This window comes from Pagrus major, chromosome 20 (assembly GCF_040436345.1).
Source record: "Pagrus major chromosome 20, Pma_NU_1.0".
NCBI lineage: Eukaryota > Metazoa > Chordata > Actinopteri > Spariformes > Sparidae > Pagrus > Pagrus major.
Window position 1 is genome coordinate 18,378,633 of NC_133234.1, and position 72,089 is coordinate 18,450,721.

The 72,089-nt window shown below is 40.4% G+C and overlaps 1 protein-coding gene across 2 annotated transcripts; it reads right to left on the minus strand.

Annotated features, from left to right (window-relative positions):
• Positions 1–15,979: 15,979 nt before the first annotated feature.
• Positions 15,980–50,985, minus strand: LOC141015588 (paired box protein Pax-2a-like). Of its 2 annotated transcripts, none has more exons than XM_073489718.1 (11): positions 50,943–50,985; positions 49,359–49,524; positions 48,728–48,925; positions 43,544–43,623; positions 43,335–43,454; positions 33,558–33,733; positions 29,981–30,095; positions 21,583–21,588; positions 20,205–20,306; positions 17,708–17,794; positions 15,980–16,056 (listed from the first exon to the last, which is right to left on the minus strand). In XM_073489718.1, exons 1-11 carry the CDS (start codon positions 50,983–50,985, stop codon positions 15,980–15,982), a joined length of 1,170 nt encoding a protein of 389 aa, XP_073345819.1. The 2 variants fall into 2 exon arrangements, with proteins under 2 accessions (XP_073345819.1, XP_073345818.1); XM_073489717.1 differs by having other exon boundaries at positions 49,359–49,536.
• Positions 50,986–72,089: the final 21,104 nt, after the last annotated feature.

The following is a 72,089-nucleotide window of genomic DNA, read 5'->3' on the forward strand; positions in this document are numbered from 1 at the left end:
TTCAGAAATCTGATGTGTAGATGTTTCCTGACAAACACACAGCAGACATCTGCAGACATGAGACTGTTCACTGATCTTGATCAGCAAGGCCTGTTCTCACATTTCTGCAGCGCTTGAGATGGAAGTGAATGACAGGTGCATGAAATAAATTCCCTCATCACGGAGAGCTTGCATTTTATTTCTAAATGTGGCAACGACAAAGCACTCACTCAGTCTTTGTCTTCGTGAAACATTTTGTCCACATGTTTCTTTTTCAGGCTGTCCAAGTCCACCAAACTCTGCCTCCACCTCCTTTCAGGTTAATCAGGTATAATTTAAAATCCAAAAATCCTGACAGTACATTTTCTGATGGTATTGCCTGTATGTTCTGCATGGCTGTTTGGATCAAAGACTGGTTATCTCTTCTATTGAGCTGTTCTAACCTCTGTCCACTCTCATTACAGGCAGGCAGCGGTGAATTTCCTAAGCAATCAGGACTAACGTTCCTGGGCAGGTATAGACTACGACACTTTAACGAGTTAAAATGCAAAGCCAAGTAGAACATTAAATCAGAGTGAATGAGACAACCGATACCCAGAGCCATCAGGCTTCTGGACAGACAAGAGACAGTGGGTGTCATGTCTCTACGTAAGTAAGAGTGAAGCAAATGCAGAGTACAAAATAAAAGTGCACATGAACTCACAGTATAAAGCTTTATAGTCTCAGTCTCGACTTTCCATATATATTGTACTTTTTTCTGCCAACTATACATTAATGCTCATTGAACTTAATTTTAAAGTCAATGGGCAGAAACTGCAATGTACGTTTCTGCAAACCACGGATATGTTGTAACTTTAAATTTCTTTGTGTTGCAACTTTAAGTCTCTTTAGATTTCCTTTTTAATGTTGTGACAACGCTGTGCTTATGCTCTGGTTCGGTTTAAACACAAAAAGCACTTGGTTAGGATTAGGGAAGGATAATGTTTGGCTTACCTGGTTCAGTCACGACAAACGCGGCTGGAAATCGTCCCAACGCCTCATTTCATTGCTACTTACACGGCTCGAGAAATGAGTCGACGTCTCATATAAAATATCCAGTGGTTTCACACTTTGAGATGTTTGAAGCTCCATCACGCCATCTTGCTACGTACCTACGTAATTGCAATTACCTTTTGTACGTGACATTACTTTACTATGTTAGTTGAAATAACTCACCATTTACATTTGGTTGACACGAACAGCGGTGCCCCTTGCTCTCTATACTACTTCACGTGACTTCCTCCTTTACTGTTGTGATAATCACTATAGCCACTAGAGGTCGTCCTCTAACGTACGCACGAACGTGGGTCGTAATAAGCTGCTGGTCACAGTCGACCTGTGTCTGATGAGGACGTGCTGTCATGGCCGAACAAAGTAGCTGCTCAGAGTTCTTGCAATGATCAGAAAATGTGTAATATCGAACAGAGCTCATTGTATTATTAAGAACTACCAATTTTGAGGATCATAGCCTTAATTGAATAAATTTAACTGAACCTTGCAGATGGATCCAGAAAACTCTAATTTTTTAAACTTATATGGGTCATGTTGGAAGACACACGAACAACCTATGAGGACTTGTTGACCTATTTGGATGACAAGGGGTTGAGAAAGTACTCATGTAACTATCTATATTTCTTTATTTTTACATTGAGCAGATATTCGACCGGCTCTGAGTAGATCTTGGTCTTATACTTGACTTTTGTACCCCTTATTTAAACAACATTCCTCTGTAGTGTCATAAAAAATAACTCCTTTATAAAATGGAGGTCTGTTCCCTAAACATTGTCACACAAAAGCAGTGTAAACTTCTTGGTTATGCTTTTTTTAAAATCATCTGTTGCTTTAAGATGTGTCAGTTTCGTTAAAGAGTGAATATGTGTTGCTTTAAAAAGGTGCAAACCAGATTTTCATTCATTTAAAGAGTTTTCGTGTCCCGTAATGGTCCATAAGCTGTTTCAGTAGCTTTCCCACCCTGACAAATGTCTAAAAAATCCTGACGGAAACACTGAGTACTTGTAATTAGTTGACATGAACTCTTGTCTTGCCTGCAGCCCTGAAAAAAGAATCAGCCAGCATCATGAATCTGGGTTATGTGCGGTATTCTGGGTAAACTGTGGGGTTTTTCGGCGGGGTGAGGCGCGAGGTGAGGGTAGATCAGAGAGTTTTCGACGCTGAGACGCACCAGCTGTGTTTATAGATTCCCACTGCACCTGCTGGGGTTACAGAGCAAGTGCACTGAGGGATTAAGCACTGGGGCACTGGGAGTAGAACAAGGAACAACAGATTCATGTTAAGGAAGCATGTCAACACCTCCCTGGTGTCTGTACTTAAGCTATTCATTGTTGTTGGTTGCTACGTAGGTTTCAAACTAATCTGCGCTTCTTTTTTTTCTTCCTTAGCTGTTAATCAAATATGCCCAGCTGAGGAGGAAATGTGCCAAGTCGCCAACGGAGGAATCTGTGAAGAAAAGACGAGGACGACAGTGAGATGGAGAAAGATAAAAGCTGCTGGAGGTTTAGATTTAGCGTCCGAAGACATTTTGCTGGAGTGTGCTAGTTCTTGATTACAATGTTGACATTTTACTTGGAATTAACCTGATTAATGTCAATGAGCGTAAAAGCCCATAGCTCAGCGTTTCTCATGATCACAGGAGATGGATTAAGAAAGAAGGCTTTCAAATTGAATATACCTCTCCCTGCTCAGCCTGCTAATTGTGCCATTTACCACTACTTGAGTCACTGACCGACGCTATTTAGTCAAACTAATGATGATGCACAGTCCGAGCCGTCCCTTGATAATTAAACGCAAGCTCCATCTCTTTTCCTGTATTAGCTTTTTTTTTGGCGTGTGAGTGAATTAACAGGTGCATGCAAAAAACATATCGAGCCGCGGTCACTTTGTTCTTTTAAATCACTTGTGGCATTGTTAGCTGGGAAATGACTTTTTTTTCCCACAATCCATTCTCTATCACTTGTTATTGATCAGGCAAAGTGAGAACTGTGAACGTTCTTGTTTTGAACATTTAGTCAGGTGAGTCATTTTATTGAGCACGCAGACAGAAATCTCCTACAAAGACTTTTGGGGAATACTAGACTCTGCATGTGTTTATAATCCCGTAAATTGATTTTTTTATTGGTCTTATTTGTTTCTGTTTATTGATTTTAGACCGCTCTTAAGGTTTCACTTTCTGTCGTTCAAAGTGATCATCCTTTATGATTCCTATCTGCATTTTCTTATGATTTCATAGTCACATTTTTGCCTTCTTATACAAGAATCATCAATGACACCGGCATTGGGGCCACTTGTACATAAAAGGAGTTTATTTGAATCCTGTCTCCTACTAACATGGTTTATTTTCATCATGACCATCACGTTTCACCAACCTTAATCACATTTTAGTTGCCTAAATCCATCAGACCAAACCAAAACAAACCTTTAAAGGTGTAATTTGTAGAATATGTCCAGAATTTGAAGGTAGCTACAAAAACAGGGGGCAGCATAACACCAGAGTAACCGACAACTGCTGCTCTTTGCTCGCTATCCTTGGCTGTAGCTAGCTAACGTTAGCTAATTAGCTCATGGCTCAGCTAGCCATGGAGCCAGTGGGCCTACAGTGTCTGTACTGGGGCAGGTGAACACAGCTGGACAACGAACAGGGATTGAACACAGCCTCCAAGACCGCTGCAGGACAGTTTGACAACAGGATACAGTGTCCTACGGAGGTGATTTACAGTGGCTCTGACCAAGACCAAGACTTAAATTTAGAAGGTGCACACAGTGCATAACTTCTTTGATATAACATCAACACGGATGTTTTAAACAAAAATTCTGGCCATGTATTACAAATTGCTCCCTTAACCATAAAGGGGACAGACCCAAAAACACCTGTATGATTTTTTTTTTTGTCATAAAAGTAATTTTGGTCGGTTTAATAATAAAACAGCGGACACATAATGCACATTTCCACATAATAAAACATTTTCCCACATTATTTTGGTCATTCAGGTATGATGACTTGTCGAAATTAATATATATATATATATATTTTTAAAATATCTGTTAGTTCCTTTCAACTTTTTCTGAAGCGTCTCAGGAAAGAGGCCCATGGCTGACTATTTGCACTTCATGGTTATTTAAAAATCCAGGCTCCATGCAGATCAGCTGTACTGTAATGCTGTCCCTTTCCTGGCCTGATTGACTCTGATATCACCAGTGCCTCTAAAATAAAAAGCCCATGTGTCCCTGTAAACACAAAGCATTTGTTCTGAGGCAGAGTGGCACAGCAGAGCGGAGCACAGCTCCTCTCCGGCAGCACTGAGCCTAACCGAGCCAGGGAATAAGTAAATGAATAAATAGGCTGATGTTGAATTTTCCCCTCACTTGCCTCCACTGACACAAATAGGATCTACAGTAATTTATAATGCTGTTAGAGAGGCGGCTCTCTCTCTAACCGAGGTGTCTGTCACCTCGCGTGCAGGAGGCCTCTCAGTGCCAGAGCGGAGGACCTGCAGCACCCTGACATCCTGCTTTGCTATTCCACACACACGGCCCAAAGGCTAAGTGACATCAAGCCTCATTATTGTCATCACATGCCACATTTGTAACTGGTTAGCGAGCAAATTGTGATAAAATAGGCTGATGCCCCTTCTGAGCGTCTCTGGCTGCACAAGCTGGACTGACCACAATGTTGGGAACCACATCGGTGTGGAGGAAGAAGAGGATGAGAGGAGCTTTTTGTGGCAAAAATACAGGTTTTCTTCTCATTTGTACATTGTGCTGTAACGGGTCCTGATATCACTGTGGACGACCCACTATCACGGCAGCTGCTGTAGTCAAATAGTGAAGACATTTAAGATTTCTGAGACGCTCAGCACGAGTTTAAAGCGGAACATTTGTGTCTATGTACGCAAATCTTGAAGATTAAATTTCAAAAAAAGTACTTTGTCCTTGCCGGATACTCGCTTCACCCAAGTACTTGCTAAATCAAAGTGCTTTGGTTGCCCAAACCTTACAAAAGACTGGATGCTAATGCTGGAAAAGACTTTGTTCGTCTCATATCCACCCCGACCACCTCCCTGCATCTCCGCCATAGAAACGTGGTGCAGGCCTGAAGGTGCTGAAAGTCACGAAAACATACATGTGTCCATGGACACAAATCCTGTGGATAAATAACTAGTAGATAAATGTCATAAACTGCCTTCATGTGACTGTTTTGCGCTGGAAATATCGGGCTGGATTTACTTTTATCACCCAAATATGACAAAAATTACTTTAAGCTCTCCTGAGTTCTGTTGAGCACCAGAGGCTGTGCAGTGTGTGATATAAGCTGTGCGTTACCATTCATTTATTCATAGTATTTCTAAATGCATGACATCTCTATGCTGTCTCCGGTGAGCTACTGCAAATGTTCATTTACTACTCCCTCAGTTGTACACTTCTTTTTTTTTTTTTTTTCTCAATCCACGCACAGAAATAATGAGGAGGAAAATCTCTTGCTTGCATCAACCTCAAATTGGCGAAATGAAAATCTGTCTTAAACAAAGGGAAAGACCCCCATGGCGTCTGGGTCTACAGTTTCTGTCACATATATTCCTTGGAGGTTTCATGTGACAAAACACAGAAAGTTGCTTTGTCCCTCCTCTTGTCACGTTACACCCCTTACCCATAGTTTTTTTTTTTTCCCTTCCTGTTGTCTGGCTGTCTGTGCTGTCAGCCCATAGCCTGGCACCTGCTCTCATGTTCCTAATTAGTCTCATTTAATTAATTATATACTGCAGCACATCTCCTTATTTCTGGCTTCCCCTGGATTTCAGCGCCTTTGTTTCAAACTTGCAGAGAAGATCAGCTCTCAGAAAGGTGCTGCTCCGTTCAGGGTCGTGACTGCAAAGCAAGTGTGTGGATTCAAAATGCTTTGTGGCTGATCGACTCACTGAAAGGTGTTTATTTAAAGTGTTATGACACCCGCGACGAAGGGAGGATTTGATGAGATACCGTTTAACATTCCTTCATTAAGCTTCTTTGTATTTCCTGTTTCGTTAAAGTGCTTCGTAATGCTGTCAGGGCAGGTGAGGCTGTTGTTTTTGCCGTGGGTTGTTGTGTCATCTTGGTAAGGAATACCTGATAGCAGAAGCAGCTTCCCAGCTGCCACTCCATCCTCCTGTTACACCGGGATGCACAATGTGCTAAAGAAAAGGTTTCATCAAATATTTACCACCTGATCAACACGACACAATAGGGAAAGATCAGACCTTTGACTGAATAGGTCAACCACAGAGTCATTGAGTTTCAAGCAGAGAAAATAGAAGCGTATCAGCCGTAGCAAGACAATAGTCACCCTGTTACATTCGGTGGTAATCCTCATGGTGTTATTGTTTTATACTCCTTTTGAAAAGTTTTATTTTTACCTGTGTACCGTGAGTCGACATCATTCCTGAAAGCAGTCTTCTGCCTGATTGACATTTAGAAAGGAAATGCTGTCGTGTAACAGCTTGGACAGTCAGTCATTTAGTAATTCTTCTCATTTCACAGATTATCTTTTCTACATTTGATACAGATGATTAGCATCATCTCGTAATGAAGAAGAATGGTTTGTGTGACTGTTAAGGAGATAATGTATCAGAAAGTAAAACACGTGAAAAGTGAAGGCTTGAGCTTAGTTGGTGAGCGAGGTCAACGATGTGATGTCCAGTTTTTTGCCGTCTTTAATCCATTTAGGGAAAAACAGTCTGCCGCAAACAATTCAACATCGCTCTCACAAATAAAAAACACTTTTTATTACCCTGAAAATTATCCATCATCCACTAGATTTCATGTTGAGCTAATGGTTAAGCACTTGGGAAACTCGTTTGCTATTACTTCTACAGTACTTGTGTAATACTCCTGCTCCTACACAGGGTTTAATAGCCATGAACGATAAAGACGTAGTGAATTGAATTGAATTATGTAAAAAAAACAACCCCTGGTCTCATTTTCTCTAGTCAGCAGTACTTTACAACACCATTAGTCAGCCCCCACTGCATTGTTGTGATGACGTGTTTGTGTAGGCTAACCCGGAAGTTAGCATCACCCCGGTTTCCTCAACAAAAAGCCTTTTTTGTCTTCAGTCTTCACATATGAACACCACTTTTATGAGAACGTAAATACATGAATTGTTATTAATGCAACTGTCATTAGTAAATAGCTAACGTAAGGCTATAAACAAACTATAGCGGTCGCATGACTTCATCTTCACCACCGCTAAGCGTCTTGCTACATTATACATACTTCACTATAAATTGATCAATCAAGAGTTCCAATTTAATGTCCCTTTATTTGTCACTTGTTAGCAACTGCTTTTTGAAAGACAAGTAAACATTTAAAAATTAGTGGGTCATCAGCTGACGTTATTTATGTCGAGACGAGGGAACTGGAAGTGTAAACTTATTTCTGGGTTTTATGACTCATCAGTCTTGAGTGGTGTTTAGTGGGATAGCTGTTAAGTAAAGGACAGTAAAAGGTGAAATTTTAAAGGTTTTAAAGGCATTTTATGGTCAAGTACAGTAACGTGTAATGGGTCACAAGATGAATCTGAAAGATCATGAGCTGCTTACAAAAAATGGTTTATGAAGTGTTTCATTGTTTGTTAACAGCGCGATAACTATTACTACTATAAGATTCAGTTATTATAAATTTACCATTTAAAGATGCTTATCACAAAGTGTCGCCGTTCAAAAAGTGAAACATTCGTCTCACAGCTTTCACACATGGTCTATAATGACTTTAAAAAGATGTTGGGAGTCATTGCATTAGTTGCATTTTTTTTCTTCTAACAGGAGTATGTTGTCCTTCGAGGGTTGTTTGTGTTTGTGTTGTTTTCCCGTCAAGAGGTCGTGAGAGTGACCTGAGTCGCCGGAGCCCTTTCACTGCTGACAGCCGATCAGCTGACACAACACAAGGCCAGATATTGTTTCCTCGATGACGACGGCGAGTGTTTAAATTTTTCAAAGCGGGATCACACTTCTTCATTTAACGCAACAGAAATGTTTGTCCTCTCTGTGGATAATTACATCTTCTCCTGCTTTTTGTGCCTAAAGGACCTGTTTATGGCGAGGAAATGACAAGAAGTCGAGTTGACAGGCCTGGAGTGAGACAGTTAAATGCCCCTTGCTGCTCTGGATAATTAATAAATAAAGTACCAGGGGAGTCCTGTCATGGCTTCCTCTATGACAGGGGCTGTCTCCAGTGCGCTAAAGCATTAAATGACCAATTCCTGTCAGGCTAACTTCCACTGCACTCCCTTGGCACCCTCTCCCTCATTCTGCCTCTCTCTCTCCCTCTCACACACACACTGTCTCTCTTTCTTCCAAAGAGAGCTACTTTGCTCTCTTTGCTCTGAGTTTTTCAGCGACTGATGGCTCTAGTTCATTTCTGCTGAATTAATTGGTCCCTGAATGAATTCTGTTGACAGGGCAATTCATCATGTGTTTGGCCTGACAGTGACTGGGGTGTTGGGAGTGAGGTGGTGGTGGTGGTGGTGGTGTTTGGGGAGGTGAGGGTGAGGGAAGCTGCAGGAGAAGCTGGGGTTACAGGGGGGGAAAGGATGGGGGTTGATGATTCTGCCCTCGCTTCTATTATTCCCCCTTTTTCTGCTAACAGGAATAGCCTGCATCAAATTCTGCCTTCGCCCCCCTCGCTGCTGCTTCTTCCTCTTCTTCTTCAGCTCTCTGAATATTTCCCAGCTCCCCCCGGTTGCAAACAAACACGCCTGGCTGACAGATCCAGCTGATTAGGGAGCTCCTCTGTCTGCTTTGGAGGATATCCTCATTACTGGCCAGTCAGGTAGCAAGCCCCGTTAGCCCAGGACCACCAGCGCCTGTTATTTGGGACCTGACACGTTCGCTAAGAGAGGTGCATTGCATTAGGCTTTAATTGCATCATGTATCACAAAATAGCCATTAGGGTAATTATTTACTGGTGAAGGGTAAATGAGGTTTGGCGCTGCATGGGCTGAGCCACCTATCCTCGTTCTTGGCAGAGGTGTGGCGCTCACCTATACGCTAACGGATCTAATCGCCGGTCATTTGCTTCATTTGGAAATATCCTGTCATCCAAACCCTTCTGTCGCCCCCCCACTCCACCTCCTTTTTTCCCCTTTTTTCTCACACTCACTTTCAGCCAAGCGGGGCACTTATTATGTCCAATCAATCAATGCTCACTCATTAGGAACCTCCCCTCAAGTATCCTCTGGATGGCCTCGCACAGCAAGAGTCAAAAATTACCTCATAATTGCTGCTCAGGCATCATAACAAGCTAGGCTGCCCCAGTGACACGGCCATACAAACAGGTCTAACACAGGAATTGATGGATACTGGAGAATCGTATTATATATTGCCATATCCAATTAGATACAGCACATAAAGCAGCAGATCCATTCCCTCTTTTCATAACGTCCAAACCAGGGCTCGGATATAAAGACGTGAAATGCATTTTCATATTTTCTCCGCGCCGGCCCCCCTCCCCTCGTCTTGGTGTGTCACTGCAAATGATAACATCCTGAGGATTTATTGTACATTTGACACACCAGTAACCAAATTATAATTCAGTAGCTGCGGCATATTCATAGAACCACTGTACAAATCGCACGGAGAGAGCGTTCAGTCAGCATGTATTAGTGCGGAGCAGCTCGTGAAAGGTCAACAGTTAGATCTGACGCTGTGGTTTGGAGCTACACATGATGAGGTTCACCTGAAATGTAAGGGTTTCCTATTAGTGTCATACGCATCCCAAATGAAGACTTTCTTTTTTAAAAATAATGATTAAGAGTGCATTTTCAAGCTCATTGGCTCCATATGCACATGTTTTTGTTTTGTGCAACTTTTGAGCCACTATAATCAAATTTCCTCAGGAGCAATCTGCAGAATGGAGTCTACACATTAAGATAATTACTGCTTAACCGATGCGGAGTAATAACATTAACGTCACAGTTTAGGCATGGAGCAAAAAAAGTTGAGCATGAAAAGATGAATTAAAAATCAGAGCTGCTGATTCATCCATAAAACGAGCAGTAAATCAAGATTTCAACGCTCCAGCTTTAACTTGATTACCGGGTTCGTACGGGTGCTGGAAATCCTTGAAAATGCTTGAATTTTAATGTGTTTTGAAGGTTTATGAAGTGCTTGAAGTTGTAAATGCATTACTACAGTAATGAATCACTGTCTGACTGAATAGTTTTGCTTTTTGGATAAAGAAGTCGGAGGAGCTAATGTTCTCTTATTTTTTACATTTCAGTCAAGATTTTATTGAAATTGAAGTTAGCTGAAAGAAAGTTAATGACCAACTCGTTCCAGTCATTTTGCAGCTAAAAATGTCTAATAGCCTTTTGTCTGGCTCCAGCTTCTTAAATGTGTGCGATTTATGACAGTAAATGAAGATTTCTTTGGGATTTGGACAAAAGAAGCAGTTTGAAAACGTCACTTTGGACCCTTTGACATTTTGTAGTCGAAGCCATCAATCAACTAATGATTAATCGTAAAAAAAAAACTGGCAGATTAATCCATGATTAAAGGGGCACTATGTAGTTTTGTAGAAGAAATTCAAACTCAAAATTTCAATAATAAACAAGCTGTTCTCAGAGGAAAATAACGTCCCCAGAACACTGTTTGAAGCTGGAAAGGTGGCAGGGTCCGCCACATATAAACAAAGTAACACGGTATGAAATTGTGTTGTCCTTTAAGGTCAGTTTGTTTATTCAGTTTATTCAGTCATGAAAACTAAGAGAGTTTGTTTATTTAGTTTCTTTAGGCATAAAAAATTGAAGACCTTTCTCTTGTGCACCTTTAATCAACTAATTAATATCTAAAATAATTGGCAGGTTAGTCAATAATGAATATAATCTTGTCTGACAACCATATTTGAGGGATCATTGCAAAAAATGTGTATATTTTGGTCGATACATCTATTTTTGCACTATAATATCAGTGTCAGCATCGCCGGGCTGCAGTTCACAGCACAACAACATCTGATTTCATGTGATGAAGTGAAAAAATCATTTAGAGTATATGAATATGTTGTTTGCCAGAGCTTTAAAGTGCTGGAAAATCTTGAAAATGCACCTTGAGAAGTTCTTGAGGTGTGAGAGGTGTTTTTAAGATCAAATACACAATTTTATCTGTAAGCTTACACTTAAATCTAATCAATCTGAGACAACTAATATCATTCTTGTGCTTTCACTGTCGATTTTTTATCACAAACTGAACGTTTCATGAGCAAAAACAGTGACAGGTGCTGATAAGAGCCAATCAGATCACCCCACCGCTCTCACATATACACTGTAAATAATATATATATTTATATTCCAGAGGATGCTGTTGTCATCTGGCATGCTGCAGTCAATTTGTGCGTGATTGACAGATACATCCAGGTTCACAGTTTATTGGTTTCGGAGGAGAGAGCCAGATATGCCAATTTAGACAGGAAAGTGACAAAAAAGTTTCCATCTAAATAGAATAATTCTGCTTCTGGGAATTCTCAGCTGGGGAGAGGGAAAAGAGTCAAGCTCCCTTTATTTTATTTTTTTTTCAACCCCCTCCTCCTTTAACAAGGGCTGTGAATGACAAACATATACGACAGTTAGGGGCTGACAGAACATCAGCTTTTGATGCTTCACAGGGGAGCTATGAAATAAACAACAGGCAGAGAAATTGAATTACAAAGCAAAAAAGGGGGTCTCTCCTCGTGGACCCGGAGGCATCAGAGTGCACCAAAAGAACAGCTCAGCACAGAATGTTTTAGAGGAGCTTATTTTCTCTTTTTACAATGTTGAAATTTGGAGCAAAGTGTGCGATAAAGGGGATAGAAATGGACTATTCTACCTTATAAACCTCTAATATTTTAATTCAATATTATATCACTGCTATCCATGCAGAAAGAGAGAGTAAAACTCACTCTTTTGCCATTAAAACAAGATTAAAGAATGAATGTCTGAATTAAAAAGCTGAAAAGCTCAACAACTGTATTCCCATTCTGTCTGACATCGTTTTTCAAATGTACACGCAGCTTTTATCATGCGCTCCCCGCACGCAGCCCCCCAAATCCTTTGCAAATCGCGGCGCGCTAATCAGGACAGTGTCCACTTGTTGTAAATCAATAATGATATAACTAAGTCATACAAGGCGGCGGTTGGCGGAGGGATTACGGAGCGAAGAAAGAGTGAAAATAAGCTCTAAGAGGGATTTCATGCATAAATCTCTCCCTGCAACTTAGCACAAATTGAATTCAGGCACACTGCTAGAAAAATTAATTCAGCTTTACAAAGCGAGGAGAGGTTAAACACTTTATGTGCTGCTCAGTGATCCAAATCATGGAGAAAACATTTAGAGGCATTCTCACTGTAGCCTCCCCCCCTGTGCACCATGTGATCTTTATACCTGAAAAGTAAATACATTTATCATCTCAAAAGAGTTTCATGAGCTACCAGAGTTCATTGTGTTTTCAGGCTAAATTTGTAGACATAAATTGTGCACTTAACACCTGTTATTTGGCGTTTGTAAGCAGCATATAAACATGTAACAAATTCTTTACACACTATAGTTGCAAGCTGTACGTGTGTTGAGTGTTATGCTGAACAAATGGGCCGATCTGGGTCAAACTTGTGGAAGTTCTGCTCTTATTTTGATTCAGCAATCCCTTTGATTTGACTCCTATCTTGGAGAACTGATCTCAGATGCATGGGCTCGGCCTATTTTCAGCTATTTTAGTGGGTGTGATGAGAGCCTCCACAATCGTTTTGAGGTGCTGGAAAACAGCTAAAGCTCCAGATTTGAAAGATCAGGCACATGCAGTGGTAGAGATTGAATCTTATACTGTGTTCAATGGATTTAAAGGTGGTTTGAAGGATGGGAACATCCTTCTGTGATCTTTTTTCGACCTATATATTCAAGAGAAAAGTCTTCTGTTACTTCATGCTGTTGTGGACTGGTCTCTTTATTCTGTAGGCCTATGATGCTATTTATTTAGCATATATCTTATTTCCTACATCACACCCTGAAATGAGGTTTTCTCCCATCAGGCATCTCTAACAGGTGAATAAACAGTTAAAATATCAAATGTATTTCTTAATAAGTACTGACACCCTAAAAGCAACTGAGCAAACTATATCTGTAACAGTTTACACACCTGTTACAGATGCTCAGGTTTTATTTATTGACTAATACATTTATAAACAATTAAAACTGTCCTTGTGTTTGCTCACAGCTACATTATAGTGTATTTCACAGTGGTGGAAGAAGTATTCAGATCCGTTACTTAAGTAAATGAAGTGATATCACACAATTTAAAGTACTTATATACTGTTTTCTGAGGAAACTAGGGTAGGAGGTGTAACAAAGGACACCAAGGACTAGCTGTCATGTTTTTAAAAAAAGATTCATTTAGTTATATTATTGAATTATTATTATTAATGATGCTTTTTTCAGTAAGCAGCATTTTAATGTTGTAGTTTTTCAGCATCAATCCCATTTAAGCTATTTTATATACTCTGTAACAGTTTAACAGTTTAATATAATAATATATATGTACTTTTATTTAACATGTTTATCTATGAAGTAACTTATATTTCCCTGAAATTTCGAGAAGTCGAAGTAGGAATACTCATGTAAAGTACAAATACCTGTACAAATGAACTCAATTACCTTCAACTGTTTTTTTCTTCAAGTGTTTGTATACTCGAGGATTAAATAGTGTTCCCCTGAACTCAACTCAATACCACTGTAATCAAGCTTATCATGCATTTCAAGGGCTTAAATTTGGAAAAAAAGGACTTTAAGCTTAAAGTATTTGTGTCCAAGTTGGAGCCACAAATAAGGGTTTTTATAAGGAAGCTAAGAAACAAAGATTTTAAATTTAAAATGATGAGAACAGCAGCAGAAGACAACACAATTTTTGGCATTTTTCCCTAATAAATCGCTAGAATGATACATTAATTATCAGAGATTTTGTCGATTTACCTTCTCGTCTATTGACTAATCGTTTCCGCTCTGCTCCGGACACTCAGAAACACCATGCAGCCCGTTTTTTTTTTTTTTTTTTGCGTAAAAGATTTCAGACACTTTTATTATCGTACAAGTGAGACCAGCATAATGAAAGTGATAATACCCATGAACATGAAAGACATTTTTTCTTACTGTATTTACAGAGAAGTGTCTTCACATCACACACAAAAAATCCTTCTACAAAATGAACAATTTTGTAAATAACATAACAATTAAATAAACTCCACCTACCTTTAGGTTTACAGCTGAATATGCATATGATGACCATCTCTGCACTGCATAGAATTTATACATATACTTTTCCTCATGAACAACGTGGGTTTTTCCTAATAATAACAATAATAATAATAATAATAATAATAATACTGCTCTCATGATGCATATAGGCGGCCTGTAAATAAACAATTAACAAGAACTAAGTCTTTGGCAAATGCAAATACATTCACTTGACAGATGAAGAAACCATCATTCCAGCTTGATTCAAAGAAATAACTGGGCCTGAAACATGTGAGGGAGCTGAAGTTAGGAGGGAACATGTTTAAGGCATTTAGCTGAAATCGTCGCCCTGCTTTTTGACGTTAATTGGGAGTCGCCAGAATCGCCCAATCAGGAGCGACTCCGGACGCCTCTGGCATCAGACTAGACAAATGATGATACTGGTTTGACTTGGGATGGCTGTTATATCCTTTTTCTGTGGTTGAATGCCAAAGACTTAATCAACTTAAATAGAAATGTAAGCTGTGAGAACATAGTAGTGCACGTCAAGGCAGTGACAAGATGGGCCTTGAATTACAGGGAAAGAACCGTCAAACTGTAAGTGCCTTTTCAGACTGAGACTTATTAGATTTACAGTCGAGTTTCATGAAATAAAGCAAATATGCATCATCATTTTTCTGCATAATAACGCTCCAGTGTTGCAAACCTCCAAAAATAGTGCAAAATTAACACACACACAAAAAAAAAAACACAGACAGGTTCTGCCTGATGACCTCTTGTATCCTGACAAATAAGAAATAGTAAAACACTAGCCAAGCAGTCTGCAGTTTAGTTGTTTACGAATTATAAAAATGAAATAAAAAAATCATTTTAAGAATATATTTACTAGTTTCTTGAAATCTTGCAAATAGTGGGCCATGGTGATATATTGTCATGGCTCCCTCTATTTTTCAAACGGATGTTTCTTTATTTATTTCATTTTCATTTTTACATCTTGATTGTGTATCACAGAGAACATGTCCTAATCTTCTCATGGCATCAAAAGCGATCGATTTTTCTCATGCTGGATGTTTGGTCGGTGACTGTTCAGATGGATAAAAAACAAAAACAAAAAAAAAAAAACAACAACAACATTAGCCTGCCACAGCCTGCGTGTGCTGCTGCTAATCTCCTCTGATCTCACTGCGCTGCCATCTGAATCGGGAGGGAGACGAATGGAAAAAGGAAAAAAGGGCTGCTGCTACATTTTAAGCTCCGGACAGCGTCCCTGCTGAGAGCCGTCAAGAAAAGGAATGTACAGTATTGATCCGTGATGGGATGAAACCGTGACACTGCTACAAGGGGAAAATAAATTCTGATATTGTTTTCAGTCTTTTTCTCTTTTTTCTTTTTTTTTTTTGTTTAAACCACTGCAATTAGCCACAGTTTTCATCGTGTGTGTGTGTGTGTGTGTAGCGTCTTCCAGTGTCTCTGGTGATGTCTTGTAGATATATATTTTTTTTTTTTGGCTTTAAGTGTCCAAAAAAAAAAAAAAAAAGCTGCGAGGAGAGAGAGAGGAGAGAAGTCGTCCGGAATCCCCCCAAAAAACGTTTCTCATTGTGTGAGCCGGGAACATTTTATGCGCAGTTGCTCAGTGTCCAGTGGACCATGCCGCTCACACCGGGGCAATATGGAGGCTAAGGCCATGGTCCTGCAGGTTGATTTGGTTTCCATGGTAACTAGTGACGGTCATAGGCAGTGGCAGCAGTGGGAGGGGCGGAGCCTCTCGATGCGGCACTATAATAATAAGGGGAACCTGAAAGTTAACAGAAGAACGAACCATTTGAAACAACAACAAAGCAACGTTAACTGTTTAATTGTTAAGCTTTTGTTTAACACATTACTCCATGCTGTAAATCTTTCTCGCTTAAAATGTTTTCAGGTAATTGTCCATTGCTGTCCCACCCGCTTTATCACTGTTGCAGGAACGGCCCATTGTTCCGACGCCCCATTATTCTGAAACCCAAATAGTCCGTAAAATGTCTCAGTGGACCGAAACCCAATTTGTCCGACAGCCTGTCATCCCGAAAACAAAAGCCCATTTCTTCGAAGGCCTGCTGATCCGAAAAACACACTCTCACTGGAGTTTTTTTATGCCCTTACTTTCTTAGCGCCTTGTTAGGGTAAGGGTATGTTTTTTGGTTTAAGGCCAGGAAGATAGCCTGTGAAGGGCTCTGCGCAATGACCTTTTGTTTTCGGGCTTTCGGTCAAATTAGACATTTTACGGACCAGTGGGGTTTCCAAATAACGTGCCGTTGGAACAATGACATGCACCGTTATTGCTACGCCTCTCAATCTTTCCGTTAGCCTCTGCGCCCAAATTTTTAATATGTTTTTTAAAACTGTAGGTCCTTGATTACAGACAAAAGCAGGTTTCTCATTTCGAGCAATTTTACAGGTTAAAATGACAACTTTCCCTGGCGGATTTTGTCAGCAGTAGCTAGCTAGCGAATTAAGCTAACGTTATGACTTAGCTGAAAATGTCATCAAGTGTTTTGAAAGTTTCCAGCTTAGTCGTTGTCATAATCTTGCAACGGGGTGTTAGATATGAGGAGTACATGCTACTGTGCGAAAAGAGACTTAAGCTAGGATACTTGTCCAGGGCAAAATGTTAGCATGTTAGCCTTGTCACGTTTGATAAAGAGATTTTGTTGTAATATAAGCCTGTTTGGGTGCTTAGCTAACACACTTATTTGTATTTAAGCCTCTGTTTTAAGCTTATTAGCTAATTAAGCTAACAACAGTTCCATGACTTAGCTGAAAATGCTAACTGTAGCCGAGGTTTTAATGTTTCCAGCTGACTCATTGTTATAATCTACTAAAGGAGACTACTTGTTAGCATGTTAGCTGTTATCCTCACCCGTTGAGGAGAATAAAGAAATAGCCAAATATTAGCAAAAAGTATGATAAGAAAAATAAAAATATTGTTCCAATATAAACGTAATTGTCTTAGATAACATTGTTTGTATTTTCAAACAGTATGTTTTTAACATTTCGAGAGAAAATTCTTTCAGGATGACAAGTAGGCTTACAGATGTGTTAGGAGGCTAACTGTTCACGAAAACCCCCAAATCAAATAAAGAGACAGAGCTGCTAACATTAGCCTCAACCCTGATAGCATTCAAGAGCAGCTTTCACACTGCGAGTCATAACAAGTCTCCCTCTATCTCCTATTTGGTAACCTTTAACCCCATATAATGCGCCCCTGACCTTAAAAGTAAAGCTTAGTTACTGCTGTAAATAGTAAGCTAATTAGCCGGCGCATGCTAACGATTGCAGCTCAGGATAGAGCAGATAAACGGTTGCTGAGGCTACAGTTTTACATTTGGCCCATTCAGGGGGAGGGTTTTTCTTTTTGCTAACGGTCCATTAATCGTCTCTCATCCCGTTTCTCACTCTCTACTCACTTAGTAATGCTGGGTTGCTGAATCGCCAGGCTTCATTGTAGGTTGTGTACTGTGGATGACTGTAGGGGTTCCCCGAAAACTCGCTCCCTGCAAAACAAAACAACAAATCAATTAGCATTTCAATGCGTCAAACCATTAGCCCTTCACATGCAGTCATTTCTCGTCATTCAAAACAGGATGCAATTTGAGGGGGAAAATGATAGTCATCGTTGTGCGACCAGTCAAGCAAGTAATTTATTTCTTTTTCATTTCACTTAAGTTATGCAACACTGAACAATACAGGATGTGACACTGAAGGCAGCTTTCCCTGTCCCATTTATGGATATCTACCCATTCTTCTTCCTCCAGTATATTCCAAACCGGCCTAATAAATACAGAGTGGTAATAAACTGTTTCATGCATACATTTTTGATATGCTGCAATAAATCCTGCAGCCTTTCTTGGGGGAATTTTTAACATCTCCAATCTGAACCCCCTCCGGTTTGAGCTCTCTGGTGTTTGGTATGACAGGATTTCATTGCTGGGGAAGTAACTTGGAGCATGTCAGTGAGCACTGCTGTTGGTTCAACACGTTTCTTTCCTTTACGAGACAATAAAGGCCAGATTTTATATGAAGCTGGTGAGAAATGGCTTTGCTTTAACAGTGTTTTGCGCCTGTCACTAAATCTTAGTGGTTGTGTATAGGATGAATGGGTTGTAACACAAAACCACAAGCCATGGGATTAAGGCCGTCATCTTTTGCTTTGTGCCACATAAGAACAAATGGAAAGTAAAAGTGTGTTTGACTTGACGTTTTTCCACCAACATGATTTAACAGTTTTATTAGTCAAAATCCAAAAAGTAAATCTGGACTGCGCTGCCAGTGGGTGCTACTGCATCTCCCCCCCACCTTTTACTGGTAGCTGTTAAATGGACTTTTGCAGAAATATGTCAAAAGGGGGAAAAGTCTCTATATTTTTTCAAATAGCTTTTCATAACAGAAGCAGGTAGAGAAACTATAGCAAGCACGCAACGAGCACCTGTCTGCCGTTCGCCAAGTTTATTCAGATTGAAAGGCTAATCTTATTAATCATTTTAATAAAAGGGAATGTTCACATCAAAATACAAATAGTTACAGAGCATCATGGGATACACGTGGCGGATTTATAATTCAAATAACCGTAGTAGTTAATGGGAAAATGGCAAAGATGATTGAAATGGCTTTAGCTTGGGGTCATTTCACCCAAATCATTAAAATCTGGAAAAATAAAACTAACATTTTAAGAAATCCTTTAAACCCCTGTTCCTTACTCCATGACCTAATTTCCAAGTTCACATAGTTACAAAGCACCAGGGGATAAACATGGCGGAAATGTAGCTGAAAATAGCTGAAATTATTACATTTTATGTATTTTAAGGGGTCAGATCATTAAAAAAAAACATTTTCAGTGCTTTGAACAGCACTAACAAAATTAAATTCTCCTTCACTGTACTGATGTGGCAGGAAAATAAGAGATTTGGGTATTAAAATCTGGAAACTTTCTGCACTGCAAGGTGAAACTAAGGTAAGAAGGTAAGAAGAAATATGTATCGTTGTCATTTTTGCTAACTGACCCTTGAAGAAATCCTTTAAATTCCTTGTTCCCTTGGCTTGCTCCGTGACATAATTTTCAAGCTTCAATGAAACATGTCCTTTTTAAGATTAGCCGCTAACAAACAGACAGAAATAAATGGGTCATTTACTATAACCTTCTTGGCTGAGGTGATAACGAACACGTCATGGCAGCCCTTCATAAAGGCGAACAGAGGCACAGCCAGAGCCTGTGATGGGTTGTGTGATTGGTAAATGATATGCTAACACAGGACACACTCCACTGCTTCCCCCATCCATGTGGTTTAATCACATTAAAGCAAAATGCCGGCTGTGTTTTGGTGAAAACCTGTGCGGCGATGCTGGAGCTGAAGAAGCGTATAAAGCCAGCACCGACACTGCATCCCTGCTCTGTTTCTGGCAGTGAAACACAAGCCTGACCTCCTCAGAGAGACAGCGATTTGAATATTTACCGGGCTCCCATGCCTCTGCCTTTTGACCCTTAACTGTTTGCTGTGAACCTGAACTGCAGGTTAAGTAGAGGAGGGGAAAGGGATATGCTCTGGAGCTCAGAGGCTGGGGAGGGCTGTTTATCGACGCCCCGGTGCGAACGGCCACGCGGGGAGATAATGAGCCAATAAGGCGAGAGGGGTAAAGCAGGAAGGAAGGGAGAGCGACTGTCCTCTCCCCTGTCTCTGATCACTTATTCGGCCTGTCTAATCCAATCATACGCACGGAGCTAATATAAGGAAGTGTGCGCCTCTTACTCTGCAGGTCAATATTTATCGCCTCTCTGCGTAATTTGGCTCTTAACTCTCTTCCCTCTGCTTCTATAGCTTCTACACCTGTTTGTTCTGAGGGCAACGCCACCTGTTAGGCAGACCGTAATGACAATATGAGGCAGCGATGTCGTCGTCTCTCACTCACCAGGAACCATTCCAGCGAGCGTGGAGGTCGGGTAGCTGCCCTGGCCTGTGGGGGGAACGTGAGGGGGGTACCCAGGTAAGGTTGTGTTTGCCATATCTCGACCTGGAGAGACAAAATGAAACAAAACCAAAAAACACATCGTCAGTGGACCAGTTGTAGTTCGTGACACGTGGAGAAACAACAGTTTTGTCTCTTTTACTGATTCAGAACTGAACTATCGTTAGCTACTGTTGCAAAGTCAATCCAACACGAGTCCTTTCCAAGAAATCCACAGTCCAGCAGCATCAAACAACTTAAACAAGTCATCTACAGGCTTGTGTAGGCAACCAAGAGAGATGGAGAAGGTCTTTTCACGTGAAGTTACAATCTGTTCACATATGGCCAATAAAAAAAGTGATTAATTCATGTAAATTACTACAAATTGTCAATTATTAAGTATGATGTGGTGGAAGAAGTATTCAGATCCTATGGCAAAATGTAATACAGCATTGCAAAAATTCAATATTATTAGTAGTAGGTCCTGCAATCCATTAAGTATATATGAAGAGTACTCATCATGCATTCAGACTGTTAGTATTCAGAGTATTATTAGCTATACTGACCCACTGGGATATTACTACTAGAATCCAACTGATGCCAATACTGACATTATTCCGATATCGATATATGTGCAGATATGTGCACAATTTTTTGCAGTGATCCCTAAAATGTGGTTATGAAAAACTTGACAAAGATTAGAAATGGCGGCAGAATTTTTTAACAGTATACATACAAAAAAGAAACAGTAAATGTCACTGGGAATTTAATAATTAGAAATCACCTAAGTATTTTTTTTCCCCTCATTATAACCTTTTTTTCTTTCTAAATCTGTACATGTGTCATTATTTACTGATTTTATATTTAAAGGTGCAATATGTAAGAATTGGTTGTTACACTCCAAACATGTAGGGGGCAGCATATCACCTGAGTTATACTGCTAATAGCTGTATTCTCTTTATTATACATCTATGACTGTATTCACCGTTAGCAAGTTAGCTCAGTTGCAGCTAGCCGGAACAGGGCTCATATTGCACCAATAATACTTAAATATAAGTATATAACTACTAAAAAGTGAAGTATCATGTTTCCTTTTGAAATTTAGTGGAAATTAGGAATAAAGTCACAAAAAAAACACGGATATTCTCAAATAAAGAACCTCAAAACTGTACTTGTGCGCAGTTACTGCGGTTATATAGCGCAGCCACTTCACCACTTTTGAGAGACACAATTATGTTACTATGCACATGATGACTCATCACCACCGCAGCAGCACACAGTTAGCACAACAACTCGCTGTAGTTTAGGTCAAACATTTCAAAGACCGTGTTGTCATCTAAACCTGTTACTAAACACCAGAAACCACCAGTCCGCCTCTCTAACAAGTGGACTAAAAACAATGTAACAGCAGCTGCTCTGAAAAACCGCTCACATAAATATGTCTCCTCATTACGCAGTTCACACCAAATATGGCAGCCTTTACTGAATCCCATAAGGCTCCTCTCTTTCCCTCTGAAGTCCGAGCACACTGGCCCCTCTGCGGAGCGTCATCCGTCCGGCTGCAGATATTCAGCTCTGTAATTGAGAGTGACGGTTGGGTCGTCCTCACAAGCCACGGGGACGTTTGGACAACGGCATGTAACCCCAATCTGCGCAGGGGCCGGGGCAGGAGAGGCCCCTGTTATGTTGTCATCTGTGAGGGCCACTTGGACTCAAAGGGAAAATCATCTCCCACTGGAGCTTTAATGAGGAAGCAGTGGATGAAACCACTAAAACACCACAAAACAACTGTTGTCCAAGGACACAGAGCAACTCCCAACTACAGGAGGGGAAATATTTCATTAAAATGATCTAAAATAAAGTGAATTCGACGCCTGGTGGAGCTTTTGTTTGTCAGACTCGTTTCTGAATACTTTTTGCGTCTTTGAACATCATTACATATGGTCAGTGCTTTTAAATATATCATTCCTAGACTGTTTAGTTTTGTAAAATCACCTGTTTATTCAACCTAATTCGATTTTGGCTACATTCTTTCGTCTTAGTCTGTTTATGTTGTTTGTATCTGGCCGGATCTCTCTCGAAAAAGAAGATTTGTATTAAATTAAACTTATATCTGGTCAAATAAAGGGAAATTAAGATATAACATCCAGCGAAAAACACAGTTTTTTGGGTTTGGTAGGCGTTACCACACCTAACTACCTCTGTCTAAAATGTTTGTGACACCTATGTGATATGCAAAGAAAAATATTAGAGAATAGAACAAAATAATCCACAAAATGCTTCAAATACGTTCTGCTTCAAACTGATAATACGTGTCGACTGCAACACTTAACCTCCCAAAGAACAAAACACATTTATCTGTCCGAATATCAAAAATGGAATCTGCTAATGAGAGCATAAACCACGGGCAAATTTAGATATTGACATAAAAAATCTAATTCCTACATGTGCAATATCATGAGCAATGTATTTGTTTAATTGAGGGTTGAGCGTATGAGCCCTCTGGGTATTGAAGTACCTGCTACTACAGGCTGGCAGGCAGACTGGCTGCAGGGGGGAGGGCCACGGGGGCCGGGGAGTGAAACGGCTGGTGAATCTGGTGGCAGGCCTGGAGGTCCACAGGACTCAGGCCTGCCAGAAGGAGGAGGAGGAGGAGGAGGAGGAGGAGGAGGAAGCGGGGGAAAAGGAGTCACGGAGGCCATGTATGGCTTTTTCTTAATGTAGGGAGATGATAGATGGATGAAGGCCTTGTTTTTTTGTAAATGCAGGGGAGATTCATAAAGATGCAATACAAGAGAGACAGATGTGACCTTCTATATATGCTACCTACATAGATTATACATGGACACAGACATGAAGGTAAAAACATCACAGGGAATATCAACTGCCAAGTGGGTAAATCTTTCCGTTTGTTGGTTGGTTGGTTTGTCAACAGGTTTACACAAAAACTACTGAACGGATTTCCACGAAACTTGGATGTAGGATGGGTCCAAGCCCAGAATAGACCCCATCAACTTTTGGTGCTGATCTGGATAACGAGATGGATCCAGGAATTTTTTCTCACGTCCTTTAACATTGCGAGAAAGTACGTTTTTCTACATTAATTTCTCTGAGAATAATGCATTGATCTTGATGAGTACAATTAGATGCAGAGCCTAGATCTGTCGAGTTCGATATCTGATTGGGCTTGATTGAATTAAAGGGGACTGTTGGGCCTTGGCGGAGGTATGCGCTCTATCGCGTGCCATGCTAGTTGCACAATAAAATCATCGACAAAAACATCCAAAAGTACTGAACGAGACACTTCTGGCAGTGTCTGATTTTGTGGGAAATCAATTAAATGCATTAATTCAGCTACACTACCAGATTTCCAACATTTCTAATGAAATATTGTACTTTAACTCTGATTAAACTACTAAGAAGTGCTTCAAATTAGCTCCAGCCTGACCTGCTGCGTCATTAAAATGCATATTACATTTAAAAGCATGTATTATATACTCTATATTAACATATACTGCTCTAAAAGAGGCCATTCTGTGTAATGGATTCATCCAAATACCTCGACTACTATGAATTCAGACATGTTTTCACTTCTCTATCCAGAAATGTGCCTGTATCATAATAAAAATACTACAGTGTGTAGTAAAAAACACATACGAAAAAGAAAGAACTTCTCCATTTGAGATTATTGTACGATAAAGAAACGATTCAGCCTCATGTTGAACAGCTGCTCTCTATTATCTGCAGGTCTCGGCTCTGATGGCTGTATTGTACGAGGCCTGGTGAGATGTGTCTTTTGGTTAAAGCGCTGCAGACTTGAGGGCTGCCGAGTTAAAGAGCTTTACAGAGAAGAGTGAGGTCATGCCGGACCTTTCATTTATAATAAGAATTAGTTAGCCACAAGCCAGTGCACATAAGTCAAAGGGAGCCGTGGGAGTACTGTAGGTGGGGGGTCCGGCAGGGGTGAGGCCATTGTGTGTGTGAGTGTGTGTGTGTGTGAGTGTGTATTGTCTAACTGTCTCAGCAAACACACTGACCCAATCTTTTCTTCATTATTATTGCAGCAGCTACAGCAGTCGTACATGTTTAATAAAAGTAAATACTCTTATCTCTTCATTACCCCGCTTCGGAGAGATGAAATACATAATGAGCTCAGGATCTCTGCCGTTACCTTACAAGGGAAACATCTAGTTTAATTTCTTCCTCCAAGATACGGCAAAACTAGGAATACTGGGAAGAACAAATAACGCTTATTCATCTACTTTTCCTCTTCAAATACTGATTCGGATTCGATTCCAGTGCTGATTTTTTGTTTGTTTTACTGGGGGACACGCTCATACACCAAACTCCATTCATGTTTTTGCTATTTTTAATGAAATTGTTCTAGAAGGTTTATAAAATTGCATCAACATCAGTGAATGACTGAGAAGCTGTATTTAACTCGAAGTGGGTCGATACTGATCAATATTAGCCCTGATACCGGTCCAGGGTATTGGGTCAGGGCATCAATACTTTCAACTTAACCTTCATTGGGGGCTTTTACCTTCATTCTAACCTTAAATAGCAACAATAAAACACATGTTTTTTTTGCTTAATTTTTGGAATAGACTAGTGGAAATCATCATGTCTTTTCGTAAAAACAAAAGATGTTATTTTAATATGCAAACATACAGAAGCAAACTACTTTTCCTCTTCCAAATAGTGGTTCTGATTCAGATTGGCTGATTGATCGAATAGCAGTGCTGTTTTTTTGAGGCGCATCATTTCTTCACCATAAATGGACACTCTCATACACCGAAGCCCATTTGTGCCAATTTTAAGAATGATTTCAACTTCAATTCTCATGATAACCTTGAACATCAACAATAAAACACATTTTGGTGTTTTTTTTTTCTTTTCTGCTTACATTTTTGGAGCAGACGAGTGAAAATCGTGTATATTCGTATTCTATTAGTCCAAATATACTAATGCAAAAGATCAGAGATGTGGAGAATACATTTTCTATACGCAGTAATAACTGTGAACACCAGTCTCTCACCATCAGCAGCTTCTTTTCATCACTTGTTGACTCTGATAATAATAACCTCAGCCTCCCTTGAATCCTGTTTTTGTATATTCCAGGATACAGTTGGCAGTGACTGCCAGCAGCTCTGTGACTGTTGCTTTATGTCCGCTTTAAAGCCCTCTTTCAAAGAGGCGCCAGTTCGGAGAACTCTCTGTACAGCAATGATAGCCTCATTAGCTGCTTCCTAGCCTTTGTTGTTTTTTACAACAGAGATGTGTGTCCAGATTCTCATTAAAAGATGGGCTTCTTTATATTGTCTGCTTCCTCTGACAGTCCCCTTAGATTGAACGCCAGCAAATCAAGCTATTTATTTTCCTCTGGCCTCCTTTTTTTCCCCCTTCCCTGCGAAAATCAATTCAAAGATTTTTTGGTTTGCTGTTACAAAAGCCTGTTGATTTCCGTCTTAATTTGAGAAGTGGCTTGAAATGGTGGCTGCTGAGCTGGGAATACAGTATTTCCTGCTTTTTAAAGTGCCTTGAAATATCTGATTTTCACACACAGGATCGTTCGAGTGGTGGGCTTTTTGCAGGTACGACTAAAAGGTACAAACTGACAACAAATGTCACCATTAAGTGACTGAAAACATCACACAGTTTAAACTGATTATACCTGTAGAAGATTCTCTGGTTTTATCTCGAATCCACAACAACGTGACAGGAAAGGTTGTGCTCTGTTTCTGCATTAGCATCGACTCCGTTTCTTAAAACACAAACAGAAAAGCGGGGTGACCTTCTCTTCATTTGGCACGGGGACAAAGTCGTTTGTGAATGACTCCTTTGCTTGCAAGAGTATTAAATTTAGCATGACAGGGACACCTTCATGTTTGCTACAACAACAACCAAAAATCTTTGACCTCCATTTTCTAGGCTATATGCAGAATGGGGCAATTTATCACCAGCCAAAAAATCTCAGCACCCTAATTAATTACAACTAAGTAAAGAATGTTTGGAGAGCCAAATTGCTTTAATTCCCCAAACACCGGCTGAAAGTCATTCATTATCAAATGTGTGCTCAAAGGTTAGTTTGCTTTTGCGAAGACGAAATAAGCATTAATTTCGGAGCTCCGGCCTGTGGGGAGACAGGCGAAGGCCACACATCACTGACGGCAGGTTCGCTGTCTGATCTTTGCTCGCTGCTCAGTGGACAACGGCAGGTCTTGATACTTTCTGTGTAGTTCAGCCTGAGAGCACTCAGTCACCCTAATTGTAGCTGTGTTTGCCGGATGAAGTTTTGTTTAGACGTGATAATAAAGGAGTGTACGGTGGCAGCTGCTTTGAGGAGGAGAAGTGTCATTGACACAGGGGCTTTAAGCCTTCCGAGGCCTCCATTAACAGGCCCAGCAGGGAATATGTTTAAAGAGTCTTCAGTATGCAGTCACTGAGCGGAGATGTGTAAAACTCCCACCGAGTGCTCAAGGGAATCCAGCTCGAAAAAGATGGCTCTTAAGTCTGAAGCACCCCTCAAGAAAACAGGTGGGCTCTGACTAATTTCAGGAAATACAGAAACTCTCTATAGAAATAGTGGACAATTGGCCGTATCGAGGCCATCTCCCCATTTATTTCTCAAAATACACAAAAAAGTTCAGAGCTCCTCCTTCTGCTATTCATAAATTCACCCACGGCTCGCACTATTTGAATTTTAAGCAGTTCGAGTGAACAAGAATAAGAAGCACTTGAAGATGAAATCCATCTCTCGAAGGGAATTCATCAAAGAAATTACTTCCCATATCAACAATAGAAATTACCTCACAATATGCAATTGTCCTATCCACATATTCATGGAACCCTTTGGTGTTTTTATGGGGTAAGAGGGACTATTTAGCAGGTAATACAGCATTAATGTGGAGGAGAGGGAGAGAGAAAAAAAAAGGGTTTTTAATGGAAGTGGCTTCTTGCCTCTGAATTTCGATGATGTGCACAATGCCCTTAAATCCCTTTCTTATTTGAGCCTGCTTTGCAGGTACTTTTGAGCCTTAATAGGATAAGCAGAGGACACAAAAGATTTCTATCTCTCAAGTCTTTCACTTCACTGAGAATCCCGATCTCTGGCAATGAACACTTCATGAATCATTCATTTTTAATAGATTATGCAAATTCCGCCACATAAAATCAACAAGATCAATAACTGCGGGCGTTTTAATTGGTGTTCGAAAACATTTTAAGGATGAACATAATCTCCAGTTCTTTCCCCCGTAAAGACACAATTAATTTGAAATTGGATCTCGGCCTAAACACTGCAGATAATTTACTACTTTTTGCATGGCTTAAAATTCCTCTGGTAGGCTTATCGCCGGCAAGTAAACTGTAATACTCAGCCATTAGAGAGCCCACACACACCTGAATATCACATAATAGGCACTGAGGGAAAATCAAGCAGAGGAGCCACTAACTAAATACTAATTACCAAGTGGAAGTTTTTACATTAATTTGACCTCTGTATGCTCCATTTCTCTATTTTCTACTTTTTGTAACCGTTTTGCTTCAAATGTGTGATTACATGTCGTATTAAAGGACTAATACACCCAAATCGCAAGATTGTGCTGCTTTAAAGGAGATTTATTCTGCTTATTTGTTTTTGTCCTTTCCTTCAGTGTGTTATATTCGTTCATGAAAGTTAAAAACACCGAAGTCCGCACCAACAGAAGCTCCTCTCTCCCACAGAAAACACGTGAAACTCCTGAAACGCCTCATCAGTTGTCCCGCCTTTAATTCTGTGACTTTGTGACATCATGACGTCAACATGTCATAGATTTGCATAATTTATACCTATATTCACACAATTGAAGCTAACTGGAAGCTGAAAACACGACATAGCCGACCGTAGACACGGTGAGCGGTGCGGGGTCGGGCATGTGTGAGCTGACCAATCAGAGCACACTGGGTATTCAGGAAGGGGGGGCCTTAAAGAGACAGGAGCACTTCAGACAGAGGGGGAATACAGTGCTGCTGTATGAGAAAACTGATGCGTTTTTTGAGCATTAAAGCGTGTAAACCTATTCTAGTAGTAACCCAAAATAAAATCATGAAAATGAGAATAATATGTCTCCTCTCATTTATCAAAAACAATTGAAAATTTTAAATGTGCACTATGTAGTTTGAGGGTGGAAGATCAAGATCTACATTGACTTTAAAGGACAACACAATTTCAAACTGTATTACTTTGTTTATATGTGGCGGACCCTGCCACCTGTCTAGCTTCAAACAGTGTTCTAGGGACCTTATTGTCCTCTGAGAACAGCTTGTTTGTTTAATTATGGAAAAAAAATACCATTTCTGAGTTTGTATTATTACCTCATTAATATTGTAAATATTAAAATTCTGTGTTCACATTTCTAAAAGTGCCTCTTTAATAAAACAAAACGCAGTAGTAGGGTTCGTTATTGTTTGAAAGGTTACCTGAGTACCAACACTTTTGTATACTTACTTACTAATTACCAAGTGGAAGTTTCTCTATTACTTTGACCTCTTTATGCTTTATTTTTCTGCCTTCAGCAAAGGGCATGGACTAAACTTATTAACTGACACAAAAAAGCAAAGTTTCACATATGCACACACACACACAGACACACACTGATGTGCATACAATCCCATCTTTCTTCCTCTACATGTCTCTTTGCACCTGTAAACCAGTAAGGAGACCCTCTCTGCGGAGACCATCTAAAGTATCCCAGGTGCAAACAAAGCCGCCTGCAGAGCCAGACCTGCTTTCTACAGAGGCCATCAGTGCACAAAGGACAAACACACACCTTTCTTCTCAGGAGGCCTGCCTTACAGGGGAAATCTACCTCCCACATATTAATGAGAAAAGGGCCCTTTCTTTTCTCATAAGACTGCTCGGCTATCATTTGAGAAGAGGGTGGTGGTGGTGGTGGTGGTGCTGGTGGTGGTGGTGGGGGCTGCTGCAATTTTCAATCACCCTGTCCTCCCCCGCGCAGAACTCGTTGCCTTTGATGGCTGCTGCATAATTATATGAATTTTAATAAAAGCTCTGTATATTAATCTCAGGCCCCCGACAGTCATCGTAAACTTTCAGTAAACTTAACCTTCTTCTTGGTAATAACACAGCAACAACGAAACAATATTTCAATTAGCCAGGCAGTCATTAACTGTGACAAGGAGAGGAGGGAGAGAGAGAGAGAAAGAGATAGGGAGGGTGAAATAAATGATCATGGTGTTAGAGTTAGGCGGCAGAAATGCCAGAGCGTATTTACCGAGGCACATTACTCGTGCTTTGAGACACACAAACTGTCTCTCGGCGAACAAATCACAGGAGCAACACAGCAGCAGCCAACAAGCAGTCAGTCCTGCATGGTGGCCTCTTTTTTTTTTCTCTTCACGAGACCTTGCTCTGATACACAGTCATAGTTCTGATGTGCTGACACCCAAAGGTCCTTGTCCGGCGGTGACTGAACAGCTCACGCCCTGCTCGCTCAGCAAAAAAACCAGACGGAGGACAGCTGCTAAGCTTTTATCGCATCATCGTTACCACCTTTTCAGCTCAGAGTGAAATGGTATTAAAAAAGTCTTGACACTTAACTTTTTGGGTTTGCTTTTATTTTCACACATTTCATTCTTTCTTTGTTGTCAATTGCACAAGCATCGTTTTTTTTTTTTTCTTCTCAGCTGAAGCTGTGGCTCGGCAGCATAAAGGCGTACTGTATGGCACTTGATCTTACCTACAGGGTAGCTTTGCGACACACTGGGGCCCAGGTCTGGGTTGGCGCTAGAGGATAAACTGGGCTTGACTTCGTCCAGGCTGGAATTCAGGGCAGGGAGCGAGTACTCATTAGCCTGGGAAAAGGACAGTTGAATCATTACACAACCAAACAATACCTAGATGGAAATCCTCCCTTCTCCTCCTCCATTAAGCGCTCCACACAGGCCTGTGCGAGTATAAATTTGTATGAGAGCATTGTGTGTGTATGTGTGTGTGTGTGTGTTCAAGCTGCAGGGTGGCAGTTCAAGCATATCATGAATGTATTTTGGTATTGTCTGAGAGGAAGTGGGATTTTGAGATGAGTGAAAAGCCAAGGCGTCAGCTGGCCCTTTGTGCTTGACTGCAGTCCTACCCCTGATCAGCCAAGGGAGAAAGCAGTTCTGCTTTGTTACAGGCACACCATGTGGCCCTGTTTGAGAGACACCATTCACCTTTTTTTTTCTTTTTTCTTTTTTCTTTTTGCTTTTAATTTGGAGTCTTAACCACCTTTAAATTTCATAACTTCTTATCTCTGAATAGACTCGCTTGTACAACTTGCACTTTTTGTGAGCGATTAGCTGAGATTTTGCTTCTTGTGTGCGTTCAGATGTTGTCTTAAAGGACAAGTTCAAATCACACACACACAAAAAACACATTTTTCGCTCGAGCAGTATCAAGCGATCAGAGTTTTAAGAGTTCTGCTTGTGAAATTTCCATTTCAACCTCACAGAAGTGCGACAGAGGTGGATTTAGTGCATTTGTGCTTGTTTTATCTACCAAAAAAACGTTTGAATTTAAAAAGCTCAGTGGTAGGGGTTGCTATTGCTTGGAAATTTCTGATACTGGTGCCAGGTTACCTGAGTACCAATACCATTTCTAATTCTTACTTATTTTTTTTTTTTTTTGATACTTTCCTTATAGAAATGTATCTATTCTTACAACCTATCTTTTTATTCTAAATTTAAGCCTAAATTCTCAAATGGTTTCTGTTTTCAAAACTCAGCTAAAGCCCCAAAAAGTCTAAAATTATAAAATTGTGATTTAAATCAGAAGATATCTGATTAAAAAATAAGTAACTAAGATTGTGGATCTAATCAGGCGTTTGATGCCAATTTACGGGAGTTGAGATTGACGCTAAGGACGATAAATTTCAGTTCTTGCCAAAAAGTTTATCCAGAAACAATGTCTGGATTTTTCTGCACAATCAACAGAAATCAGTTTTCCTTGGGACTGTTTCTTTAGTGGAAAAGTAATTCCAGTAAAAACCTCTAACGGCCAAATCTGTGGATTATCCAGATTAACTGGGACATTGTTTCTGGACGTGTCTTTTTAAAGAAAAATGTTCAATCGAGCACCAAAATCTCATTCAGTGGAAGCCTTCATTTAAAGAAATCTCAGCGAATGCAACCAAATGTGTCTTTTTGTAATTTGGGTGAACTGACCCTTTAATTTTTTTAACTCAATCTATAAATAAGCTCCTCAGCTCATCTCTCATCCTCATGTTTCCTTTTGTAAATCCTCTAAAAGACACTCACGGCAGATGTTAGCAGGGTTTTTTTAATGAGATGAGACTTCCGGAGTCTGAGTGTTGACAATGTTTGTCCAAAGCCCAGTGTGAGGCTGAGTGGCTCAGTGGGCCGCGCTCCCACAGGGGGACGCCCGTGACCCCGCTCTTGTCTGCCACTATCACCGATAAACTCTAATTGTCTGCTACAACTGTTCACTGGCACAATGTCGGATGTTTTCCTCTATTCTCAGAGGCTTCAGACGCCAAACAGACGTTTTATCATGCAGATAAAGGGCAGAAGGGGGAAAACTGAAAAGATAGGTCTGAAAGGGATGACCAAATGGCTAGCAGAAGTGTGGGAGGGGTGAATCCATTGAGTTTTGCATCTCCAGAATGGGTTTTTAATGCCTCGCTACAGAACCCAGACACTGGCTAATAGGGACACATTTTCCAGAGGAGGAAAAAATCGTGAGGCACCCATGAAGGGAAAGTGCTCTGATTAATATTGCATTAAATTAAACCTGATTTTTCTAGACTGCTCCTGGCCTCTTTTTCCCTTTTTTTTTTCTCCTTACTTGCCCTCTTTTTTAGTCCAACCCTTTTAATACTCTCCCTGACGCTCTTTGTGATTGCAAGTCATTTCCAATTCGTTTTGGTATTGATCTTCCAGTAGAAATCAGTTTTGTAATTAGCTGCAAATTAGGCCCTCTTCTGGAGGTGAGGCCTGTCCCACTGATTTATCACCTGCGTAATTCGCCCCGATTGGAGAGAAATTAAAATGAACTCAATTAGGCGACTGCTTTTGCTTTATGGGTCCGACTTGTAGTTTGGTGGGAGAAATTAATAGTCTCTTGTTGTTTAATAGTATAATGAAAGTAAATAAAGGTTATCCATTGTAATAAGCCCAGAGCTTTTAATAAGCGGTGCTTTGTGGCTGTCGTTTTGGCGTGGGGGTGGCTGTTCCCCAAATGCCTCTTAATTTTTGAAATGAGGATGGATGGCGAGTGCGGCTGTGATGTGAGAAGGAATACATGGTTTCATACGTTCATTTCATGAATGCATGTTCCAATAGAGGCAGCCTTCCAGTCATTAAACATCAAGATATGACACAGAAGCAGTTGAATAACAGCAAAAATGAAGAAAAATCTAGGTATCGATTAATTTCATGTGGCCTCACTGTTATTCTCAATTATAGGGGATACAAGGAATGTGTTTTTCATCACAAAATCAATAACGTGTGGGAGTTTTCCTGGTGATCCCTCCAGCATTATACATGCTTGGTTGTAATCCAGTGCTTGGACATCTCAGACGTTTGTTTAATTAGTTTCTGGATATGATTTGGGAGTATTTGTGAGTGAACTTTTGCAGCCTAGTCGCCAGGATATAATGTTAGGAGTTAACGTTTCTGCAAACCACAGATTTGTGTTTGAGTCACACCACTAGATATTTTCAAGGACTCCTGACATTTCCAGATTTTTTGTGGCATCAAAACCTGATGTTTTTTTAAGGAGATCTACAGACATTTACAGCTGTTTTTGTGGTGTCAGAACCAGGTGTTTTTACAGGAGACCTGGTGATATTTCCAGCCGTTTTTGTGCATCAAAATTGGGTGTTTTTTTTAAGGACACCTGGGATATTTTCAGCCTTTTTTGTGGTGTCAAAATCGGGTGTTTGTTAAGGAGTCTTGCAGACATTTCTAGCTGGTTTTGTGGTGACGAAAGTCGAAGCATCTCCATCTGTTAGCGTGGTGATTTAAACAGGTATTTTACGCCAAAACATGATTTTTTTCTCACCCTAACCAAGTGTTTTTTGTGCAAAAACCTAAACAGAGCATAAGCACAGCGCTGTGACACGAGAGAAATAGAAAATTCAACCTAAACAAATGTAGCGTTGTAATATATAGAAACAGTCCGCTTTACTTATCTGTGATTTTGCAGAAACGTACTTAGCTAACATTTATTCTGGGGATTGGGTTGATTCTTGTGCTTCATTCAGAGTCGCAGTTTGTGTGTATGTGTGGAGACGTGCTGAGTTGCAGTGCTCTACTAACCTGTTCTGGTTTGATGTGCTCCGATGTAGGGAAGACGTCAGGGTACGAGGGGCGTTCAAAGACCCGGTCCAGCGCTTCCAGCTGCTGCTGGGTGAAGGCATCTGCCCTAAGGTGTTTCCGTAAACTCTCCACACTACCCTGAGAATCACTGTTTGGGCCAGAACCATCTGAACCATCTACAAGAAGAAAGAGCAACAATCGAGATACTGACCCCGGGAAGCTGGCCTTTACTTCAAGCTATATGCACTTTATATTCTCCTCATGTGTTTTTTTTCCCTGTACCACCTCTGCGGGGGGATCTGAGGAGGACAGAAAGGGATGGAGTGCAGGTTTTTTCCACTCCTTAATGGCTGTAGTGAGCCACTGGCTACATCACACAGGCTTTTTCCCTGCACCCCCCACCACAGTAGTAACACCATCATGATCTGAGAGCCCTCTGGTAATTGATGGATTACCATCACTTGCAAATATATACATGTTGTGGCAAGCATGTATACTAATGAAAGCAGCAGCGAGCCCATTATAGTGCCTTTTCATTCCAGCCAGGGGATTTTTTTTTTTTTTTTTTTTTTTTTCTCCTCTTTCTCTCCTCCCCAAAAAACCCGACCGGTGCAATTCAAGACTCAAGAGCAGTTTTTTTAAAAAGCACAATTTCCCTTTTTTCACAATTCAATACCGCTTTCATTCTCCGCGAGTGTGTGATTCCATTTGGAGGACAAGAGGCTGAATAAAATCGTACAGTCTAGTTCAATCATCCTGCTCTCCAAACACAGGAATTTTCTCCTGACTCCTGACCTGATTACCCGACTGTTGGGGAGAAGGATGCCTTAGCTTTTACCCGTTGTCACTTGCGTGTGACGCTTTAAAGCCTTTACAGACCATCCTACCATACCTCCCTTTTTTTTTTTTTTCTTCCCCTCCCTTTCTCCATCACCCCCTCCACCCCACCTCCTCTCCTGGCTGCAGTGGCTGTGTCTGTAGGTCTCCTCCCCGGATCCCAGAAAGCTTTAGCTCCCTTGCAAATCTGTCATTCTAAATTTGCGGCAGATTATGTTCTCCCCTCAGTGGGAGAGCGGTGATATATGATATGCAAGGCCCCTATTGATTGCCTGATCTGGTGGCAAGAGGGAGCTGAAATGAACTTGAAATGAACATCATGCCTCAACTCATTGTGCGTATAATACTCTACTTAATCCCACATTTTTCTCTGCCATGGAATTCAATTGATCAATCATGTCTGTGTGATAGTACCATTTGGGAGGGTTATTGCCATTCTATTCTGCTGCTTGACCTTTTTTCACAGGCTGAGGCCAGAGGATGAACCCGACTCTCCCATGAAGAGCCGGATGAGCTATAAAAGAGTGTGTGAGCGTGCGTGTGTGTGTGTGTGTGTGTCTGAGCAAGTGCGAGTGTGTGCGACCTGAAATTGTGCTGATAGCTGCAAAAATGACAAGCAATAAATACGTTGTGGGTTCGCTAACAACGACTTGTAAACGGTTTGTTCTGGTTTCTTCGCACAAATGAATGCAGGACTTATTGAGAGGCGATGCACCGATACGCCGTCCTTAGGTTCATCAGGTTTTGGCCATGATGCGACCCACATCCACATTAAATATAGTTTCTTTGATCATTCAGTCGTGACTGAATCAGTTTTTCAATCCGTTTTTCTCATGTTACATCATGTAATGTTAAATACAGGTAAAGAGAGCACTGGTATAGGATCAGTACTCAGAAACAGAAGAGAAAATGTTGAAGTGATGCGTCACTATCATTTACCGCTCAAAGTATCATCTGTTATTGGAACTCTTGGCGCTAAAAAAATGAAGCCAACGCCAGTACCTCGACTGACCACTTGGGGCTGGCTCCAACAGTGAGTCAATCCCCCGGACCGCCGTGTTAAAACGTCCGACTTTACAGCAGAAATAAACATTACAACCTGGTCCAAAAAACGATATTGGTCTCTATCGCTAATTTCTACGGTCATGACAACTGTGGCTTAAAGTTGTGCACAATTAAGAGCAGTGCACTTTGAGTGACAGCTAGCTCGCTGTTAGCAACCAGGCTTCATTCAGCTTAGGCGGGAGTCAAGAGGATTCAGGCACTTCCAACGGTGACGGCAAAGACAGCACGCTGAGCTTCACAACGGCTCGACAGAAACCTATGGGTGACGTCACGGAGACTGCGTCCATGTTGTGTACAGTCTATAGATTTTACTCCTAAATCGCTTCTTTTGTCTCCTTATATTTAAGGGGAAACAATTTTCACACTGTATGAGTGTCTCTCCGATGAAAACGTACATATAAGTCAACATTTGGTGGCACATAAATGAAATGATAACTTGCTCCAATCCACCATAATACCTAGAGATGGCTGATGATATGCAAGATAGTGATGCACGTGATGCATATACCATGTATTTGCCTGAACACAGGATGACGTATTTTTCTAGTTGCACCATTAAATCAAATTGTAAATAATCTAGATGTTTGATGCACATTTTCCCAAAATGATGTTGCCTTGTGATGATGGTTAGTTTAGCTGAGCATGGAGACTGGAAAACAGGCAGAAACAGCTAGCATGTCTCTACTCTCTCACCTCTAAAGCTCACTCATTGCTTCAAATCTTATGCTAAGCTAAGCTAACTGTCTCCTGACTGTAGCTACATATCTAACGGACAGCTGCCGCTCACTAACTCTCGGGACGAAAGCGAACACCTCCAGGTGAATATTCAGCAGGACTTCTCCTCACCCTCACCGAAGGCCCTCACCTACTATCGCTGCCTCTTGTCACTTTATCAAACCCAATTGTTCTCTTTGCTACCAAAGCAAATAGAGTCATTAATTACTTTCCATCAGCCGGCTCGAGCCACAACACCTGATCAATACCCCCCCACTATATTTGTCATTCACCACAGTGGAATACACTTCCCACACACAAGACAAACCATCCTGGGTCAACCTACACACTCTTCCTCCCACTCCTCACACTGAGACAGACAGTCCCATCTGCCCTCCCAGCTACTGATTCCCAGCTGACAAATCAACTGATGAAGACGATTGTGGTGACATTTCAAGTTTGTGCATGTTTAATCATTTTCGAGACTGTCCTCATGAGAAAACTAAAGCACAAGTCGCCTCAGGAAATTACCCAAAATGCTTTTTGTTAACTTGCAAGTGACTTGACTTTTAAGCATCGGAAGCGAAGGAGGAAAACTGCACCTGCACAGACCTGATAAAGCAGATTATTGGAGCTTTTGGGCACTAAACTCTTATAAATGTGTACTAATTGTACTAATTATGCTTTTTTCTAATTTAAACTTTGTTTTTGTTTATTTATTTACTCATAATTAATGTTAAACAGTCATATTTACCATGTGAAAAAGTGTCAAAGTGCCATTAAGTGATGTTAAGTGTTTGTTGTCGTCACTAAAAGAAGTCAGATCCATTATTTGGACATTTCCAAATCTGCCCATTATGCAGCAGTGATACTAATCTTTGACCACAGTGGCTTTGTTGGTGCGTTACACGCTTGTCCCGCTCTGTGGTCGTTTATTGATCATCTCTGGAGTCGAGTGTATTCATCTTGACATCAGTCTGTATTAACACTCTGGTAACGAGGGAGCAGCCTCCATCAGATCAGATAACCAGCTCTATAAAGCAGGCTCCTCTCTGCGGGTTTGGCACCCAGAGGTCGCGACCCCTAGCAGGAGGCTTTAGCCAACGCAACTCTGGGACCGAGACTGGGAGGGAGTCTGAGTGACTGCCCGCCAAACAAAAACACAACAAGAGAGTCTGACTCCAGCAGAAGGAAAGGATTTCAGAATAAAAGCTCCTCACGCAATGAAAACAGGGTTTCTAAGTTCTTGTCAGAGACACGAGGAGGTGAGCCGGCGCCTTGAGGTCACGAAAGCCCCCCGTCAGATGAATGAGCTCACCCCCTCCACCCTCCTCTTAGTCTGCTCCTTGTTTAAGTAACACGTCAACATACATACGCTCTCGTTCCCTCAACACATTGTTACGTATTTCACAATAATACACCTCTATAATTTCCCGCCTGACTCAATTCTCGGCTAATGAAATCAAATTAAAACAAATTGGATGAACTCAGCTGCGTTTTTGTTTTTCTAATTGAATGTTTTGATTATGTAAACATAAATGAAATAGTGCATTCGGAAGGCGATACGATTGTTCTGCATCGACAAAGATCTGGGACTGATTCGGAAAAGGGATTAAACGATAGTAGATTGATGGAATTGATTGAAATCTTTACAAAATGCCTGAAGATTTTCTGTTCGCAGCCTCTAAAATGTGAGAATTTCTGCTTTTCTAACTTTTATTTTACTATTAATTGATTTTTTTATTTAGGTTTTGTGCTGTTGGTCAAACAAAGCAAGCGGATTAGAAGGTGTTTCAGACATTTTAAATGCCTTAACATAATCAAGATATTTGTCAGTTGCAGTTAGCAGTTGCTTACAATTTGGTGTGATGTGCCTGAGCTTTTAAAGGCGTTGTTAAAGGTGCACTGCGTAGTTTTGGGGAGGGAGAAGACTGACAGATTTGTTGTGTCTAAACAAACTAAATAAACAAACTCTCTTTGTTTTCATGACTGAATAGAGTCAAACAAACTGACCTTGAAGGACAACACAGTTTCATACTGTTTTACTTTGTTTATATGTGGTGAACCCTGCCACCTTTTAGCTTCAAACAGTGGTCTGGGGATGTTATTTTCCTTCTAGAACAGCTTGTTTGTTCAGATATGGAAAAAATAAATATTTCTGAGTTTGTAAATTTTACATTTCTCCTCCAAAACTACATAGTGCCCCTTTAATCTAATCTGGAGGTGCTGACATTTTGCCGCGCTCTGAGTTCCTGTGTTGATTCTTCCTCTCCCCCCCCCCAAAACAGATGCTGATACACAGAGCAGTGTGTGACGGCGGCCCCGCTCCATCACTCATCTCCCTCCACAGTCCTCATGACGCTCAGAGAGGAGAAATAATTAATTCAACAGCTACTGAAGCACAGAATCACATCCATTCTGACTGCCACTGGCTATTGTTGTTGGCTTTTTTTGAAATTTATGATGATCATCTTATCATGAAATTTCTCTCTTGGTATTTCTCTCATAAATCAAGAGAGAAAAGCGCCGACACAAAGCGAGAAAGCGATCAGAGCGGCTGAAATTAAGAGTCATCTACAGGCCTGATTGTGCAATTTTGTGGCGGCGGCGGCGGCTCTGAAAGGGGGACGTGTGGTACGACTTTTGAAAGGGGCCGGACACACTTCACGGACATGTTCTCGACAGGCCACCGAGCTGTCTGCGCAGGTCAATTCAGCTCGCTCAATAACAAGAAGGTGAACAAAAACATCCATGAAAGCAGATTTGTACTTAAACAGCAGATACTGTGTGAGAGATTTGTACTTGACCCCGAGAGAAGCAGCTTCTTCTTTGTCTTTTCTGAGGCCTACAGAAGCAGTGGGGGGTGGAGGAGTCGAGACGTGGATGTTAATCTGCGAGCTAATGGCTTTTCTCTGCAGAATTGCGAATTCTAATATATGTCACTTTGTAAAACGGACAGCCGTGGTCACCGCAGACACCGTCTTGCCGCTCTGTCCGCGCAACAATGGCTGCCGAGTGTAACATGCTACTTTTAATTTGCAATAACACGTGACAATAGCAGATTAATGGCTCTTATGACACCTGTGTCCCTGAAGCTCCTCTCGCCGAGACCCAGTGTACATAACGTGTGTCACACTACATTATCTCTACATCCCTGCTGTAATGGTGGGGGGACCTCTTTTTAAAGGCACTGCTGACTTGGAAACTCAGGAGCTGTCTGCCCGCTTGGCAGAGCGCCACAGCGACTGCCTAAAACAAATACTCTGGGCCACACAGCCAATCCATTTCACCGGGGCTTGTGTTGCACGCCGCCTCGCCTCCTCCCCTCCTCCCCTCCTCCCCTCCTCTAACCCTTCCCCTCCTTTCCTTCGCTCATTTTTGTTCATGTTTTCAACCCTTGATAATGACTGCTTGTGCCATAATCATCATGAGGCTTACCAAGTTAAATAGGGCTCAGGCAAGCTACTGTGCTGTGAGGAAATTTAATCCAAGCATTAACTGGCTATAGACTACTGCCTACTGAGGGAGGCAAAATATGTCTGAATAGCAAACAAGGCAACAGCTCAGCCGAAATAAAAGTATGATTTACACCAAAGACACTCATGAAACAGCAGCTCAGACATGCTTCTCACTTGTATTTGTTTGATTTCAGCGCAACATACCGAGGTCTAATATGTAGCTGCCTTGGATAAGAAGTGTTTTTGCTCTGAGAAAGACTTAGTAGTAAGCTTGTGGTGACAGCATGTGATCATTTCCGGACATATTTCTCAAAAAAATCTTGTTTTTTTCAATGTTTATGTTACAAAAAACGCACAAGTGGAAGCAAAGACAGAAGGCCTCTTAAAACCTTTGATGGTATCTATGGCAAATATGGCATCTCTCTCAGAAATAAAGATATAAAATGATATAGGGCCCCATACACCCCCAGGTTATGACATACTAGGGCTGCGGCCTAAATTTCAAAATAAAACTACTCACTATTTCCACCAAAATTTTAAAAAACGATCATGAAACAGCAGCTCAAACAAGCGTCTTACTTCGAGTTGTTTGATTTCAGAGCCAAACTGAGGTCTCACATGCAGCTTTAGTGGATAAGAAGGTTGTCTGATTAGAAAAAAAGACTTATGGTGATAGCATTTGGTCATCTTTCTTTGAAAAACGACCAAATATCTTGTTTTTTCAGTGAAAATGTTACGAAAATGCATGAATGGAAGCGAAAACAAAGAGCTTCTCAAAGTTGCTGATGGTTTCTATGTCAAGTATGGCATCAAACTCTCTGAAAATAATAATAAATGGTTGTATAGGGCCATATACACTGCCAGATTATGACACACTAGGGCTGCGGCCTAAATTTCAAAACAAAACTACTCACTATTTCATGAAACAGCAGCTCAAACATGCTTCTTACTTCTATTTGCTTGATTTCAGAGACACATATTGAGGTATTATATGTGTTTTTGCCTAGTTTTGGCAAAAAAAAACGTCGAAAAGCTTTTTCTTCAGTTGATCTAAACTAAATACATGAATGGAAGCAGAGACAGAAGGCCTCTTAAAACAGTTGATGGTATCTGAGGTAAATATGGCAAAATATGGCATCTGTGATGATTTGTTTCTTCCAAGAACACATCACAGAAATAATAAAACATGGTTATATAGGGCCGCGTACGCCCCCGGGTTATGACATACTGGAGCAGCGGCCTAAATTTCAAAACAAAACATCTCACTATTTCCACCAAAATTGAAAACAATGATCATGAAGCAGCAGCTCGAATGGAAGCAAAGACAGAAGGCCTCTTAAAACAATTGATGGTATCCACAATAAATATGGCAAAATATGGCATCTGTGATGACTTTCATTCAACAAACACTCCAAAAATCATAATAGAGAGGGCCAGATTATGACATGCTAGGGTTGCAGTCTCAATTTCAAAACCAAACCACTCACTATTTCCACCAATATTTAGAGAACGATCATGAAACAGCAGCTCAAACATGCTCCTCACTTCTATTTGTTGAATTTCAGAGCTACATACTGAAGTCTTAGACGTAGCTGTCTTAGATATAAATTGTTTTTGTCTAGTTTGGTTGGAAAAAAGACATTTCATTTCATTTCCAGACTTATTTCTTAAAAAAAATGACTAAAGATCTTGTTTTTCAATGTAAATTTAACAACAATGCATGGCTTCTTTAAACTGTTGATGGAATTCAAGCCAAAAATGGTAGAAAGATCTTGTTTTTTCAGTATAAATGTGGAAAAAAATGCATGAATGGAAGCAAAGACAGAAGGCCTCTTCAAACAGTTGATGGTACCGATGGCAAATGTGGTTTTCTCTCAAAAATACACCCTACAAATGGGAACAAATCATCACATAGGGCCATTAACACCCCCAGGTTATGACATACTGGAGCTAGGGCTGAAATTTCAAAACAAAACTACTCCCAAATGGATCCAAAAACCTCCTTAGCCTTAAAAATATTATGATATAACCCATAAAAGTGCCCTTTATGACAACAAAGGCTCTTTTTCAGCCTCCTGCAGAATCCTGTCATTTTCTTGTTTTTGTATTTGGGGTAAGGTGCACTTTAAGAGCAGACAGTAACAGGACAATAGTGTCTACAGGGTAACATCGTATGTAATATACTATTCTTACAAACTGTAGCTCCGGGCGAGACATTGCTTTTGCACCCGAGTGTGTGTGTGCATCCGAGGCCTGGGGTTTATGTTTTGGAAAGATAAAGTATCCCTGACCCTGTGGTTCCAGGTAGGCACCAGCTGGCCGTTGAGAGAGTATATAAGAACCACGGCTCCCTCCTTCCGTCAACCCTCAGCACAAGTCCTACTACCACACACACACACGCGCGCACACACACACACACCTTTCTTCTCTTTCATCGTAATGCTGGCCGAGCACCTAAATCACAGAAATGGCAGCACATCAGGGGAATCATTTGAGACTGAATAGCCATAGAAACATGGCGCTGTCACCTGGAAGACCTCCACCAAACAGGCCAGCTCACACACACACACACCCACACCCACACCCACACACACACACACCTTATTCCTCTCCATGCCCTTTAATACCTCTTTGCCCTTCAGTAGCAATCTGCATAGAAATGTGTGCATTCTATCATTCAGTGACTAGACATTACACCCGGGCTAATATGAGAGGGTCCTCGAACGACTGAAAATGAACCCTTTGAAAATACCAGACGTTTGCATTATGCCTCCGCGATTGCATCTCTTACAGGGAAAGACTTGATTATGTCATTTGCCATGTCCACGTCATGCTGGTTTTTATATCTTTGCCAGGAAATCTACCTCTGACAGGTCATTAGTCATCCCCTCCCTCCCCGCACGCACATAAAACATCAATTCCACTCAATATCCCGCAAACCCCCGCGCTTCTCGACAAACGCCAGAACAAAGAAGACGCTATGTAAACTACTGCCGCGCTCTGATTAGCTCTCATTCCAGAGCACTGCAGAAATAAGGCACTCATTCCCCACCCTGTTTGAGATAACTGCCCCCCTTTTTTTTCTCTTTTTTTTTTGTTGCAGCATCCCTCCGTACCCGAGCACGCTTTGCGACATGAGTGCATCTGTTTAGCTATTCTCATCAGCTGCTTATGTAGTGACATTAAGGAAGCCTATTGCTTACAGAACCAATAATCTATATCGCCTCAGGCTCCTTTTATATCCACTACTTCAGCAGCAGAAGTGGAGCCACTTTTGTTAAAGCAAAAAAAAAAGAAAAAAAAAAGAAAAAGAAAAAGAGAGAGCCCTCCACAGCAGAGCTACAGAGGCTTTCTTGACTGACCCGGGTGGTTGGCTACATCATCTTGACATGTAATTATCTAAAGCCCTTTAATCACTTCCATAAAGATTAATTGCAGGAGACAACAGCGGAGGTCGTGTCTTCAAATCAAAAGACTCCTTGGCAGATTGACACAGCGGCGTAACAGAGTTCAGACTTAGGTGTTTTATAAGGGTCATCTGCTGGAGCCGGAGCTGGAGCAGGCTTTTAATGCTGTAATTGCAAGTTCAGCAAAGTGGGTTTTATAGCATAAAGCCGAAGAAAATCTATTCAATCTTTTAGCGTTTTTCAAGAGATTTTTAGCTAATCCCGAGCTGAGCGTATGTGTTTTTTTATTCTCTTACCGTCATCTCTTTTCCTCTTTTCACCGTTGGACCGTGGAATACCCAGAATCCCGTTGATGGAGTAGGATCCTGCAGGGTCATTGGAGGCGCTGGTTACAGGCGGAGACACTGTGTTCGGTACTGAGGGGGGAAGAAAAAGAGGAATTTTCAGTGAGTATGCGCGCATGTGGAGCGTGTTATGCAATTCCTCGTCAAGCTGGTGCTGTTACCTATAGTATGGCCCGGTGTCGACAGGGATGTCCCGTCAGGAGATGGATGGAAAGGCTGTTGGACTTTTGTTCGGATGATCCTGCAGGACAAAAAAAAAAAGCAGATATCAGCTGCTGCTTCCCTTTCCTGGAAATGGGCCCTAATACGTGATTAAGATATCAAACGCAGCTCATACGCAAGATCTGGTCAGTGGTTTCTACCTTAAAGGTGAGCGTGTGGAGAAAAGTCTTCATTGCACTTTTGGTCTGAGTGATCTTGCAAACAAAGCATGAAATCACATCAATTCACCTCAATGATCAGCTTCACTGACTCTACCTGGCCCACACTAATCAGCTCTCTCCCTCCCCACACCACCACCACCACACCACCACACCACCACACCACCATGGAGTGGAGGAGGGTGGGGGCTTCACTGGCCCTATAGTAGTAGCCCTTCCCAGATCAAACGTCTCTGTAGTACCAAGGGCCCCCATGTGCCAATGCGGATGAGGTTGTATTGATCGGGGCTTGGGGAGAAAAAGTTGGGGATTAGTCACACGGGCAAACAGATGCAAATAGAAAGCTATAAATTATATGTGACAGGAAAGCAATAGTTCCTTATTGCCTTGCACAAGCTTACGCCAGCATTAGATTCCTTTAATCTGAATGGCACTTGGGGAGAGAGGGAGCTGTCACAATAATTTGTAAACTTTAAAACTATTCATCACGAATGCCACCGGAGCTATTTTGGAGCACAAGTGAAAGGATTATGGATCCTTTTAGTGTTGATTTCTAAGCATAATTCACATTTTGTTCATTTGTTCTTTTTTTTTTGCAGTAGAATGGAAATATTTACAGATAGATTAACCTAGATTGCGATTCGGAGCAAACGTCTCTTGTATTTTCCTCACAGTCGTTTGGTAAACTTTAAAACTATTCATCATGTTTGCCACGAGAGCTATTTGAGAGCTCTAATAGAAGAGGTTTGGTGAGGATTATGGATCTTTTAAGGGTTGATTCTTTGCACGATTCAGACTTAATTTGTTTTATTTCAGAATGAAAATATTCACAGATAAAATGCTCAGATTACAATTTTGAGCAAAGGCCTCGAATATTTTTCTCACACTATTCATCGTGAATGTTACAAGAGCTATTTTGGAGCACAAGTGAGAGGATTGTGGATCCTTTAAGTGCTGATATTCAAGCACAGTTCACATTTTGTACAGTTCTTCTCATTTTTTGCATGTTTCATTTCAGAAAAAAACTGCCCAGAATGCAATTTTGAGCATATATCTCTTATATTTTCTCACACTATTCATCATGTATGCCCTGAGAGCTATTTTAGAGCTCAAACAGAAGAGGCTGGGTGATGATTGTGGATCCTTTTAGGGTTGATTCCTTTGCAGAATACACATTTTGTGCATTTCTTCTCATTTTTGTCTTGTATTTCTTGTTTTATTTCACAAAAACTTGCCAAGATTAAAATTTTGAGCACACACCTCTCCCAATATCCAGAAATTCATCTATTGTTCTTATTTCTTTGCATCAGAATGAAAATATTTACATAAAAAACTGCCCAGATTACAGTTTTGAGCAAACATATCTTATATTTTTCTCACAATAATTCGAAAGTTTAAAACTATTCATCATATATGCCCTGAGAGCTATTTTAGAGCTTGAATAGAAGAGGTCGGGTGAGGATTATAGATCCTTTAAGGGTTGATTTCTTTGCACAGAAATGCATCTTCTTATTTTCCTTTCATGAATGAAAATATTTACAGATAAGACTGCCAAGGTTAACACTTTTGAGCATGCACCTCTTGTACTTTCCTCCATAATATCCAGAAATGCATCAAATGATTTGGATATTGATGTTACTGTAGGTGCCAGAAGGCTTCAGAGAAATAAATCCAACACTGTCACACACAGAAAAAAAGAAAACTCCCCTTGGAGGCAAAGCTACCTAACAACAAGCCTTCCCAGAGAGCGCATATTGATGTTTTAATTTTTTTCACTTCTCCCCATAACAGTTATTCGACCCCTTGACTTGCGTGTGCGACATAAATCCAAAGACTTTATTTGGTATCCGTGTTCTTGATATTGAATAAGCAATTTGGGAGAATGAATTAATGACCTGGCTGTTGCTGAAAATCCCCTGAAGAAATATTAAAATTGCTTTCCTTCTGAATCAATAATATCTAGCGCCATTGAGGAGCCTTTTTTTCCCTCGTTGTTGTTGTTTTTATGTCTACCAGCAGGCTATAGCGTTACCCTGACTCGTAGTACAACACTATCTCTGTAGCGTTTAATAATGCATGCAGGGGGAAAGGTGTTTAAATGGAGCATCGTCTTTTGTCAACAGTCCTGAGGTCAGACTGTCTGCCACAGAAACCCACGACTGGCCCCAGTCAGGATCATCCAACTGGAAAAGACTTTGGCTCCAGTCAAGAAAAAGCCCTTTATATAACTTCTCTTGTCGCTTATTTTAACAAAAAACTCACTTTTCGAGGATTTTTTTTTTTTTTTTTTTTACACAACTTTACGTAGCAAGAAGATCTGGAGCACTGAGGATGTGTTGATTGATTTTTTTTGCGGGCTGCTCCTTTACAAACTCAAACATGCATTGAAATATTAACCTCCAGCCAAATCAAAACAAATGTCGTCTCATTTGTGCGCGAGCTCCTTTACACTTCTTCTGCTAACAAAAGGGAGGGAGAAAATCTTCCGCATTAAGCCATAATAGAAATGCAAAGTGGCTCTCATACTGTATTTGGCTGATAGAATTACAGTTCTTTGTATTCACAATTTAATTTCCCCACATAAACAAAGACACATAAGGCTCCCCCAAATAGAAAAGCTTTAATTGGAATTGAAAAAAGGAAAAAAAAAAACTTTATGGGGCCTCTTTTAATGATATTAATGTACGTTCTGAATTTATCACATACATGTGTCTGAGCCTCCTTAAATGGGGCTTTTTAAGCAGCCACGAAGCATGAAATGAATTTTCTTCAGCCCTTTTTTTCCTCTATTTAAAAGATGTCTTGTGTGGAGCTGTCCGTGCTCTCCCATCAGCTCATTAAAATGTAATGCTGATGCTGGCTCTATGGAACAGTGCCTCTTAACCAAAGTTCATCACCAGGGATCTCTGGTGGGGGGGTATAGAGGAGAGGAGAGGAGGGGTGTCCTGGGTCCTCCTGTAGCTGCCTTTTCTACAACTGTACGGATTTCTTTAAGAAAACTGAGGATTTGTAGCACAAATAGGGAGACTCAGACTGTTAAATATGGACATTTTTAAATGGAATTTGGCACGTGAGCGTTTTCAATCAAGCCAAAATTGATACAACACTTGAATGCATCGTCATAATGTTGCATCAATATTAATTACAGCGAGGATGTAATGCAAGGATTTAAATCAGGAGCCTCGTTGAGAAACAGGAAGCAATTTCCACAATAAAACATCTTGCATGAAAACATTTTTAATTATCGCCTAATTTCAAACAATTTCTTCATTTCTCCAAGTGCATCTTAACCAAAGTTCATCCCCAGGGATCTCTTGTGGGGGGGTATAGAGGAGAGGAGGGGTGTCCTGGGTCCTCCTGTAGCTGCTTTTTCTACAACTAGATGGCTTTCTTTAAGAAAACTGAAGATTTGTAGCAGCGTTAAATGTTAAATGTGGATATTTTACAGTGTAATTTGGCATGTAAGCGTTTTCAATCAAGCCAAAATTGATACTGCACTTGAATGCATCGTCATAATGTTGCATCAATATTAATTACAGCAAGAAATCAGCTTTGAATTTGAATGCAAGGATTTAAATCAGGAGCCTCTTTGAGAAACAGGAGGTGATTTTCACAATAAAACATTGTGCAGGAAAAACATTCTTGACTATCACCTTATTTCAAACAAAGCTTTCAAAATAAAATCCTGTACAAAAAGTGCCTCTTAAGCAAAGTTCATCTCCAGGGATCTCTGGTGTGGGGGTATAGAGGAGTGGATGGGTGTCCTGAGTCCTCCTGTAGCTGCTTTTTCTACAACTAGACGGATTTATTTAAGAAAACTGAAGATTTGTAGCGTAAATATGGATATTTTATAATGTAATTTGACGTGTAATCGCCCACGATGAAGGTAAAATTGATACTGCATCGTCATAATGTTGCATCGATATTAATTACAGCCAGAGATCACGTTGAATTTGAATGCAAGGATTTAAATCAGGAGCCTCCTTGAGAAACAGGAGCTGATTTTCACAATAAAATATCTTGCAACAATAGATTACTTTATTTTCATTTTAAATTATCACCCAATTTCTTCAAAATAAAATCCTGCACAAAAGGTGCCTCTTCACATCTGGTGGGGGTGGGTTCAGAGCAGAGGAGGGCTGTCCTGAGTCCTCCTGCAGCTGCTTTCTCTAAATCCAGACGAAATTACATAAGAAAACTGAAGATTTGTTTCATAAATACAGACTTGGACTGTTAAATATAGATATTTTAAAATGCAATTTGGCGTGTAATCGCCCACGATGAAGGTGAAATTGATACTGCATCGTCATAACGTTGCATCGATATTAATTACACATTGAATCTGAATGCAAGGATTTTAAATCAGGAGCCTCGTTGAGAAACAGGACGGGATGTTCACAATAAAACATCCATCTATCAACAATAGATTTTCTTCCTTTTTTATTTTTTTTTTTAATTATCACCTCATTTCTTCAGAATAATATCCTGCACATGAAGCCAGTGTTGCCCTCTCTCTGTCTGTCTCTGTCTCAGCAGCAGCAGCAGCTCCAGCAGCACATTAGATGTGCTAAAGAAAATTGGCCTGCTTTATAGCGCCACGGGATCTGGTCACCGAATATTGATCGGTTTTCATCTCGACAGATTCACTCAGTCCTGGATGTACTGCTGATTGTTGAGGGAGTTTGGTCTGAAAGATTGAATTGCACCTCTGAGACCGCAGGCAGGCAGGCAGGCAGGCAGCCTCGTCGGCGTGTCGGCCTCTCAGGCAGCAGCAGCAGCAGCACAAAGTTGCTCCAACAATATTCAGTTTGTGCGCAGATACATGCGTGATGACTGATGTACGATTTCATTAAAGTGGCCCCTCTTTATTAGAGTGTTTAAGCTGTTTGACCCCAGTAAGTTTACAAAAAAAAAAGGGGGAAAAAACAGATTTTTCTTGGTAATAATTAATTTTTCATCTCCTACCTGTTAATGGATGAGACGCTGGGAACAGTGTCGTTGTCGCAGACGCCCTCTGCCAGCAGTCTGTCTCTGATCTCCCACGCGAACATGGTCGGGTTCTGTCTCTTGTAATCTGCGATTTTCTCCACGACCTTTGGCGTGGCCACTTTGGGTTTAGACCCTCCGATGACGCCTGGTTTGATGCTGCCAGTCTCGTAATATCTGCGAAAAAAATGATCAGACATGTCAGCCGATTTAACGCTGCTCAACGCACCACACATTCATACACTACTTTTTCTTTTTTTAAAACAAGAAATGAAACTTTTCTGCAGCAAAACATCACATTTGAGGGTTTTATGGGTGTAATTGGCGTCTTTAAACATTCATGATGACTTAAAACAAGCACGTCATCCCTCAGAAACTAATTAAAATGCAGGAAAAGCGCATGAACAGACGGCAAAGATGCATTATGTGAGTGATTTCAATAAATCCAGACAAAAGAAATGAAAGAAAAAGCAGAAAAGAAACAGTCTGAATCTGTAATTTAGGATGATTAAAACATGAATTTAAAAAATAAGAATAACTGAGCTCCCTCCTCTGCTCAGTGTACCTGGCTGCAGGCTCTTGCATGGCCGGACACTTGTTTCTGACCCACCTGCCCAGGATCTTGCTGACGCAGCCGTGGCTGACCCGCAGCTGTCTGGAGATGTCGCAGGGCCGGACGCCCTGGTGGGCCAGCTCCACTATCCGCTGCCTCACCACGTCCGGGAGGGGTCTGCCGTTCACAAACACCCCGCCGAGCTGGTTCACACCTCCGTGCCCTACGTGGGACACAACAGCAGCACACACACAACCGTAACATTACATAAAGTCGTCCTGGAGGTGAGGAAGTGTGCTTTTTATTTAATTAGAGGCAACAATGACGGGAAATAGCTTTTTATTATATATTATAAGTGGAGCTCAGTTCACCTCACGTGTTTCTGTAACAGCAGGTGGATTTACATGTGTTGGTAATATTATAAAATGCTCTTTTTTAATTTTTAAAACACCTTTTTTAAATTTTATTGTAATCAGGAAGTTGTTTACTACCTTTATTGAGGCGCCTCATGTTTTTCTTTGCTCCAGACGTTTATTAAATACAGCAAAATGACCAAAATGATAATATTTTGTCAGTCATTATTCCTAATTTCTAATAAATAAAAGAGGATATTGGACGTTTTGATGATTTTAAAGCGAGCAAAGACTAAAAATAAATAAAATGTGCATGTTTTATATATTTTTTAATAATTTTTAATACAACAAAAATTACACATCAGCTGAAAATGTGTCATATTTATATGGAGTGCTTGCACGTTTTTGTCCACGCATGTGTGTCTGTTTTGTTGCCAATTAATCTCTAACTTTAACCTTTCAAATTAAAATGAATTACAAATATGTCTGTATAATAGTGTTCTTTCAAAATAAAATAAAACACAAGTGCACCATCTATACATCATATCTAGCCTGTTTATTTTTTGTATTTTTATCTCTCTTCTGTCTCACTGTTATTGTTCAGCTTGTAGTTAATAATTTGAAATAATAACATGATTTGATGTGAGTCTCCTCCGCAGTGACCTCACATGTTTCCCAGCAGCTCCGCGGCTCATGCTGGATATTAAGTTGCGAGCTGCACGCTTAATTTTAAATAATTGAAGGAGCTTTGATGAATCATATTACATATTATTTGGTCAATGAAGAGCTCGTCAATTATTCACGCACAGTGCCGCAAATTACAGGCGAAGCTGGCTGCACGTGGACTCAAGTTTGGACTTGTTATTTGGATAATTTGAACAATACACGTGTAACTAACGTGTGCTGTTAGTTATTAGGCCCGTACACGCACACGTTCACGCATACACGGGCAGTGTGCGCGGGAAGCTGCGGGGTCACACACGTGTGAATTACACCTGTTTTCTATTTTGTTTACAAGTTTAATTTCTGCACTGTGCACACAACTGTTCCTGACATTTAATTATTTATTATGAGAATTTTAAAGCAGATTATAACGTGCACACATGGGGTGATTGTGTTTACGTTTATTTGCCTGTAATTGTTTTTTTATTTATGCGCCAAAATGTGCCATTTGCGCACAAAACTCGCCTTCCTCTCTCTGTTCTCCGCGCTGCAATTTCTTGTTATTTTCTATCCGCATGCATGTAAAAAGCTGCAGTGGCACAGAAACTCGGGTTGTGCTACTTACGGTGCATCGCTGTAAAGGGGTCTGCTTTGCAGTGAATATCCATTGGATAGCAAAGGAAAGACAGATAATCAACTGAAGTCGCCGTTTCGCCTTCCGATCAAGGGTGAAACTGAAGAAGAAAAAAAAAGGTGCTTCTTCTCGATGGAGGGACTTGTACTTTGCCCCCTCCACCCCCTCGCTTCAGCAGCCGATCTGACGGCAACTTCTTCCCCCCCAAAAGTTGCCTTCCTGTGTTTTTTTTTTTTTCTGTTCAGCAGTCCGGTCCGGGAGCGGAGGTCTGGCAGGTGCGCAGCATGACCGAAAGGGCTCGTCTTCAGGAACACGACCTGTGCTGGACTTGATCGGTAAATTCTCACAGCGAAGGGAGGGATGAAGGTCCAGCGTGCATGCAAGGGCCCCCCGAGTATCTCCTCACAAGAAGAAAAAATCCTACTGGCCTTGATTCACGCGTCAAAAAACGGCGGTGGAGAGACACGCACACACACACACGCGCGCATCGGGTTTCTTCTCCTCCTTCTTCTTCTGCGCTGGATGCGTTAGGCTGGATCTTTGGGCTGGGAATGAAGCCTCTCTCTGTGTCTGTGGTTCTAAAAGCTGCAACCCTCCTCCTCCTCCTCCTCCTCCTCCTCCCCTCCTCTCTCTCCCCCCCTCTGCAGACCCCCCCTTTTGCTTATATGGATGACTTGTCAGACAAAGGCAATAGATGCCAACACTTTGTGATTCGCCAACGTTAAAAAAAGAAAAAAGAAAAACCGGGGGTCCAAATGAGGAGGTCTGTGGGTCTGACACACCGGCAGCAGGAAGGGGAGGGAGATAAATAAGGGATGGATTCGGAGTTTATTAGACATTATAACAGCTGTGAATTATTCGCTCGCTCACTGGAAGTTTTGAATCAATGAAATAGAGATTATTTTTTAAATTTGTGTTTCTTTCTAGCCTTTTATTCCTTTTTTTTTTAACGCGGGCAGCCTGTCTCTGGGAATATTCAGGACACATGTCTCCTCACAACCCGGATCCAGCTCCATCCTCCTTTTTTTAAAATCTCATCTTTTTATTTCATATTTCTGCTCATCTGTCTTCTGGAACTCAAGTAGGCCTGAAATAATTTGTTTTGTTTGCTTTAATTTGATTTGAGAAATGTCAAACCCGGTGTCTAAAAACAGACAGTGTTGACCTTTTTTTTACTCTCAGCTGATGGTGCGATGATCGCACTGGTGGTCCAGACTGGGAGCAGTGGTGGAGGTGAGACTGAAGATGCTGCAGTGCCGCCCAGCTTCTGTAGATGGCGCTGTATGGTTTCTCAAATGTCAAAGAAGTAGTCCCAAAATAAAAAAGTCAAACTTGGGGTGCACTTGAGTGCACGTGGTCACACTGCTAGGTGAAAACACTCTTCTGGAACAATCAGGCTGGAGATCCGTGTGAGGAGGTGCAGCAGCAGATAGGAGCTACACCTGCAGCTGCAGTGTAAAGTCACCTGATGGAGAATTTAACTAAACATACATCATATAAAAGTCAAGGTGCATCGATTTGGATCCTATTATTATTCAGTCTATAGACATGTGTAATGCTTCAAATAATTAAAAAAAGTTGTTTTATTTCGCTCATAATTCCATGATTTTTCAGGTAATAATAGAAGAAATATAACGTAAATAATGATAACAGATTTAATTTGTGGAGCATTTCACAAGTTAAAGTTGCAAAGTGTTTTAGAGGGGTGAAAAAACAGGAAATAAAAGCAAAAAGAGAAGTTAAAGTAACAGAAAAATGGAGGAAAAAACAAAAAAACTGACAATGAAATGCAATAACATACAGAAAAATGCATACAATTAAAAAAGAAATGCAATAAAATACAAAAAACTAAATTAAATATGTGCATATATTTTTAAGAAATACAATAAAACGCATAAAAAAATTATAAAAACACTACAACAATACAAAAAAATGCCGAAAAAATACATAAAAATGAATTAATTAAGAATTAAGTTGGTTCAAATGTCATTCAATTTGTCGTATCATATTTCTCTATGCCTTAATAATAATAATAATAATAATAATAATAATAATAATAATAATAAAAATGAATTAATTAAGAATTAAGTTGGTTCAAATGTCATTCAATTTGTCGTATCATATTTCTCTATGCCTTAATAATAATAATAATAATAATAATAATAATAATATTTTCAAAATAAAATACATGATGTCAGCTGCTAATCTTCCTTGTTATTTGTTTGTTTGTATGCTCCATGTTTTTGGGGTGTGGTGGGGGGCAGGTAGGCGGGTCTGGGGGGCATCTCTCCGGGGCAGACGGCCACATCTCGCGCTCTGCCTCCTGGTCAGGTTAGGGGATGATTTCTCTTTTTGTTACTGTTTTTGGAGTGAGCTTCTGGTACAATATGTAGCACTATAGGCTGTAATTTCACACCCGGCTGCACATTTCCCTTAAAGCTACATTTTTTTTTCTTTCTATAAGACCCCCCCCCCCCACCACCACCACCACCACCATCACCTCCACCACCACTTCCCTCTCTCCCTCCTGCTCACCACAATTTGATCTCCCCCATTACAAAAAAAAAAAAAAAAAAATTAAGCCAAATAATGCTGAAGTTGTTGTTTTGAACCCAAATCCAAAGACGAATTGTTTACTTTTGTGTTTGAACAGCACGTGTGGTGTTCGTGGTCAGATGGGCTCTCTCTCTCTCTTTTTTTTTTTTTAGGAGGGGGGCCTCTCTCCATTCAGCTGCTACAACACCGGGGTCAGAGAGCTCATATAGAGCCTTTTAAACAGCACAAAGACCGAATCAATTATCACCTTTTAGCTTTAATAATCATTTCACCACCGAAAGAAGGAAAAAAAAACAAATTTTCACTTGCAGAAAAATTTAATTTGAATACATTTTCCTGCGATTATTTCCACTCTGACGGTATTTAAGACGAAGCCACCGCATGTCAAGAGTTTGGAAAATGTTTTTGGAGCCCCGGCTGCACCCATTAGGAGAGGTGTAATGTATTGACAGAGAGCAATTTATCTTTTGCCCCGCTTCCTAATGGCCTGTGCAAGGAGGAGAGAGGAGAGGTGGCATGCAGGAGGAGGAGGTGGAGGAGGAGGAGGAGGAGGAGGAGGAGGAAGAAGCGCGGAGGGGTCCAAGGCAAGCAGCCTCCAACGTGAGCTCACACCTTCAGGGGAGGATGATCGAGAAGAGTGGTTGGTGGTAAAGAAGTTTTATTCTTAAAGGTGTGAGAGGTGTCATTTATGTGTTTCTCTCCCTCCTCCTCCTCCTCCTCCTCCTCCTCCTCTCGCGCAGGTTGTCTCGCGTTATTCCGACGTCACCAATCGATCTGAGTTTCTCCTGCAGAGGGGAGCTGACTCCAACTGGTTGTAAGTTGAATATTCATCTGGATTTATTATTATTTTTATTATTTTTTTTAGATGAATTTGTGGATAATTTTCTTTAAAATCTGAAAATAACGTCACAAATGTGATTTTCTGCATGCGTAAAAATCTCTTTACTCGACTAAATCCCTCAGAAAACACACATTAAACTACACAAATGACTCACGGTTATACTGTTCTTTACATCTGAAGACGCAGGAGGAGATCTGCTCTCACTTCTCCACCCCAACACCAACACAAATACCTCTCGCCCTCTCGCTGTCTGCTGGAGCTCCTCTCTGGTGTCCATGTGCTCCAGCAGCGAGGCTTCAACGACACTCCGGGCTACAAATCTCGCTGGCGTGAACAGATGGAGCATCAATTTGATTCCATCCTCGACACCGTGAAAGATTGATTTTGCACTTGCTTTTTAATTTTGCCCATAATTAATTGGATCATTACAACTGTTTTTCCATTGATCCCCCTCCCACACACACACACACACACACACACACACTCACACACTCCGGATAAAATTAGAATATGATCCATGTTTCATATCATTAGTTTATTTTTGTTTTCATCTGTCCGCACATCCAACAGCACATTTTGTAGTTGTGTATCGACGTATTTAAAAGCGTCTGTTTCCCTGTTTAATGCAGTGACACCAGACTTTATGTTAATGTTGCACACTCATGGTCAAATTCAGCATCCCAATCGAAAATATTCTTATAATTGTCTGTATTTTTTTTGCTAATATTCATAAAAAAAACTCCAATAACGTGCCTGTAATTTTCCATTAATGTGTGCACTGTACTTTTGATGTTATTTGAGGATCAGTCATCAGCTGTCAGGCTGCATCTCTCCAAAAAAAAATAAAATAAAATAAAAAATCACTTTTTACAGGACGTAATATTCTGTACATAAATAAAATAACATGTACATGAGAAAACTGTGCTTTTCTTTACTATGAATCCTCAAATACAACGTGCATACATGACTTATCTAACTTTAAATTGACAGGCAGGGCTGTCAGAAACTGACATTTACAATTAATTATTAATTTAATCATCCTTTAGCTCGAGTTCAGGTGAGTAAATGCAGTTTATTTTAACCAAAATTGTTGTTTTTGTTTGCAAAATAAAAGTATAAAGTACATATTTTATTTTGAAAGATTGAATTCAACACAAAGTGGATTATTTAAAATGACTTCTCGGTGATTTAATCGCCATTCTGGACGCTGGATGTGTCAGTTTTAACGCAGCCGATTTGACCGTTTACTGTCTTTGATGGGAAATCATCAAAAATTAAGAATAGACGTAAAAGTCAGCGCGGGAAGTTTTACAGCTGCTGGGCTCGTATTTCAAAGATGATAAAAAAAAAAAAGCAGACGAGGGGACGTCGAGCTGCCTCCAGCTCACCTGCATCCATTTTGACTCTCAACTCCCAATTCTTCTGACATGTGCAGGTTCAGCTGATGATCTGTCCTCACACACACACACACACACACACACACACACACACACACACACACACACACACACACACACCCTCCTCCTCCTCAACACACACACACACATAGTGAGTGAGTGGCTGCAGTGGTTCTGTATTGTATTAAAGATCCAAACGCAAGTGAGATCAGGTTACATTACTTTGATTGGAAAACACTTTGTTAAATTACTTTTCATACCCTGAGCACAAAAGCAGTCAGACAGTGGAGTTTCTGAGCTTTTGCACGCCCCAGGTACAGCAAATCATTAAGAAAAATTAACATCTCATTTGCATTTAAACGTGAAAGAAGGACGACATTATTAAAAAAAAAAAGAAAACATATTATTATTGTTATTATTAAGTTTTTAAATGCATATCACAGGTAAGTCAGCATCTTATTTTTACATGCACAAATGTGTTTCCTGACACTGTGTCGTGCATGTACACGCTATAAGTTGAGGGAATGAAGTGCCAAAGACTTAAAAATACACTCTGGCTCCTCATTCATTATGCAGATTTGCAAGTAATTGTTAAATGTGCCCCGCAGTGCTGGATTAAAAATAGGTCTGTATCTTTTGTCATTTTCAAAAAAAAAAAAGTATTCTCCGCGTTGCATTTATTGTACTGGGAACAAGGGATAAATCCCTTCTCTTCCCCATCAAACTTTCCACATGAATAGTTAAATGTGTGCCCCCTCTGGTTGGAACTTAACAGAGAGTGGAGAGGCTTTACAGTAAAATTGTAAGGGCGTCGGAATATTTTTAGATAATTGTGAGAGAAAGGGGGACGAAGATTTGTTCGTTTCTGCTTCACTTTTTCTACAAAAGTTCAGCTGCGTTTCCCCAATTTTCTTTGTTATTTTTACACAAATCAATCCACCAAAAGCCATCTTCATTACCTCCCTCACCTCTCTACCCAGTCCTCCCATAAGGCCCCTTGGTTCATCACTGTGGGAGAGGATCCTTCAGTGGATCTGTGTGTGTGTGTGTGTGTGTGATCAGCCTGAGGCGGCTCGGAGGTGTCCCGCCAGCTGCCTCAGTCCCAACCAGACAGCCAACAGCTTCAAATCACATGTCAGCAATATGGGAAACAGAGCTTCTGTCCACTGGGCCGCTGACATGTGTTAGCCTATGGCGCCATGTGAATGCATAATGTAGCAGTCACCTCCTGGTGGCAGGCTTTGACCTCACAAATGTAGATTTTTTTTTTTTTTGCGTCAGATTTCTTTAATTTTCCGTCTTTGTCTTCTTTGTAATGATGATGTGATAATATGTCAGCCGCACAGTGTGACTTGCTGATTAGTTTGTGTGTCTGTGGGTGTGTGTACACATATATTCCTCTCCCCAGAAATCTACGGATGAGCAGCTCCCACATAAGCTCCTGATCACTTCTGTAAATGCTTCCTGTCACCTTCAGTGGTGTAATGATCATGAAAATTGTGACCTTGATCTATGGAAAGCCATAATGTGACTGAATGGCCTCCTCCCACACACTTTCTCACCGGCTCCGAGCTCGGAGGTACGCTAAAGGACGGCTGCGAGGAAGATTGTTTAGTGGTAATAAAAAGCCAGTAGTTTGGCTTGTAATGGTTCGGGCATTCCCTCCTTCTCCTCTCCAACAGCCATTTGGCTAAATCTTCAGTGATGGAGGCCTGTGTGAATGTAGATGAGAATCTGGGAGATGTTGTCCTCAGGCAGCGGGGAGATTTTATCGTCTGGTGGTCCAACATGATAAAGCACATAACTGTGTTTAGGGGATAGAAGAGAGCAACACTGATGTTATGTCCTGTGCTTATCATTTAAGTGCAGAGTTTAAAAATCCCTCTATATTGGTATTGGAAGGTGTCATCTGCTGGTTTATTATCATTGTTTACTTCTGAGCTAAAAGAGCAGAGCTGTAAACTGTGACTATGACCATAAAAATACATATTTTTATGGTTTCAATCACATTAGACACGTAGCTTGAGTTTGTTTTCTAAAGTGCATTGTTTTGCGCTTTAAATAAAGTGTCTGTTTATATGAATTTTAATGTGTGACAGTCTTATCTGTTTGGCACAAACTTTTCCCCACCCATGTTTGTTGTGCTCCAAGTGAAGACAGGAAGAACGAGAAAAGAAAAAAAAAAAAAAGAATCAATCTCTGGCTCTGATGTCGCTCGGATTCTCATTTAGTCTGGAAAATCTGGTTTGCGCAACATTGTTTATGATCACACCCTTGCCAGCTTTTCATATTTAAACGAGCAAAGGTTTAATTACCAAATGATGACAGTGTCATATGGTGCCATGATGGCACAGGGTGTCTAATGAATGCAGAGGAGCGAGGGATGCGTACGCGACACTGAGTGACAGTGGGATGCACAGATCAAAACAGGGAAAAAAAGAAGAGGGAGAGACAGTAAAACATCTGTAATTTGCAATTCACTAATGTTCAATGGTTGCTCATGGATTAAGAATTTTAAACTATTGTCTGCCAGATGGAAGAGGAGAGGCAGGGAGGGGTTGTAGAGGAGGAGGAGGGGGCTTCCAAGCAGCATATTTACATCTGTATATCAACCCTGGATTTAGTAATCAGACAGAAAACCAACTGCCTCCAAAAACACTCTCGGGGCGTTGCATCTATTACCTATTTTCCAGCAGCACAAACATTAGCGAATGATTCTCCTCGTTTGTTTTTGTTTTTTTCTCTCTTTTTTTTTTTTTCCGAGGCGTATTTAAATTCGCCGGGGCAGCTCGTAGATTGTGGGGAGTTTTGTGCACGACTTGCTCTATCTATCTCGATATAATCACGAGACAGTTTGGAGTGCCGGACCCGGGTCTGTTCACACATCAGAGTTAATTTCACCGGGGTGTTGATGTGCTCTGAAATATTGCACTGAAGTAATATCAGTTAGTGGGCCGCCAAAAGATGTACATGCTTAACCAGGCGTGAAACCTTGCTGAATTACACCGTATTTATACTTATCTCAGATCAGCGCATTTGTCATTAAAATCTGGCCTGGTTGCCTGTCTGTTTTATGGATCTGTTTAATGATGCACTGTGTAATAGTGTTACAATGTATAGCCCAGCTATTGGCACATTTCACTCAGCGGCGTCAATAAATAACCACAGCAACCTTCAAGTTTCATCTCAACTCGGAGTGCTTCTTGTATCCCAGGATTCCTTGTGGTTTTCGGAGTCTGTTTGCCTTCCTGGTGTTAACAAATCATGCACAGAATACTTCACTCATAGTAGAAGAAGTGCTCATAGGAGAAATACCGCAATCAAACATACAGCATTACATTCAACATCAAATTTAAGTGTTTTAGCTGGTTGGGAAGGAGCAAATTTGAACCACTGGATAAACTGTGGGGTAGTTCGAGCGACAACAATGTGTCGTATTTGAAAGGTCACATGTTTTGTGAGTGAAAAAGTTTCTTTATTTAGTTGAGTAGCAGTAAAAGTATCTCAAAATTGTACTTCAGTTGCAAACACTGCCCCAAAATGCAGCAACTAGCCTGGACCTACATGTTTAGTCACCATAATCTGATAATGTTGACACAAACATTTTTAGCATATAGCATATCGAAGAAAACAGCGTGTAAAATGTGTCAACAGTCAACGCCACCGCTAGCTTAAAGGTGTTACTGAAGACATTCATCCGCTAAATGTGGCCATCTTCCCCTTTCCACTGCATTCACATTTGAATCATCGTTGCTAGTTTGTTGCAATACCTCGCGTTGCTAACGCTGACTGGCATTCACTAGCTGGCTAGCATTAACGTGGCTAATGGCAGCTAGCTAACGTGAGGCAGTATACAGTATGCTGGGCACAAACAAGGATGTTACATTACATCCGGACACAGTGTTGGAGGGTTGAGCCCCGTTTCTTGCAATGAAAGCTGCTCAGTGGTGTTTTGGAGCCAAAACAACTGATTAACTTCCGGTTTAGCGCCCGACTTACTTTGATGGGGATAAAATAATTTAGACTTCTAGACTTTTCAAATGTTATTGGACCGAATTGCTCCAGTTATGACAGTGAAACGAGTCATTTCGAAGGGGTTGCGACACTCAAATGTATTTATATATGAGATACTTTTATTCTGTAACTTTCCACAAGGTCTCTTGATGTATTATCAATGATTTGTCTACATGAAAATGTTTAAGCACACTACTTTATTCCACCACTGTACTTCATGGGGCTGCAGATCTTTTTCCAAACCATGGTTGCCCACTTTTACATTTCTTAATGCCTTTTTCCTACTTTCCAGACAGCAATTGATTTCCATTGATTTCCAAATGGTATGAAAATCATTCAGCAGGCTTTTTGAATCATTCACCGCATTATATTTGATTTGACAGCATTCACAGTGATGAATTACACAGCTTAAGCTCCAAGAGTTTCAAGACTATGTCAATTGATTTTCATGCCATAAGAAAATGAATGGAAACCAATGGCTGTTTATGGTAGGGGGTCCAAGCCTGGGGGCCAGGACCCTCTGAGGGGTCACGAGATGGCTAAGGGGATAGAGAAGCAGAATAATATGTTTATGTTACACAAAATCGGCTTTATTTTTTAGACTTCCTTCTAATCTTTGATTGTTTCTAAGTATGTTCTGAGTATGTTTTTGCAAAACTTAACACTGTACATCTCTTTAGGCTTAATTCTTTTTATTTTATTCTCGTCACAACTTTATACTCGTGCTCTGGTTAGGCTCAGGCACAAAAACCACTTGGGTATGGTTAGGAAAACATCAGGGTTTGGCTTAAAATGCTCCTTAAAAACATCCAGTTTTGTCACCACAAACTCAACTTGAGATGGCATACCACGTAATGATGTGGTTTAATTCCAGCTGTTGACATTTGTTGAATGTCATCTTGCTCTTTCGTCCGGTTCCACAGTCTGCTACCACTAAAGGTTAAAGACATAATACGTAAAATTTCTGGATTAAAATGTCTAAAAAACGACCAGACTTTTGTTGTACATTTTGTTGAGTTGTGTGTTTTATCCAAAATGTTTCCAAAAATATCCAAACCCAGAGAAATCCCTAAGTTTGCTCAAGATAACGGTGGTCATGGTCATGTAGATAGATTTTCTTTAGTAGTGGTGGTTGTTTGACTACAATTCCCATGATCCCGTGCTACTTTTGTCTTTCGTTTCATTTTGCTTCGATTGAGAGACCCCTTGTAAGAAATCATCTTACATATTTACATTTAAAATTGCCAAAAAAAAAATAAATGAAAAACACATATAAGAAAGAAGAAAATCAGACATTTTAAGAAGCGTAGTTTGTTAATCAGCCAGTGGTTATGTAAACAAAAACAATCAATGTCACCGGTACGGTCCTTTAGTCCTGGATTCATTAAGCAGAAGTGGACTGTGGAGAGCTCACCCTTTCATTAGTAATTAAGTGCTGTTGTCATGCTGTGACGTAATGACTTTACCCCGGCCATCCATCCTGTGACACTGAGAGCTCCTCCCTCTGAATCACACACCAGGAAACAGCACATTATCATACACGTACTTTAAATATCTAAATAACTGTGTTGTTTCTATTTAGCCACGCCTGTCGTTTTGTTTTGTTTTAAAGAAAAGAGCTGACTCCTTGTTTTCGGCGCATGCTGGATGTACACCGAGGCAGACACATGTTGTGGCAGTTGTTGCCGCCGATATATCCGGGCCCTCTGACTGTACAGGTCTCCCATGGCTCCCTCCCCAGGACTGCGAAAACATCTGTCACGGCGGCTGCCATTTTCCTCTGTGGTCAGAGCGTCAGGTGAAGGTGCTGCCTGCTAGCCTCATGACATGGTACACATGGGTACCTCCAACAACAGTGCTCATTAACAGGCAAATGGAGCAGGAGCCCCAGCAAATTGAGCAGCGTTTCGCCAGGCTCGGCCCTGCCAGATTGTTCAGATAGCCAAAGTGACATCACCAAGTGCCAGCCCCCTTTGCCCCCCACCCCCCTCCAAAAAAATTAACATCCCTAATCATCTGCCAGGCTAAACATTATTCTTCATGATTCAGATCAGCCATGCTTGCCCTCCACTCACAGAGTATCTCTCCTCTCTCTGGGCCAAAAGCAGCCAGCCTTGGACTGATTGCTCAGCCTTTTGTGCCCTTCGTTTGTGAGAATGGCAAATCGATTCGAAAATCATCACCCATGAGCAGCTATCATGCAGAGCCGGGCGTGTGAGTGTTGCAGATATGAAATGGAAATCAGGAAAACAGAAAAAGTGGGGCCCTGCTTTTGGAATGAGTGTCGCCGAGAAATAAACTCACAAATAAGTTTTGTTTTTTGTACAAAAACATTAAACGAAAGGGCGACACCAACCACGAAACTCACAACACAGGATTCAAACCTGCTATCGGGGCCTAACACTACAAAATAGGTAAACAACTATAATAAGTTAGAGGTTATTGGTGTGTTCTGATGCTTGTGAAGGTTTGTTTGTATCAGAAATGTTCAAAAAATGTAATTTAAATCATGATCATACATCATTATTACAACTTTTCAATTCATGTATGTGAAATGATCTTAAATGCATATGGTCGAGAAAAAAAATAGGGACTAGGCCTTTAATATCGTGACAATTTCAGCCTTTAAATAATGTAATGATGCCGACCCTTATTAAATATTATATGTAAACTTTGCCATGTGAAAACCCAGATTTCATATTGTTCGTATTAGAATTACCACATGTGGAAACAAAACATTGCACATGAAATGACATTAAATTTGCCTTCTTTCACAGGCAGTTGGCCATTTTTACCTGTACTAAATTTTAGCGTTAAAGTAAAATACTGTCACATGTGAACACATGAAGACAATTTCACACATTCACATTTTTTTACAAATTAAATATTCACATAAAAAATTTAATTTTACACATGATTGGCCATTTTAACATGTGAACTTAAATTTTAACATGTGAAAAGAAAACGTCACATGTGAACTGGTGATCTTCACAAGAAATTGACTTTTTTTCCACATGTAAACATTTCCACATCTGGAATTTACATTTTCACATGTGAATTACAAACATCTGTATGTGATTGGCTCTTGGAAACATTCACGTGAAATTTGCTTCTTCACGTGTGAACTTTTAACATTTTAACATGTGGAAGTAAAAAAAAGTGTCATACATAAAATGTGCAAGTCTTTTTGTTTTCAAATGAATGAATATTTCCCAGAAATTTTTGTTTATTCCTCATGTGGATTAGAATTTCCACATCTGGAATCAATTTAATGTTCATGACCAAATATTGTAATGATTTACTCTTACATGCTCTCGCTGGTTCGACTCCAGCCGACGACCTTGGTTGTATGTAATGCCCCTCTCTCTCTACCCATTTCCTGCCTGCCTCTTCCCCTCACTCTGTCCATTAAAGGCAAAACAAATCATCTTTACTAAAAAAAAGAAGACTATTAGTCAACAAGCACAACTCTTACATCTCCTGTGTGACTGACGTCTCTTTTGAATCCTCACCGAAGATAAAACCTCAAATTTAACCCAAAAAAGTGAGCTGCAAGAAGAAAGATCAGCACGAGGAGCAGAAAGGAAGCTTGGCATATCTAATTAATTACCGCATATTAGAATGTTTGTTTACAGAAATGAAGTGCTACAAGAGGTCTGATGTTAATTAATTTAAAGTGTACTTCCCCCCTCACTCCCCACAATGTGTTGATGACTGCTGCTGAGGTACTTTCATGGCAGGTAAACCTATGTCTCATTGGATTTCCATCAATGGCTCTGAGGTGTGTATGGAGCAAGAGCTTGCCACACAGATTAGGGAGAGTGTTAACATGATTGCTGATTAATAACGCCAATTAGAATTCACAGCAAGGCGACGAGAAGAGCAGATCAGCGTGATTGTGACAAGAGCGAGCGAGATTGTCTGAAGTGTGTCGACTTGAAGAATCACAACATACTGTACATAAAGCAGCTCGGCCGTAGCTTTTCGTAGCACATTTATAAAGTCCGAACTTTGAAAAAAAAGACAAATATAAGACATGTTGCTGCTTCACTGAGGAGCAGACTATCTCCCAACATAGTTATCTGTCCTCCAGCTGTATTTTTAGATTTTGCAGAGCCACTGTAAAGGAGTAAGAAGTGCTTATCCATGTGTCCTGTTGACTTTTTTTGTTGCCACTTTATCAGTGTGTCTGGGAGTGAAGCGCAGGGCTGCACACACAGTATAACCACGGTCTCAGGAGGTCTCTCTCTGGACAATGATGTATTTAAGCCCCTCCAGAGGTCAGATGGACTCTGTCCAGAACATCACCTGCAATCAATAGTGTTGGTAAACCAGGCACAACTGAGCAGACATGGAGGGTCCTCTTCTAAACACACTGTGAGGGAACCGCATGGACCATTGCACTGCTAAAACTGTGAGAAGAATGGCTTGACGCGCTGCTACTTAAGCAGCGGCGACCGAGGGAGGACTTATTTATGTTGGGCTCCACCGGCTCACACAGACTCACGTTGTTGTGACATATCCCCAAAACTGGACTGAGGAAAACAAGATGAACAGCTTTAAATGAATATATGTAACCTGTCATATGAAGGTCAAAGTTCAAGTCTTTTTTTATTCATATCCAAAGGTTGTTCAGCAGTCAGGAGATTCTGAATTCAGAGACAAACGACAATGAAACAGATCCCTGTTGTCCACACAACGTGTTTTCAAGTGACTAAGTAGAGCCTATAAATAGTTTCTGATAACTTGTGTTTAATTGTTATTTTAAAAAGCAGAGCATTGCATCTGGTGCTTGTGCATGATTGTATGTTGCAACGTAAATGTCACTGTAATGTCCACGTCAAATAAATAAACTAAACTCAACTAAGCTAGCTAGCTTTCTTGCACACTCGTCTTATTTGTCTAAAATGGTATTCTTATTTTTTAGAGACACGTTTCCAAATCCTGGCAAAATTTTAATAATAACATAAATATTGTCTTTTTTTCCCTTTCTTTTATTTTTTTTTTAGCTTTTGTTGACCAATCACTTTGCTTCAGAGTTCCTATTGAACCATTATTTCAACAGAAACAGTTTTTGCATGCAGATTTTGACCTAAGAACAGACTGTAAAAGCACAATAGAGGCAAGAGATCACATTTTTCTCACAAGGAGAGAAAAACAAGCAAAAGAAAACAAACTGACAGATGAAATGTCATCGCTGTCACAGAACTAAGACAGAAAGTCGGTGGAAGTGCGGTGCAATAAAGAAGTCACCAAAGGTAAACCAATCATTTACTTTGCAAAGATTATGAAGGAATTCAAGGTGTTCTGGACTGGAACTTGTGCTCAAAAGTCATTTATCATCAAAAGAGTACAGAAAATCTGTACTCAAGTACACTAACATTACTGTGATTTTACTCAATTAAAAGCAAAACTACTGGTATTAAAATAATACTTAAGTAAAAGTACAAAGTTTTCATTTTGGGTTTTTTTTGTTCGCATGTCTTCATTAGTTTTCATTAGCCTAGAAGTAACTAAGTAGATTACATAATGAAGAAAAATGGACTTCATTATGACTTAATTACAGTAATTGGAATAACTGTTTTGTATTTTTGGGTTTTGGGATTTTCTCTTTTTACTTAAGATGCAAATTCATTTTTTATGGATAATTTTGTAGATTCAGATGCCCCACAAGCAATAAATAAAATTAAATCACGTCAAAATTCTGTCAAGATCTGTAGGAGACATTCGTCTGGTCTGTGCTGCATAACCATCGTTTTAAAATGCTTAATAATCAAGTCAACACAGTCAATATACTTGTTACAATAATTATAATTTTTCTTTTATGTTTAACTCCAAAAAAGACCCCCACAATTGAACACATTTACTGCAGATTTTCTCTTCTGCATAAACACATTTCCTTCTGCTTTTTGTTCATTTTGTGGTCTTTACAATATCGGAGGTTCTCGATTGAGGAACAAATCTGACTTCCGAGCGCTCAGATCTTTATCCTGAGCAAGCCCTTTCAGCGAGTGGGCCGGATTCAATCATGTGTCTGCGAACTTGAGCCCCCTCCCAAAAAAAAAAACAATGAATGCAGAGGCACCGAGTGTCAACTGCAAGTGGGTTTTGAAGAATTGGCATAGTCATTTAGGCAGCACCTCACATCCTTCACAAACAAATGAAGCCCCCAGTGCTTCAAAGTGAGATTGATCTCCTTTTGAGACTCGGCACAGAACACTGGGATTCTGAATATTGAAGAAAGGTGCCTCTCCATGGAAACCCATGTCTACGCCCGCCCTCCCCCCTACTCCTCCATCCCATCCTCCACTGGAGTGATGTAGAAAAAGGGACCCGGCGGAGTTTTTCAACTTCATCAATATTCACTCATTCATCGTGAATCCTGGCAGCAAATTCTCGACTGTATTACTGGATGGATGTTCTCCTTTGTCACCGTGAGGAGTGTCTGAAATGGAATTTTAAATTAGAATAGAACAATTCCCAATTTTTATGGACTCCGGTCACAGCCATATATATCACTTAATGATGGAAAACTTTTCAATTTTCCTTTGCGGAGGTCTTTGGCACAATCCAGCCATTAAATAGGTCAGGGATGAATGTGCATAGTTTACTCTCAATTCAGTAAAAGTAGATGGGGAAATCCTGTTGATAAAACAGCTTATTTGGAAAAAGCATAATCAATAAGAAAAAAGGATTACCCCATTCAGTTTCATCCGCCTGCCTGCTTTAATCTAAAAACTTCACTTTGAATAACGCGATGTGATAAGAAAACAAATAAAAACAGCTGTTGATAAAGATGTTTCCAGCAGGTTTAAAAGTCAGTGAACCCAGTAAGTGAACGGATCATAGCTGGTCACCCTCGCTCCCAATGACCCATGGCAGCATGGGTCACAACATCTGCAAAAGCCTGTGACAGAGAAGAGAAGCAGCCAAACTCTTTTCACGGCGCTGCTGTCAATACGTGTTGAAATTTGGTTATTGCGTGATTAGCATGACAAACTGCCTGCAGTGTAATTAGATTAGTGTTCAAACATATCAGTGTGAGAAAAGAGAGGCCTCGATCTGCGTTTGTAAGCATCCAAAAATTAAACTTTCTCAAGATTTTGTGGTGGATATTAAAATAAGACAAAACTGGTGGTGTGTTTACTGTTATTATAGTTATTTTTGACATATATAAAAGAAAGCCTACACACTTTCTCAGTGGTGGAAAAGATCTTTTATATTAACGCTATAAATGTTTATGTTTTTTTGTTAATTATTCCTCGGTGTATTCCAAAAACCGTCTAATCCTGATTAAATGTCCTTTTAATCACTCAGCTTGAAACCTGAATTAATTACAAATCTGCTCCAAAAAGTGTATTTTGTCATAAAAATGTTAATTACCAGGGGGTACTGACCTCCCTTTTGGCGTTGTGTATCCCCAGCTGAGGACAGGGCGTTTGTCCACTGTCGCCACTTAATGACGGTAATATTAAACACTCGCAGAATGTTGTCGCGCTTTTGTCTTCATTCATATCAAAATGAAGTTCTTGGAGGCCCACATTTATCAATCACGGCAGGGCTCCAGCTGTTCGCGAGTCTTTGGCCTGGCTTCAACAGCCGGGCTTACAAATTGTCTCTGAATAGCGTCGAGCAAGGCCCCTTCAACCCCCTTTTGTCACTGTCTCCTGACAAATGCTCCTCGGCTGCCTCTCCCAGACACATGCCTCCTTCCTACCTTCTGCTCTCTGCTATCAGATGGCCTGCTTTGCATTCTCGCGTGGCTCGCTATGAGCTGCTTTATCTGCACGGCTGCTGGGAGCCCAGCATCACACAGGGTTATATCGCGCTCACAGCTATGATCTGTGCCCAACCTGCCAAATGCCTTTTTCCCTCTTTAGCTTTGAACTGGGATTATTATGCAAAAAGCTTTGTGCTGTTTTCTTTCTAGGAATTCTCTGAATGGAGGCTACATGCTTCTGCTTTAAATTGTAGTGATGTTGTGAGGTCAGTAATTAAACTACTGGTATGAGCCAAAAAAACAGGGTTACACTTAAATCAACAGTTAATTAAACATCAGTTAATAGTATTTATTTGACTGTTAACAAACAATGAAATGCTGTTTAACCATTTATTAAGCACTTTTTCATTGTGAAGTTGTACCTGATGTAATGTAAATGGTTAATAAATACTGAGTGGTTCATCTATAAACATTTGGATGCCGATTATAAAGCTGATACTGATGCTAATAATTCTTTACAATTGGTTAGTAAATGGTTCATAAGACTCAACTTTTCATTCTTTATTTCTTTATCCTTCATCAACCCCATTGACTTCCACTAAGTGTTTGTTGGTTTGTCTTCTTTGGCTCTACATTGAAAAATAAACAGCAAAAATAAAAATCACATCAATTTATAGACGGATATAAGCAGAAGAAACCACACACAAACGACAGAAAATAAGTCAACTGATTTCACAAAATACAAACATCTATTTCTAAGATTTTACACGACAAAAAATATGTCGGATGCTCTGTTCTACACATGTAGACGTGGCTGAACGAGGATTTTAAAGGAGGAGAGATTAAAATGATAATTTTGTCTTATTGCAAATACAAGTTTGACAATTGCGAATTTTCTTATAATTCCATGTTTTTCACCGTTTTTCTTTATTCCTTATCTCTTTATCACCCCCATTGACTTCCACTATTTTTGTTGTTGTTAGTTTTCTTGGGTCTACATTATAAAATAAAGAGAAAATACGAAAATAACATAAGAATATAAAAGAGGAACAAACCAAATGTTGACGAAAAAATAAGTCAACTGATTTCACAAAATACAAAAATCTCTTTTTAAAGTTTTTGTTGCATTCAAGCACAATTTCTATTCCAAAACAGCTTTATTTAATTAACTGAAACCATACTGATAAGAAATAAAAGTAAACCTTGAGAATATATAGCCTAACCATTTAAAAAAAAACACTTTCAAAATGTCAAGCTTAAAATTATCTAATGATTTCAAAAGAATATTGTGGTAGAGTAGAGTTTGGTTGTTTCCTGTTATTGTTTTATCAAAGACAATAACATCCCAAAAATCTGATTTTTTGGAAATGCAATATCCGTAGAAAGCACATAAAGGTCATAACTAGGTAGATCACACGTTCGCAACTGGATAACATGACTGAGAGAAAAACGATCGAACAAAAAAGACTGAGAATCAAATGTCAGCGCCACGAGCTACAGTGTGCTATTGTTATCTCAGACTAAAAGAAAATCATGCATGTCAGAAGATAAAACGGAGGATGTGAGGGAGCACATAAAGGCAAAGCAGTCGTCTTCAAGAAAAGCTTAGTTCTTCCTGCCTCCCACAGCGTCATTTAAAGCTGTCAAACACAGACCGGCTTGCCTCTGCCCTCCGCTGACCGACAGCCAGCGCTGAACCTACATGTTGAATCATCTGTCAGACCCTCAAAAACTCCCGCTGATGGAGACCAACTGAGACTGACAAGCTACAAGTGCTTCCAACTGCTGCTCAGCAGCACTTTGTAGCTGACAGCAGACAGTTTAAGCCTTGAGTGATTCAGTGTTGAAGGACAGACAGAGCCACAGTTTCATTTTTATTGCCCCGATAAAGTTAAAAGCCGGACACTTCAGTCCTCACATCAACTGAAAATGATCAGTTTATCAAATGTAAGAGCTTAACTTCACACAATCTTTTTAATAAAGGACGTCAAATTTAATAAATCAAGACAAGAGCAAACATCTCTTATTAGTTTGGCCTTACTAAAATGCTTTTAACAACGCAGCTGATGAAAGAACTTAATGATAATTGTAATATATATATATTTATAAGCCCCAGTGAGGGTAAAAGCTAGAGGAAGGCCCTGTGCAGTTAGCTAGCCAGGGTGTTTTTTGTACTTCTCCGTGCTTCCTACCATGCCTGTAGTGCTGCCAGCAAACTTTCTCTTTAATTAAATAAGAGATTGATTTGGTTTTTGTAATGTTACAGGCTTGATTCCTTTAGCCTACAAACCAACTGCATAAAAAACGCGGACGCAACTGGAACTACACAGGTTATTATCAGGGTAAGCTAACGTTATGTCAGCTAACTTACACGCTAATTTAGCTAGCTTGATACTTTACCTGAGAAAAAAAGGTCCAACCTCTCTTCTTATCTTTGCAAACCACTGGCGACGGATGTCCTGGAAAGACGAGCCTTCATCACGTTCTCGTCTTTGGTAAGATCTACAGTCGGGCACACAATTTTGCTTAATACAGGAGATTTTTGAGTTTTGGTAACTTTAAAAGTAGTCAGTTTGAGGCATGGGAGCGCAGTGCCAGTAGCAGTTAGCCTGCTACAGCAGCTCGCTAACCAGGAAATTGGATGCACATTTTTTCACCTAACTTTAGTCGTCTTACCAGGACATGTTATAGTTATTATAGTTATTAATAGTTATAGTAATATTGTTAATTCAAAGCTTGACAAGACCACTGTCTTCCTATAGAGGTCCAGGCCTTGAGGCGCTGCTGCATTACTCAGTATTGGTGTTGACCGATCAGAATTCATTGCAAAAGAAATGCTGCATCATGTCAAAAATGGAGGCATTACCAGCAGATAAAAAATGAAATTGTCACCTGAGAACGAATGAAATGTTCAGTTTGTCTTTTGTATCCATTTCAGAGGAAATAATTAAGACAGATGGGTAGATGAATTAGCTGTCCTCCAAGGTCAAACGCTGATTGCCTTATTACTCTATTATTTCACTCTGGTGGAGCTATTACCACCGACACTTTTTCATGATGTTTTGTACATCCGCACCAGCAAGAGAGAGTGAGAGAGATACAAATTGATTGTTTGGAGGCCAAATCAGTCACAGTCATCTTCGGCGGATGGATTAATGGCTTTGATGGCTGTTGCAGGTTGAAGCAGAGAGACTGGCTGGAGACAAGAGAGATTGGTTTGAACCCCAGGGAGCTGAATGGATGTGAGATGCATGTAAGGTTGCTTGGTTTTGTTTAGAGGGAGGGGTTGGTGAAAAATGTGTGTGTTGGAGTTTGGCGCGTCCTCAGGATGCACTTTTGTTCCTTTGCTATTACAAGTGATTGACTACCATGTTCACGCTTCCCCAATGTGTGTCAACCGGCCTTTCTGTTCCCATACTTAAGATGTCATCTTTAATATCTGGCTTTTATCTGAGGTAAGTCTAAGGTCATTTTTACAGCTGCTTTTCCGAAGCCCCCCTAAAGTTTTCATATGAAGATTATAGTGTAATTGTTCAGCTAATGTAGCAAAACAACTGGATTTGATTCTTGAAAGACCAAAGTTTAAGCCCTTAATGTTGCATCTCAATCTGCTGTTGCTGTGATATTTAAGATTTTAATGAAACAATTAAAGTTCATTTGCGACATTAAACTCAAAACATTTGACGGATCTTGAGTTCATGTGCATATTTGGGTTAAGGCCTGTTCAGTCTTTTATCAGGAATGTTTGTTAATGTTTGGGGTTGGCATTTTCTTTCAAACCCTGGTGCCTACATTACCCACAATGCAACTTGGCCACTGAATGACATCACTGGAGCGGTTTATCGGATTACATGCAGCTTCTTCTGGCGCCACAAAAGGCTTAATGCCACTTTTTTTACACATATGCAGTAGTACTCAAGAAGACCTGTAAACACACTTTAATGTGTAAAACTGTAAAACTAAGGTGGAGTTACCCTTTAACTTACGAAACATGCTTATTTTAACATAAACCCTGATCTTTTCCTAAACCTAACCAAGTGGTTTTGATGCCCTAACTTAAACAAACTTTGAACATTAACCATGTGTCTATTATTGTTACCATGACACCAAAACACGGTGCCCATTTTGCCCTCCAAAACAACATTTCATCCAGCGATTTCTTTGTTTTCAGATGAGATTACAAGGTTTTCTAAAGGTTTAGAAATCAACTAAATACTGTAGATAGTCACTAAAAACCTGAATTGCGCAAAGTAATACTTAGCAAACCTACCTTCTATGCACCTCTGATGAATACACATCGACTGCACACTCTCCAGTTGTAAAATGCGTTGGACGTTCTCCTCTTAAAGCAGAGGCCGATGTGATTTATCTTACCGAATCTTTGAATCTGGTGAAATTATTCATCTCCAGCCTGTAATTCCAAATATTTGTTGCAAGCACTTGATTGGGGTCAATGCCTCAATACTGTATCAGGGGAACAAGGAGTCTCGTAATGATTTATTACCAGCCCAGCTGCACATATTATTATGAAATGAGTTTATTAGTTTTAAAGCTAGCAGTAATGTGCTTTTGCTTTAGGGGAGCAGGCATGGGTGACGAGAGCCTGCATT

What these genes read in the sequence shown, in the direction of transcription:
- LOC141015588 (XM_073489717.1), bottom strand. Translation starts at nt 50,985, where the DNA reads ATGGATATTCACTGCAAAGCAGACCCCTTTACAGCGATGCACC. An exon ending in CCCCTTTACAGCGATGCACC is followed by an intron (nt 49,537 to 50,942) that starts GTAAGTAGCACA and finishes GTGCTGCTGTTG; the next exon opens with TGTCCCACGTAGGGCACGGA. An exon ending in CAGCAACCCAGCATTACTAA is followed by an intron (nt 16,057 to 17,707) that starts GTGAGTAGAGAG and finishes GTTAACTTTCAG; the next exon opens with GTTCCCCTTATTATTATAGT.